A 72,089-nucleotide genomic window follows, 5' to 3' on the forward strand; every position below is an offset into this window, starting at 1 on the left:
AATTGTTCTCACAGTGGGGAAAATCGTGTACGTCCTTGATACAGTGATGCCTACGCCCGAAGAAGGGGTAAACGAGGATGAGATCGCAAGCTACGTGAAGTACATTGATGACTCCACTCTTACTCAGTGCTATATGTTGGGCGCTATGACTCCTGAGTTACAGAGACAACATGAAAAGATGGATGTCAGATCCATTCTCCTACATGTCCGCAAATTGTTTGAGGAATAGGGAAGGACTCAATGATATGAGATATCCAAGAGCCTTTTCCGCGCATGGATGACTGAGGGGACACCGGTTCAGAACCATGCCCTAAAGATGATTGAGTGGATAGAGAAACTCACAGGTCTAGGAATGGTCCTAGAGGATAACTTGTGTGTGGACATTGTGCTTCAATCCCTACTAGATTCCTTTTCACAGTTCATAATGAATTTTAATATAAACAAGCTTGAGGTGACTCTCCCAGAGCTCCTCAATATGTTGAGGGAGGCAGAGAGTACTATTAAGAAAGAGAAGCCAGTTCTCTAAACTAGTGAAACTAGAAAGAAAAGGAAAGCAGAAAGGTCCCTTAAGAAGGGAAAGGGCAAGGGCAAACCAGGTAAAGCAAAGGTTGCTAAGAAAGACCCAGCAAAGGACAAAGGCCAATGCTTCCACTATGGTAAAGATGGGCACTGGAAGAGGAACTACAAAGCATACCTTGCAGAAAGTGCGAAATAGAAGCTTGGAGAAGCTTCAGGTACATTCATGATCAATCTCCAATTGGCAGATTTTTGTGATAGTGCATTGGTATTGGATACCAGTATTGCTTATTACATCTACAATTTATTGTAAATTCTAGCAAAGCCAAGGGGAGATTGACGAGAGGAATATTGCATAAAGGTTTGTTTATGCAAGACACTACTCCATATATCATGAATGTAAGTGTCTAAGAGGAAACGAGATGAGGTGAACAGTGCATACCTATGGCATTGTAGGCTAGGTCATATCCATGAGGGAATGATTCAAAAGTTGCTAAATGATGGATATCTAGATCCATTCGATTATGTGTCATATGCAACTTGCGAGCCTTGCCTTCGTGAAAAACTGACCAACTCTCCATTTAGTGGAATTGGAGAGAGAGCCGCTGAGCTGTTGGAACTCATACAAGTGATGTATGTGGACCCATGTTAACTCATGCCATTGGTGGTTACTCCTACTTCATTACCTTTACTGATGATTTTTCAAAGTATGGATATGTGTACTTAATGAAGTATAAGTCCGAGGCCTTTGAGAAATTCAGAGAGTATAAGAATGAGGTGGAGAACCAGACTAGAAAGAGTATCAAAACTCTTCGATTAGATCGAGGAGGTGAGTACTTAAGTACAGAGTTTACTCAGTTCCTCAAGGACCATGGGATATTATCCCAATGGACACCTCCTTATACACCTCAGCTCAATGGTGTCTCTGAAAGGAGAAATCATACGCTATTAGATATGGTACAGTCCATGATGAGTTTTGCTAACCTACCCATCTTATACTAGGGATATGCCTTAGAGATCGCAGCTTACCTTCTGAACAGAGTTCCAACTAAGTCGGTAGTATCTACACCATATGAGATATGGAAAGGGAAGAAGCCTGATCTTAAGGTTGTTAAGATTTGGGGTTGCCCTACCCACGTTAAAAGACACAACCCCGATAAGTTAGAATCAAGAACAGAGCGATGCAAATTTGTGGGATACCCCAAGGAAACTTGTGGGTATTATTTCTATCATCTCGAGGACAAAAAGGTCTTTGTAGCTAAGAGAGTAGTGTTCCTTGAGAAGGAACATATTCTTGGCGGAGACAGTGGGAGAATGGTAGCGTTGAGCGAGGTTGGAGAACCAAGCTCAAGCACCACTCTACAGCCCGAGTCTGTTCAGGTATCTAATACACAAGTTTCAACTTTACGCAGGTCTGATAGAGTATCCCATCCTCCTGAAGGATATGTGAGACATATTAGAGGAGAGGATATTGAGGATATTGATCCTCAGACCTACGAGGAGGCTATTATGAGTATAGACTCCGGGAAGTGGCAAAAAGCCATGAATTCTGAGATAGATTCTATGTACTCCAATAAGATTTGGAACCTAGTTGATGCGCCCGAAGGTATTGTACCCATCGGTTGCAAGTGGATCGTTAAGAAAAAGATCGGAGTAGATGGAAAGGTAGAGACCTATAAAGCAAGGCTAGTGGCTAAAGGGTATCGTCAAAGGCAAGGTGTTGACTACGACGAAACCTTCTCACCCGTAGCAATGCTAAAATCCATCAGAATTCTATTGGCTATTGCAGCACACTATGATTATGAGATCTGGCAGATGGATGTGAAAACCGCATTCCTCAATGGGAACCTCGAGGAGGAGGTGTATATGATGCAACCTGAGGGATTCGTGTCCAAGAACTGCCCAGATAAGGTGTGTAGGTTGCTTAGATCCATTTATGGACTAAAGCAAGCTTCCCGAAGTTGGAACATAAGATTTGATGAGGCAATCAGATCTTATGACTTCGTTAAAAACAAAGATGAGCCTTGTGTGTACAGGAAGGTAAGTGGGAGTTCTATTACCTTTTTGGTGTTATATGTGGATGACATCCTGATCATTGGGAATGACGTAGGAATGCTATCCACAGTAAAGGCTTGGTTATCTAGACACTTCTCCATGAAGGACTTAGGGGAAGCATCCTATATCCTGGGGATTAGAATCTATAGAGATAGATCTAAGAGGATGCTTGGCTTGTCCCAGTCTAGGTACAGAGAAACTATTGTCAAATGGTTTGGCATGGAAAATTCCAAGAGAGGTCTCATACCGATGAGACATGGGATATCGCTTTCTACGAGTATGTCCCCGAAGACTCCAGAAGAAAGAGCGAACATGAATATGATACCTTATGCCTCAGCAATAGGGTCTATCATGTATGCCATGCTATGTACTAGGCCTGATATAGCGCATGCTCTGAGTGTCACGAGCAGGTATCCTTAAGTACTTGAGAAGGACTAAGGATCTTTTACTATGGAGATAAAAGCCTTAAGGTTGAAGGCTACACTGACTCAAGTTTTCAATCTGATGTCGATGATAGCAAGTCGAATTCAGGGTATGTGTACACCTTGAATGGAGGAGCAGTGTGTTGGAAGAGTTCCAAGCAAGATACCACTGTTGACTCGACCATAGAGGCAGAGTACATTACCGCATCAAATGCAACAAAGGAGGGAGTTTGGGTGAAGAAGTTCATCACAGATTTGGGAGTCGTGCCGGGTAGCGAGGAGCCGATCTCCTTATATTACGACAACAACGGGGCGATTACTCAAATAAAGGAACACGAGTCTCATCAGAAGTGTTCTGAGGAGGTTCCAACTTATCAGAGAGATCGTAACCCGAGGAGATGTAGCAGTGGAAAGAGTTCCATCCGAAGATAACATTGCAGATCCACTGACAACGTCGTTGTCTCATTTTATCTTTGAGCGTCACAGGGGTCTGATGGGGATCAGACACATAGGTGATTGGCTTTAGGTCAAGTGGGAGATTGCTAGTTATAGGTTCCCAGCAAGCCAATCACGTGAGTGATGGCACGTGTGACTTGATACAAAATCTTTTTGCTTATTATATTTTGGCGTATATCACTTTATAATTATTGCATAAATGCATATATATATATTGTGATGTCCTTGGATTTGTGCAATGGGAATCGGATCGTGATGAAATCACGATAATGAGATCGATTCACCTTTAAACACATATCCTAAATAATCCCGGTTATAGGTTACTCGAGAGGGACATCGTGATAACCGGACAGACTAGTGTGTTTTATACCCGTCCATATGATGGATGCAACTGGTCTCATAGCTGCTCGTGTAGGGACACTAGGGATATAGTACAAGTGCTCATTGGCGAATGAGTTCACTGATTGATCCGCTTACGGAATGCTGGATGGTTGATGATGCCTTATTGTCAGACAACGATTCCGTAGTCCTAGTGGTGTATTTGGTCCTTAAACTTGAGACACCAAGGATGTCCTGTATGAGTGCTCCACTCTTTGATACCAGACTTATAGGTTTGGCTATCCCAGATCTAGTACAGTTGGTCATTGGGAGTGGTAGTCGACCTTACGAGGGCTATTGAGTGTCGATAAAGGATCATCCACTCTCGGCGTCATGAGAAGAATATCCCATGTGTTCTTACTCAGACAAATCCCTGGCTAGGGTCATTCAGGTTGAGAGAGAAAGAGTTCTCCAGGAGAATCCGATTAGAGCGAGACTCGAGTAGAAACCGTATGGGTCTGACAGCACCATGCTCGATATACGGTCTCTGGGATATTAGATGGATGAGGGACTATAGGTACACGGTAACTGAGGATAGACAAGTCCAATGGAATGGATTCCCCTGTATCGTCTGGGGACTACGACGTAGTGGCCTAGTACGTCCGTAGTCGATGAGTCGAGTGAATTATTACAGAGATAATAATTCACTGAGTTAGAAGAAGTTCTTACAGGTATGACTCACGGCCAGCTCGATATTGGGCCTAGAGGGTCACATACATATGGTAGGCATTGTGATGAGTAGAGGTTCGGATATGAGATATCCGACGGAGCCCTTGTCTTATTGGATGCAGATCTAATACCCACTAGGGGAGGACCCATTAGGGTTTGACAAGGGACCTCTATAAATAGGAGGGATTCAAAGCCTCAAAGGCTAGAGCCTTTGCTTGCCTTTCCTATTCTCCTCTCCCTCTCCACCTCAGAGCAGGCTTGGAGTTTTGAGGAGCGTTGTCGCAACCCTGCTGTGTGGATCACCACTAGAGAGGAGGACGCTTGATCTCCTTCACCCTCTCCTAAGGATCTACAAGGAAACAGGGATATACGATCTCCCTAGGTAACACAATCTACTCTATACGCAGTTTTAAGTTTTGTGGATTTTGCGCAACAATCTTCGCACGACGACGAACATCTCTTTGGGAATCGAGGATTTTGTTTTCTTGTTCTTCTACTGCGCATATGATGTCGCCCCCAAGATTTCCCAACAATCCACACTCCCGCTACGCCTCCTTGTTCTTCGGCGGACTTACTAGACCACTACGCCACAGTCAACCTTGTAAACTTATTGATATTGGGCCTATAGGGCCACACATATATGGTAGGCATTACGATGAGTAAAGGTTCAGATATGAGATATCTACTGGAGCCCCTATCTTAATGGATATCCAATAAGCCCCTGAATTATTGGATCCTATGAATGAGATTCAATAAGAGCCTATGAGAGATTATTGGATAGAGATCCACTAATCTAAGAGGCTTAGGTAGTTGGATAAAGATCCAATACCCAATAGGGTAGGATCCATTAGGATTAAGTTGACAGGGGATCTCTATAAATATGAGGGATTCAGTAGTTCATGGGTTAGAGCCTTTGTTTGCCTCTCCTATTCTACTCCCCCTCTCCACCTCAGAGTAGGAGTTTTAAGAAGCGTCGTCGTAGCCCTGCTATGTAGATCACCACTAGAGATCTGCAAGGATTTAAGGATATATGATCTCCCTAGGTAACATAATCTATCTTATACGTAGTTTTAAGCTTCACGAATTTTTGCGCACCAATATTCGCACGACGACAAACATCTTTTTAGGAAATTAGGGATTTTATTTTTTTGTTCTTCCCCTACACATGTGATGTCGCCCCCGAGATTTCCCAACAATGGTATCAGAGACAGGTTGTTCATGCGAAATATGGGTTTTGAACTATGTGTGTTGTGTTTTAGAAAATCCTTTGACGTCAAAATCGTTTAACGCAAAAGGTGAGAGAGGGCATCGCAGGTTTGCCAAAGGCTACCATCTGCAGTAGGCCACCTGCTTGCAGGTCTCGACCACTTGTGTGCAGGGGCTGCAAGCGGTCGTCCACCCAAAGGCAAGGCGCCTGCAGCATAGGCCCTTGCGTGCAAGGGCAACGCTTATGGGCGCTGCGTCCGCATGCAACAGCGCCTTCGGTTGCTGCGCCTGCGGGCAGCGGCGCCTACGGTCACTACTCCGGAGGGCAGAGGTGTCGCAGGGAAGCAGCGATTGTGGCCGTTGCGCCTACGAGCAGAGGCACCGTGGGGTAGTGGCGCCTACGGGTGCTACGCTCGCGAGGGCGACCACCTACAAGGGCGGCGCCCCCCCGGCCCCTGAAGTGGCCGCCGCTGGTAGGGTGGCGGTAGCGGCAACAAAGCAGGGGACAGGGTGAGAGTTTTTGGGCAAAAGGATAGTTTTGCCCTTCAGAATTCCAAAAATTCTAGGTTTTGTCCTTTATCCAAATTATAAAAATACCCCTCAGAATTCAAAAAATTCCCTGTATATCCTTGATTTCAGAAAATATTAATTAATTAAAAAGTTTAATTGATATTATTATTTTTTATTATCTAGTAGTCCTACATGATGATGATTTATACATGTGATGTATGATATGTGGACAGATGATAAATGTACCGTGTGATGTGTATACTTATAATTATTATTATTGGGGCCTGCGAGCTTCCATTTTATTTCTTATTTATTGTCGAGCCTGTATGCCTATGATTAAGCTATAATCACACGAGAAGGCACAACAGGAGCATGGTAGCGATAGCTAGACCCACGAGATGGACAATCGCGATGCAAGGAGATGTGTCGAGATACCGACGGAACCGACGAGGACGAGATGGATAATCACAGGGCATAGAGATGCATCGCAGCACACATAGATCTTGATGTGAGTGATTAGACCCACTAGCTCGGTCCTAATCATATTAGGTTATGGTCCATGATCATCTGGTGTAATTGCTCATATGATGTGTGATTGTTTATACACATACTAGATATATATATATATATATATATATATATTTGCATGCGATATAGATATATATTAAATATATATGTGTGACATGTCATATTAGGAGATCAAATCATAGAAACCCCTCTCTCGATAATATTAAGTCGTTAAACGTGAGGCAATTAGATTGACCCACGCGGCCTTCCATCGTTATAAGTAGGGACCGATTCCTGATATAGGCTGAGTTGGTCGAGTCTCTCGAGGCTCACCTATATCGCGATTCGCTATCTTGCCTACGATATAGAGATATCACCAGTGACATGAGGACATGGTATGCTTGGTGTTAGGATCAAGAGCGTACTAAGAGGGGGGGTGAATTAGTGCAGCGAAAAACTTATGCGATTTCAGAAAATATTTCGTACGTTCGAAGGAAATTGATTCAGAAAGATAATTACTTTAAAATGTAAGAGAGCGTATGTGTAGTGAAAGCAAGATGAGGAGAAGAAGTACATTGCTATAAAATGATTTGCAGTTAAAGAAGATTGCTCAAAATGAAATGCAAACTAGATTTAGAGTGGTTCGGTCAATCGTGACCTACATCCACTTTTGGCTTCCTCCTCCGACGAGATCACTGGCATTCACTAGAGGTATTCCTTCAATAGGCGAAGGCCAACCACTTTTTATAGCTTTTCTCCTTTTGCCAGGTTTAGGAGACAACCCTTACAAGTTTCACTCTTCTCTTGAATGATCTCAACACTTAGAAAGGGAGGAGAACTCTAGCACTTTTACAACTCTTTAACACTTCAAAGACTCAAGAATATATCAAGATTTTGGTGCCCTTTCATAAAGAAAAGGATGGGGTATTTATAGACCCCATTGGCTTTTAAAAATGGAGCCAAGAAGTGTCTCATTCCCAGAATCCGGGGTACTGGCGGTACCATTACCGTTACCGGGAGGTACTACTGCCACTGATATGACCTTGGGCGGTACCACCGCCGAATAGGGGTGGTACCACCGCTAACAGCACTACTGCCGATGGTACCACTGCCCATCCTGGGTAGTACCACCGCCGGCCCTAGTGGTGCCACCGTCGGTCGAGAATTCTGGGTCTTTGTTGGGCCTTGAATTCGGCCCAAACCAGCCCAACTTAGGGCCTAATTGGCCCCTAATTAAGTTATTGGGATTATCTCCCAATCCTAACTTTATTTACACTCTAACTACGATAATTAGGACATGATTACTGTAATTTATGTTTCAGTGCGTCAATCGCACTTCCAGCGAGCTTTCGGCGTACTTCCGGTGAACATCCGACGAACTCTCGACAATGCTTCGGCAGACTCCCGACAGACTCCTGGACTTTGTGACGATCTTCTTGGTGAGTTCCGATGAGCTTCTATGGCAAGCTTCTCGGTTGGTTCCCGCAGAACTTCCGACGAACTCTCGAACTCCCAATGTGATCTCGATCTTGACTCTGTCACAACACCTGCTTCATATCTTACTGCCATCATAGTTAATCCTGCACACTTTTCTCAACATATAGATTAGATAAAATAAATTACAATTGACTTCATCATCAAAATCCGAGAATCAACAATCTCCCCCTTTTTTGTGATGACAATCAATTGATGATGGAGTTAACCTTAACTCCCCCTATCTATATGCCATACTTGAGAAAAGTCATTTTTGAATTCAAAGCCTTTGAATTCAAGAGACATATTGATAAGTTAAGTTCATTTAAATTTATCAATACACACATCATGATTCCTATCATGATGTAACATTCTGAAAATGATGTCAAGGCATGACATCCATTTTCAAGTCTTGATATTTTAATTATGAAGGATGACAAACATAGCAATTCATTCTATGGCAAGATATCAATTTGTAAAATTGCAAGTTAAGCTCTAGATATCTTATCATAATGAAGAAAAGTTGACATGCAAAATTTTCAAGTGTAAAATTGCATACATTTATCATCAATAAATTACATACTTTTATCATCAATTTACAATATTTTGTTATTATTTCTCTCCCTTTGTCATCAATAAAAAGGAGAATGATTCAACAATAAATGCAAGTGTGGTGAAAATTCATGTCATATTTCAAATTTTAAAGAAATTCATACAAATCATATTTCAAGCATTCATGACATGATATTATTCAAAAGTTCTCACATTAAAAGTTATAAATATTTAACGAGATGGCTTCCATCAACTTCTCCCTTTTTATTTTTCATTCAAACTTCACATGAAGGAGGAAAGTAAGGAGGAAAAACCATTGAGAACCAACTTTGAATGAAGTTAAAAATGATTAAATCATGCTTCATTTTTCACAAGGATCAAGATATTCATGTGAAATTAAATCCTTGCAAGTGTTCATCTAAAAACAAATTCTTCCTTCATTAAGGAACAATTCATGTGAAAGAATTATCATATCAAATCCATTTCTCAATTAAAATATCATAAGAAATAAATCTACGAGAGATGCATTTGTCAATGACTTCTATGTATAAAAAATAAACATGTTATAGCATAGACTCATGAAAGCTTCATTCAAGAAATAATTAAGTGAAAGATAGTCCGGAAAGAAAATATACATCAAATTCATTCATTTATAAAGTGTTTTGTCGTAGCTTTTCATCGCTACTTGCATGAGGCAAAATCATTAGTGCTTTGTAGTACTCAAAGATTAAGAATCCGATATATGATTAAAACTTCTTAATATTCAATCATAATTATGAAAGTAAACATGATATTGAGGCACACAATCTTATCATAATGTAAAATTCATAGTAGAAAACTTAAGTGATTGATCAAAGAATCAAGAACGTCCGAAAATGAAATTTAACAAATTCATGCATTCGGACATATTAACATTCCTAACTCACTTCTAATAAAATCAAATTATTCTTCACTTAAAGGCTTTGTAAAAATATCGACTAATTGATGTTTTGTATCAATAAATTCTAGGATTACATCAAGATTAGTAACATGATCTCGTATAAAGTGATGCCTAATGTCAATATGTTTTGTTCTAGAGTGTTGAATGAGATTCTTGGTTAAACATATTACACTAGTGTTATCACATTTTATGGGGATATTTTTAAGATGAATCTTATAATCCTCTAAAGTATTTTTCATCCACACAACTTGTGCACAGCATGCACTAGCTGCAATGTACTCAGCTTCGGTTGTAGATAGTGCAACTGAGTTTTGTTTCTTGGATGACAAAAAAACAAGTGCGTGTCCTAAAAACTGACATATTCCGAATGTACTTTTTCTATCTAATCTACATCCAGCAAAATCCGCATCAGCATATGTAATTAGTTCAAAGTTCTTAGATTTTGGATACCACAATCCTAGATTAGTAGCACCTATAAAATATCTAAGTATTCTTTTAACTGCTTTGAGATGAGATATCTTAGGATTAGATTGAAACCTAGCACAAAGTCCTACACTAAACATGATATCAGATCAAGTTGTAGTGAGGTATAGTAAACTTTCTATCATACCCCTATAAGCATTTTTATCAAAGCTTTTTCAACTTTCATCAATTTCTAACTTAGTGGAGGTGCTCATAGGAGTGTTGATAGCCTTTGAGCTATTCATATTAAACCTTTTTAGCAAATCTAAGGCATATTTTATTTGACTAAGAAATATACCATTGGCACAAAAATTTTAAAAGGAAGAACGTGTTTGAACCCCTTTAGATGTGTCTCCTATGATTAGCTCCTTAGGATGAGCATCTACATACTTCCAATCCTTAGGTAAGGATGCTTCGGAAGTAGATGCATCCAAGTTGCTAGATGGAGAAAGGGTTTCATTTAAATTTAAAGCATCAAAATTAACATCATCATCAAAATCATTTTTCTTAATTTTGGAAACCTCATTAAAAACAATATGAATGAATTCTTCTATAATTAAAGTTCTTTTATTAAAGATACGAAATGCTTTAGAAATCGAAGAATAGCTAAGAAAAATTCCTTCATCGGATTTAGCATCAAATTTTCCTAAGGTATCTTTTTCATTCAAGATAAAACACTTATACCCAAAAACTTTAAAATATGAAACATTAGGTTTTTTGTTGTTTCATAACTCATAAGGAGTTTTGGTGAGTAAGGATCTTACTAGAACTCTATTCATGACATAGCATGCCGTGTTTACGGCTTCGACCTAAAAATATTTGGGTAGGCTATGTTCATTTAACATGGTTCTAGCCATTTCTTGTGAGTTTCTATTCTTTCTTTCTACTACTCCATTTTGTTGAGGATTTCTTGGAGTAGAGAAGTTGTGATTGTATCCATTAGATTCACAAAATTCTTGGAAATCATGGTTTTGAAATTCACTACTATGATCACTTCGAATTGATGAAATCATAAAACTTTTTCCATTTTGAATAAGTTTACAAAACTTAGAGAAATACCTAAAGCAATCATTTTTATGTGCTAAAAAATAAGTCCATGCGTATCTACTATAATCATCCACAATGACAAATGCGTATTTACTACCTCCTAGGCTTGATGTAGAAATTGGTTCGAATAAGTCCATATAGATTAATTGCAAAGGTCTAGAGGTGCTTATTTGGTTCTTAGGTTTGAAGCTATCTTTTATTTGTTTTCCTAGTTGACATGCATCACACACATTATCTTTGATGAACTTGATATGAGGAATTCCTCTTATAAGTTCTTTAGATGAAATTTAGGTAATTAGTTTCATGCTAGCATGACCTAATCTCCTATGCCAATGCCAAGCATCGCCATTCAAGATCGAAAAACACATTTCATTGCAAAGATTATTGATATCAATGGTGTATACGTTATTTTGTTTTAATGCAATCATAGATGTGTTTTTGTGTGGTTTTTCAATAATACAAGCATTAGATTCAAATTTAATAATATATTCTTTATCACATAATTGACTAATGCTCAAGAGGTTATGTTTTAAGCCATCAACTAACAATACATCTTCAATAAAGAAGTCAGATTTGTTACCTATGGTTCCTTTGCCAATGATTTTACCCTTGTTGTTGTCTTCGAAGGTGACATATCCTTCGTCTATGCTAGCGAGCTTAGAGAATTGAGATGGATCTCTGGTCATATGCTTGGAGCATCCACTATCAAGGTTCCATCTCTTGCTCCTAGCTTGTGATGGTATACGTTTCTACAAAAGAGGATGATTTTTAGGTACCCATTTGATCTTGGGTACCTCAAAAATCGATCGGCTTAACTTATCATTTTGCATAGAGTTCTTTATGGTTCTTTTAGGAACCCAAACCAATTTGTGTGGACTACACTTTAGGAAAAATCATGTTGGGCCGGAGGAAAACATGTCAAAAGATTGGACGTCAAGCCAAAGGATCGGTCAAAGTATCGACAGAAGGCTTCGGGCCATGGATTCGGGCATTGGGCCAAGAAGAGCAGATATTGCACCAAAGATATTGGAGATGCGGAGTCAATTGGCCGATTAAGCAATATACCGCAAGAGAGGATGATGCGCCGAAGAATCGGACAAAGCGTCGAGGGACTAATGACATGCTGGACAACATGATTAATGCTTAGTATTAATTGTCTAGATCGAAGTGTGTTTTACATATGCAGGATTAACTATGATAGCAAGGCATGAAGCAAAATAAAGTCCCGAAGTCAAGGACGTGACTTCGTTGGGAGTTTAAGAGTTCGTCGGAAGCCCGAACGTTCGTTGGAAGTTCTAGCGGAACCCGTCGAGAAATCTTCGAGCTTGCTAGAGAAGCTCATCGAAACTCACCAAGAAGATTATCCTAAAGTCCAGGAGCTTGTCGGGAGTCCGCCGGAACATTTCTGAGAGATCGTCAGAAATTCGCTAGAAGATCGCTGGAAGCTCGCCGGAAGAATAGACTTACGGACTTGTTTAGCTCAGATTATGTCTTAGATTTCGTAGTTAGCATATAATTGGGTTTGGATTTGGGCCAACCCAATTAGGGGCTAGCTAGGTCCATGTAAGGACTGTGTTTGGGCTCAATGAGAGGCCCAAACAATGCCCCAAGAAGTCTCACCGTCGTGGCACAATCTTCGAGATTATGTTAGGTGGTGGTACTACTAGTTTAGGCAATTGTACCACCCCTGGTAGGGTGCCAGGCGGTGGTACCGCCTAGCACAGCCTCCTAGGCGGTGGTACCACCCAGGATTAGCGGTGGTACCACCTAGTGTCAGACTAACAATGGTGGTGGAACCGCCCAACGCAAGCAGTGGTACCGCCCGTGCCCAGGAAACCCGGGATGAGATGTTTTTAGGCTCCAAGTTTGTATCAACTTAAAGCCTATAAATACCCCTCTCATCTCTGGTTAAAGCACACAAGCACAGAGTATTCAAAAGTGAGAAAACACTACTGCAATCTCTTTAGAAATTCCCTCCTCCACTCTAAGTTTAGAATTTTGTAAGAGGAGTGTGAATTCTTGTAAGGGTTATCTCATAGACCTGTGAAAAGGAGAAGAGGGGTGTAAAAGGTGGTTGGTCTTCGCTTATTAAAGGAAGACCTCTAGTGGACGCTAGTGACCTCGTCGGAGGAGGAAGCCGAAAGTGAATGTAGGTCACATTGACTGAACCACTCTAAAATCTGATTTGCATTTCTTTTGTTGCCATTTACATACTACAAACTACTCTACTTAGTCACTATGCTTCCATATGCTTTTAAGTTAAGTTTCCGAAATCTTTTTCAACGTAAACAAATTTTATCGTACGAAAGTTTTTGAAGACGTGATTTTTCCGCTGCACTAATTCACCCCCACCCCCCCCCCCCTCTCTTAGTGCGCTCTTGATCCTAACACTCCAAACCCCCTTTGAATACCATTCTCTCCCTCTAGCTACCAACAATCTCTATTTCCTGCTAGATCAAGGATCAATCTTATATCCTCTTGAAGGTCTCAACTAAGGTATTCTCTAAAAGGCATTGATTTCTCTTTTGTATTATCTACTCTTGCTCATTATCTATCTTCATAATAGTAGTATTTATGGGTTCTAGAAGATCCTTTAGGGACAAAGGGAAGAGGAGATTAGAAGAAAATTATGACTCCTTACTTTTTGATTCTAATCAACATGCTCTAAAATTTACATCCATAGAATCTAGACATATTCATAAGGGAAAATATGTTGATTTAGATTAACTAAGTGATTTGGAACCTATTCAATGGTTTGCAAATCTAAACATTCTCCTAATTCTTCAAATAAGTGAACCTATCTATCCTAGACTTGTTAGATTGTTTTACAACAATCTACATGTAGATGAAGAAGAAAGGGTATCTACCTATCTATTAGGACATCATATATCCATTACGGATAGATCAATTTATGATATCATAGGAATCTGGGTAAAAGATAGAGGTTGTTATTTTAGAGGACAATGGGATGATGAAATAGTTGGGACCACTTACGTTGATACCTTAGGAACAATTTTTGGCAATCTCAACTTAATGATACATCCAAAAAGTTGTGAACATTTACTACCATTAAGCACCAAAATACTTCATCACATCTTGATTAGTATCATTCTCCCAAAGCAATATCATTATGATGAAGTAAGCCAAATGAAACTAGGTACCATGTATTGGATCATGAAGGGATATAACAATTGCTTTGGTTACCTAATCCAACAAAACATGATTGAAATATCTAAAAAGGACATGATGCTTCCATATGGTGGCCTAATCACAAGAATACTCCATGCCTACGATATTGCCATTCTACCCGATGAAGAAGTTATAAAATTAGACAGATTTAGTATCATAAATAAAAATCTACTTCGATAGATGAGATGTATATTCAGAAATGGTATGTGGATTAGACTACCTAGAAGGACCGATCCCCTCCAACATGAACTAGAACTGGAAACACCAATATTTAGGGGTAATCAATCTCCTCCAACTGGTCCCTTTGAGGAATCACCTCCAGTAGAGCAAGCACCTCCGTCATCTATCAAAGGCATAGGGATTCGGATAGATTGTTTTAAACAATGACAAGATCGACTTGAACAATGCCAAGATCGAATCTTAACTGAGTAGTAGCAGATTCACTGACAGTTTGATACCTTGTTTAGATATTTTCACTTTCCACCACCTGAATAAGCTGTATATGTATTTTGGAAAAGAGGACACAATTCCTCTTTGTTATGTTGTAATACTATGTTGTTTACCTTAATGTTGTAAACTTAAAATGCTACTTTGATGATCGTAATGCTATGCTTTAATGCTACTTACTTTGATAGTAAAGTTCTGTGCTAACTATTTTGATGGATAAATTCTTTGATATATTTAACTGTTGGTATTTACGACTTGATGTATTTACAGAGTTAGGAATGTTAATATGTCCGAATGCATGAATTTGTTAAATTTCGTTTTCGGACTTTCCTGATTCTTTGATCACTCACTTAAATTCTGTGCTGATAATTTTATGATGCAAATTTTACATGATGATAAGGTTGTATGCTTCAATAACATGTTTACTTTGATGTTGAAAATTCTATGTTTTGATGCTAAAAGTCTCTATGATGATGAGCATGTTATCATACAATGATGCAATATCATGTTTACCTTGATGATTATGATTTCTATTGAATATTGAGTAGTTTTAATCATACATTGGATTCTTAATCTTTGAGTACTAGAAAGCACTAATGATTTTGCCTCATGCAAGTAGTGATGAAAAGCTATGACAAAACACTTTATAAATACATGAATTTGATGTATATTTTCTTTCCGAACTATCTTTCACTTAATATATTTCTTGAATGGAGCTTTCATAAGTCTGTCATATGAAGTTTATTTTTGATATATAGAAGTCATTGACAAATGCATCTCTCATGGATTTATCTCTTGTGAATTTTTAATTGAGAAATGGATTTGATATGATAATTCTTTTTGAGAGGAACACTTGCAAGGATTTAATTTCCCATAAATATCTTGATCTTTGTGAAAAATAAAGCTCGATTTAATGAAACTCTTTTATCATTTTTAACTTCATTCAAAGTTGATTCTCAATGGTTTTTCCTCCTTGCTTTCCTCCTCACGTGAAGTTTTAATGAAAAATAAAAAGGGAGAAGTTGATGGAAGCCATCTCGTTAAATATTTATAACTTTTAATGTGAGAACTTTTGAATGATATCATGTCATGAATGCTTGAAATATGATTTGGATGAATTTCTTTATAATATGACATGAACTTTTACCACACTTACATTTATTATTGAATAGTTCTCCTTTCTGTTGATAACAAAGGGGGAGAAATAATTCCAAAATATGGTAAATTGATAATAAAAGTATACAATTTATTGATGATAAATGTATGCAATTTTACACTTGAAAAGTTTGCATGTTAACTTTTCTTCGTTATGATAATATATCTAGAGCTTAACTTACAATTTTACAAATTGATATCTTGTCATAGAATGAATTGCTATGTTTGTCATCCTTCATAATTGAAATATCAAGACTTAAAAATGGATGTCATGCCTTGACATCATTTTCAGAATGTTACATCATGATAGGAATCATGATGTGAGTATTGACAAGTTTAAATGAACTTAACTTATCAATATGTCTCTTGAATTCAAAGGTCTTGAATTCAAGAATGACTTTTCTCAAGTATGGCATATAAATAGAGGGAGTTAAGGTTAACTCCGTCATCAATTGATTGTCATCATAAAAAAGAGGGAGATTGTTGAATCTCGAATTTTGATGATAAAGTCAATTGTAATTTGTTTGATCTAATCTGTATATTAAGAAAAGTGTGTAGGATTAACTACGATGACAATAAGACTTGAAGCAGGTGTTGTGTCAGAGTCAAGATCGAGATCACGTTGGGAGTTCGAGAGTTCATTAGAAGTCCGAACGTTCGTCGAAAGTTCTGCGGGAACCAAGCGAGAAGTCTAGAAGCTTGCCATAGAAGCTCATCGGAACTCGCCAAGATGATCGTCGGAAAGTCCAGGAGCTTGCCGGGAGTCCGCCAGAGCAATGCCTGTTAGGATCGGAGCGGCACTAAGAGGGGGGGGTGAATTAGTGCAGCGGATTAAAACTTCGATTTTAACAAAATCTTTCATACGAAAAGAACGGAACTTGAAAAGTTTAACTTGAAAGCGTATTCTTAAAGTTGCGCAGCAAGGGTAATAAGGAACTAAAGCAGTAAGAAGATTTGCAGTAATGTAAATGACAATAATAAAATGCAAACCAGAGATTACGCCGATTTTTAGAGTGGTTCGGTCAAATGACCTACTCCACTTGCGATGCCCCTCTTCGATGAGGCTCCCACCTTCCACTAGCAAATCTCTTGAAATGGAAGGGTAAACACCCCTCTTACAACCTTTTACAAGCAGCTCAACCTCTTACAAATTTTCAATAAGAAAGAAGGAGGAGAACTCTCTAGCAAATTGAAAACAAGACTTGCTAAGACTTTCTAAGACTTTTCTCTCAATCAAAATGCTTCTCAAAAGTTGTTATCTCAGCTGAGATTTGAGGGGTATTTATAGGCCTCAAGAGGATTCAAATTTGGGCTCCAAAATTTGAATTATCTTAGGGTTCCCGGTGCTGGAGGTGCCACCGCCCAGCCAGGCGGTGCCACCGCCTAGCGCTCGGGTGCTGGATGGTGCAACCGCCCAGCCAAGGAGGTGTCACCGCCCAGCCAGGCGGTGCCACCGCCTGGCACTCCGATTTCACTGGTTTGGCTTAATTTAAGCCCAAACCATATCTAACTTTGGGCCTAGTTGGCCCCTAACCAGGATATAGGATTATCTCTTAATCCTAATCCTAATTATAAGTGAACTACATAACAAAAACACATCCTAAGCAAGCTTTCAACCGCGAACGTCGAGTCTTGTTTTGGCGAGCTTTCCGACGAACTTCTTCCGACGGACTCCCATCAAGCTCCCGATCTTGTGATGACTTTAACGAGTAGCCGAGCCTTCTCGGTGATCTCCATGAACCTTCGACGATCTCTTCGGCGAACTTCCGAAAATTCCGATAGGTTCCCGATTTCTTCTCGGTTGGTTCCGGCAGTATCTCCGACGATTCTTCGGACTCTTAAACGTCCATCGATCTTGACTCCGGTATTCTTGCTTTGTGTTTTCTGGTTATCGTAGTTAATCCTGCACACTTAACTCAATAATATGGATTAGATCAATTAACCCATCAATTGATTTCATCATCAAAATCCGAGATTCAACAATCTCCCCCTTTTTGATGATGACAATCAATTGATGACGGAGTTAAACATAACTCCCCCTATCTATATGCCATATTATGAGAAGATGAAAACACTTGAATTTCATCCGTTGAATTCAAGCATAAACCGATAAGTTCTAACCGTAGAGCTTATTGTTATTCTCATTAAGCAATAATAAATGCGAAACTTCGATGAAAATCATAAGTCAAATGATATGGGACAATTTTTACTACGATAGGAGATAAAGATTTTCAACATGAATTTCAAGATATCGATGTAAGGCATGCTTTAAATATGATCAATCAATCTTGTGATATTCTCAAGGATTTTGCAAAGCATATAAGACATTCATATCACACAAGCTTTTGCAATTCATATAAGTCATGCTATTAAAATGATACAAGTCATCACTTTTCTCCCCCTTTGTCATCAACAAAAAGGGAATGAGACTTGAAGCACATAATTTATCATACAAAGATTTTATCATTGATCATACATCACTCATCTATATTATCATTGATCATACAAAGATTTTATCATTCAAAATTAAGTATGCTAAAATATTTACGCAGAGTTCATCTTAAAGGAAAATTCAGCATTCATCCATATTATCAAATCTCTTCTTTTTATAAATAACAAAAATTGTAGATGTACAAAGAAGAGATTGGGATAAGAAAAAAATTTTAAGTAGTAACTCCAATAAGTCAAGATCATAATTCGAATACAAATCCATTCAAATTCAATTCGTCAACTTGAAACTCATAATCAAGCCATCAAAATCAATTTTGAGATTCAAAATATCATAAAATCATTAATCTTGATCAGATGGAAGCGGTGTTTGACTTAAGATAGGATAAGATAATTTAACAAGTCACCGAGGAACGGAGAGAGAATGAAAAACTTTACGGAAAATCCATTCAAACAAGTTTATTCTTAGGGACAATTTAACATACCTAATTCCCTTCTAATGAATTCAAATTGGTCTTCATTCAAAGCTTTTGTAAATATATCTGCTAATTGATGCTTTGTGTCAATGAATTCTAGAACAACATCATTGTTAAGGACATGATCGCGTATGAAATGATGCCTAACGTCGATGTGCTTAGTTTTAGAGTGCTGAATTGGATTTTTAGTAAGACATATGGCACTAGTATTATCACATTTTATGGGAATGTTTTTAAAGTGAATTCCATAGTCTTCTAATGTATTTTTCATCCAAATGACTTGTGCACAACATGCACTTGCAGCAATGTATTCGGCTTCCGCCGTAGATAGTGCAACTGAATTTTGTTTCTTGGAAGTCCAAGAAACAAGTGCATGCCCTAAAAATTGGCATGTTCCGGATGTACTTTTTCTATCTATCCTACATCCGCCAAAATCGGCATCTGCATAAGCTATTAGATCGAATTTTTCAGATTTTGGATACCACAATCCTAAATTTAGAGTTCCTTGAAGATACCTAAATATTCTTTTAACACTCTTTAGATGAGATAATTTAGGATTAGATTGAAACCTAGCGCAAAGTCCTACACTAAACATAATATCCAGTCTAGTCGCGGTGAGGTAGAGTAGACTACCTATCATTCCCCTATATGTTTTTTGATCGAAATTTTCACTATTTTCATCCATATCTAACTTAGTCGCAGTGCTCATAGGGGTGTTTATTGCTTTTGAATTATCCATGTTAAATCGTTTTAACAATTCTAATGTATATTTAGATTGGTTAAGAAATATACCATCACTAAGTTGTTTAATTTGTAATCCCAAAAAGAAAGTTAATTCACCCATTAAACTCATTTCAAATTCAAGACTCATACATTTGGCAAATGATTCACATAGTGATTCATCCGAAGAGCCAAAAATAATATCGTCAACATAAATTTGTACAATAAGAAAATTATTTTCAAAATGTTTAATAAACAATGTAGTATCAACATTGCCTTTAGTAAAATTATTTAAAATAAGAAAGGAACTAAGCCTTTCATACCAAGCTCTAGGAGCTTGTTTCAAGCCATAGAGGGCCTTAGTCAATTTGAATACATGATTAGGAAGAAGAGAATTTTCAAATCCGGGAGGTTGTTCGACATATACTTCTTCGGAAATAAAACCATTCAAGAAAGCACTTTTGACATCCATTTGAAATAGTTTAAAATTATTACTACTAGCATAGGCAAGGAGCATCCTTATGGCTTCTAATCGAGCCACGGGAGCGAAGGTTTCTTCGTAATCGATACCTTCTTCTTGGTTGAAACCTTTGGCCACTAATCTAACCTTGTTTCTAACCACGATACCATTTTCGTCTTGCTTGTTTCTAAAGACCCACTTAGTACCTATGACTAAGTGGTCACTTGGTCTAGGAACAAGCTTCCATACCTTATTCCTCTCAAATTGATTCAATTTCTCTTGTATTGTAATAACCCAAAAATCATCTTTTATGGCCTCGTCAATGCATTTAGGTTCAATTTGAGAAAGGAAGGCGGCATTAGCACAAAAATTCTTGAAAGAGGAACGAGTTTGAACCCCTTTTGATGTATCTCCTATAATTAGCTCCTTCGGATGAGCATCTATATACTTCCATTCCTTAGGTAAGGAAATTTCGGAAGAAGTTGCATCCAAGTTGCTATTTTGAGGATGAGGTTCATTTAAATTCAAATTATCAAAACCAAGATCATCATCAAAATTATTTTTCTTTAAATTAGAAATTTCATTAAAAACTACATGAATAGACTCTTCTATTACTAACGTTCTTTTGTTAAAAACCCGAAAAGCCTTAGAAACGGAAGAGTAACCAAGAAAGATGCCTTCATCGGATTTAGCATCAAATTTTCCTAAGACATCTCTTTCATTCAAAATAAAGCATTTACAACCAAAAACTTTAAAATAGGAAATATTTGGTTTTTTGTTATTCCACAATTCATAGGGAGTTTTTGATAAGGATGGTCTTAATAGGACTCTATTCATGATGTAGCAAGCCGTATTTACGGCTTCGGCCCAAAAATACTTAGGTAAACTATGTTCATTTAACATAGTTCTTGTCATTTCTTGTAGGTTTCTATTTTTTCTTTCAACTACTCCATTTTGTTGGGGATTCCTCGGAGTGGAGAAGTTGTGATTGTATCCATTAACTTCACAAAAATTTTGAAAGTCACGATTTTGAAATTCGCCACCGTGATCACTCCGAATTGATGAAATCATGAAACCTTTTTCGTTTTGAGTGAGTTTACAAAATTTAGAGAAGCACTTGAAGCAATCACTTTTGTGAGCTAAGAAATAGGTCCAAGTGTATCTAGAGTAGTCATCCACAATCACAAAAGCATATTTGCTTCCACCTAGACTTGTTGTATCAATTGGTCCAAATAAGTCCAAATGGATCAATTGTAACGGTCTAGTGGTGCTAATTTGATTTTTTGGTTTGAAGCTTGTTTTTATTTGTTTGCCTAGTTGACATGCATCGCATACCTTATCCTTAATAAACTTTATATTCGGAATCCCTCGTACTAATTCTTGAGATGAGATTTTAGATATTGTTTTCATGCTTGCATGGCCTAATCTCCTATGCCAAAGCCAAGCATCATCATTTACGGCGGAGAAACATATTTCATTACTTAGTTCATCAAGATTGATGGTATAGACATTATTTTGCTTTAAAGCAATCATAGTCATGTTATGATTTGGTTTTTCAATAATGCACATATTTGATTCAAATCTAACGATATAACCTTTATCGCATAGTTGACTAATACTCAAGAGATTATGTTTCAATCCATCAACTAGTAAAACATCATCAATGAAAAAACTAAATTTGTTACCAATAGTTCCCTTGCCAATGATTTTGCCTTTGTTGTTGTCTCCGAAGGTGACGTACCCTTCTTCTTTGCTAGTGAGCATAGAGAAATGAGATGGATCTCCAGTCATATGTCTTGAGCATCCACTATCGAGATACCATCTCTTGCTCCTAGCTTGTGGGTTTGTCTACAAAAGAGGATGATTTTTAGGTACCCATTTGATTTTGGGTGCCTCAAAAATTGACCCACTAACCTTGTTATTTATTTTTGAATCCTTTATAGTTCCTTTAGGAACCCATATTAATTTTTGTGAACTAATTTTCCTAAATGGACATTTGTAGGCAATATGTCCGGATTTGCAACAGAAGTTGCATTTCATATAAGAGGAAACATGTAATGTAGGTCCTTTTATGAAAGTGGTAGGATTTTGATGTAATCCTTTTACAAATCCAATTCCATTTCTATTTGTGATGTGACCCTTGTGTGCAAGGATCATATCTAATCCTTTGCTACCAACCTTAAACTTGTTTAAGGTTTCCTTAAGAAGCAAATTTTCATTTTTTATTGCTTCTAAATGCTCACACTTAGAGCATGGAGGAGTTTGAAGACTATCAAACTTATCTTGTAGCAAAGCATGCTTTTTCTTTAAGATACTTAACTTCTTGCTAACAGTTCTACATTCATCAAATAATTCATGAAAAGCGATAGAGAGTTCTTCAAAAGATAAATCTTCATTAAATAAATCACATACCTCTTCTCCTAAAGCCATTAGCGCGTAATGAGCAACTTGCTCGGTGTTGGACTCCTCTTCTTCAGACGCGCTTGAATCATCCCATGTTGCCTTGAGCGCTTTCTTCTTTGATGTCCTCTTTTTGGCTTGAGGACAATCGTTCTTGTAGTGTCCCGGTTTTTTTGCATACATAGCAAATCACTTGGTCCTTCTTTTGTTCAAATTTATTTTTTACATTATTTTTAAGTTTGTTCTTTCTTAAATATTTTTTAAATTTTTGAGTCAAAAGTGCAATGTCATTGTCACTGTCCTCATCACTTGATGTTCCTTTCAAGTGGTCTTCTTGTGATTTGAGTGACATATCCTTCCTGTTCTTTGGAAGGGGGTTCTTGAGCTCATCATGAGCTTGACATGTCATTTCGTAGGTCATTAGAGACCCAATAAGTTCTTCAAGAGGAAATGCTTTAAGGTCTTTGGCCTCTTGAATGACCGTAACTTTTGGATCCCAACTTTTAGGGAGGGATCTTAAGATTTTAGTTACTAGTTCAAAGTTAGTAAAATATTTACCAAGAGCTTTGAGTCCATTGATGACATCCGTAAACCGGGTGTACATGTCTCCGATGGACTCACTTGGTTTCATTCGGAAAAGTTCGTAAGAGTGCACAAGGATGTTGATTTTGGACTCTTTTACTCGGCTAGTGCCTTCATGAGTGACCTCAAGAGTTCTCCAAATATCAAAAGCCGAATCACACATTGAAACACGATTAAATTTGTTTTTGTCTAATGCACAAAACAAGGCATTCATAGCCTTTGCATTTAAAGCAAAAACCTTCTTCTCCAATTCATTCCATTCACTCATCGGAAGAGAAGATTTTTGAAATCCATTCTCAACAATAGACCAAAGCTCAAAGTCCATAGAAATGAGGAAGATCCTCATGCGAGTCTTCCAATATGTGTAATCTGACCCATTAAATAAAGGTGGTCGTGCAATAGAATGGCCCACTTGCATGCCGGAGTAAGCCATCTCTCTTGGGTATTAAACCAAATATGAGAGATAACCTCGATCTGATACCACTTGTTAGGATCGGAGCGGCACTAAGAGGGGGGGGTGAATTAGTGCAGCGGATTAAAACTTCGATTTTAACAAAATCTTTCATACGAAAAGAACGGAACTTGAAAAGTTTAACTTGAAAGCGTATTCTTAAAGTTGCGCAGCAAGGGTAATAAGGAACTAAAGTAGTAAGAAGATTTGCAGTAATGTAAATGACAATAATAAAATGCAAACCAGAGATTACGTCGATTTTTAGAGTGGTTCGGTCAAATGACCTACTCCACTTGCGATGCCCCTCTTCGATGAGGCTCCCACCTTCCACTAGCAAATCTCTTGAAATGGAAGGGTAAACACCCCTCTTACAACCTTTTACAAGCAGCTCAACCTCTTACAAATTTTCAATAAGAAAGAAGGAGGAGAACTCTCTAGCAAATTGAAAACAATACTTGCTAAGACTTTCTAAGACTTTTCTCTCAATCAAAATGCTTCTCAAAAGTTGTTATCTCAGCTGAGATTTGAGGGGTATTTATAGGCCTCAAGAGGATTCAAATTTGGGCTCTAAAATTTAAATTATCTTAGGGTTCCCGGTGCTGGAGGTGCCACCGCCTAGCCAGGCAGTGCCACCGCCCAGCGCTCGGGTGCTAGACGGTGCAACCGCCCAGCCAAGGAGGTGTCACCGCCCAGCTCTCGGGTGCTGGGCGGTGCCACCGCCCAGCCAGGCGGTGCCACCGCCTGGCACTCCGATTTCACTGGTTTGGCTTAATTTAAGCCCAAACCATATCTGACTTTGGGCCCAGTTGGCCCCTAACCAGGATATAGGATTATCTCTTAATCCTAATCCTAATTACAAGTGAACTACATAACAAAAACACATCCTAAGCAAGCTTTCAACCGCGAACGTCGAGTCTTGTTTTGGTGAGCTTTCCGACGAACTTCTTCCGACAGACTCCCATCAAGCTCCCGATCTTGTGATGACTTTAACGAGTAGCCGAGCCTTCTCGGTGATCTCCATGAACCTTCGACAATCTCTTCGGCGAACTTCCGAAAATTCCGATAGGTTCCCGATTTCTTCTCGGTTGGTTCCGGCAGCATCTCCGACGATTCTTCGGACTCTTAAACGTCCATCGATCTTGACTCTGGTATTCTTACTTTATGTTTTCTGGTTATCGTAGTTAATCCTGCACACTTAACTCAATAATATGGATTAGATCAATTAACCCATCAATTGATTTCATCATCAAAATCCGAGATTCAACAATGCCGAGAGTTTGTAGGATGTTCGTCGGAAATATGCCGGAAGCTCGCCGAAAGTATGATTGATGCACCGGAACATAAATTACAGTAATCATATCTTAGTTGTCGTAGTTAGAGTGTTAATTAAGTTAAAATTGGGAGGTAATCCCACTAACTTAATTAGGGGCCAACAGGGCCCTAATTTGGGATGGTTTGGGCCGGATTCAAGGCCTAACCAGGACCCAGAATTCTCGACCGATGGTGGCAATGCTTGGGAGACTCGGTCTCCCAGGAATTCTAGGTGGTTGTACCACCCCTGTCAGGTAGTGGCACCGCTGGTAGTTATTGCTGCCAGCGGTGATACCGCCCCTATCAAGCGGTGGTACCGCTAGAGCTTGGTCTCCGAGCTCTATCAAGCGGTGGTACCGCCCAGTGTCAGATGCCAGGCAATAGTACCGCCTAGTAATGGCGGTGGTACCTCTAGGACCTCTAAAATCCGGGATGAGACACTTCTTGGCTCTATTTTTTAAAGCCATTGGGGTCTATAAATACCCCACCCTTTTCTGCATTAAAGGGCACTGAAAACTTGATACATTCTTGAGTCTTTGAAGTGTCAAAGAGTTATAAAAGTTCTAGAGTTCTCCTCCTTTTCTAAGTGTTGAGATCCTTCAAGAGAGGAGTGAAACTTGTAAGGGTTGTCTCCTAAACCTGGCAAAAGGAGAAAATCTATAAAAGGTGGTTGGCATTCGCCTATTAAAGGAAGGCAAGTGAATGTAGGTCATGATTGACCGAACCATTCTAAATCTAGTTTGCATTTCGTTTTGATCAATCTTCTTTAACTGCAAATTATTTTATAGCAAAGTACTTCTTCTCCTCATCTTGCTTTCACTACACATACACTCTCTTACGTTTTAAAGTAATTATCTTTCTGAATCGATTTCCTTCGAACATACGAAATATTTTCTGAAATCGAATGAGTTTTCTGCTGCACTAATTCAACCCCCCCCCCCCTCTCCTTATTGTGCTCTTGATCCTAACAGGCAGGAATACATAAACATCCACAATCATTTATTTACATTCATCCATTCATTTATACATGCATCTAAGAAATTAGTATGATCAAATATGATGAGAGACTATACTTGATGTATGATCTACTAGACTATGTTCGGCTCCACACTATGATAGGCCCGCAGCTCCTTTCACATGTTGCACTTCTAATGTGCACCATTAGCCTAGTCACATATAAAACATGACAATAATCATATCAATATCATAAATTTAAGGAAAGTAGAAAACTAATAATATTTTTCAAATTATATTTTTAAATAAAACTTTTAAGTTCATAAAATCATAATGACATGAAACATCAATATCTCAATAGCCCTTAATTAACCAAAACCCTAATTGGAATAGCTCAATTGACTTAAACCAAACTCAATTCGATTATGACCTAATGGAACTAAAATCAAATCCTTATAGAATCAATCTAGAATCACCCTAGACTGGTCTAATTTAGATTTGATTGATCTCAATTAGGTCAAGTAGGTTTAAACTAGTTAAGTTGGTTTAGAATTACCCTAAACCAACTTTAACCAATCAAACCTATCTAATTCAATCAATTAATGAGCTCAAACCAATAAAAGGATAGGAAATTGGACTATGAAAATGTTAGGATCGGAACGGCACTAAGAGGGGGGGGGTGAATTAGTGTTGCGGATTAAAACATCGGTTTTGAAAAATCTTTCATATGATAAAAACCGAACTCGGAAGTGCTTAACTTGAAAGCATGTTCGTAAAGGTGTGCAGCAAAAGTAATGAGAAAGCAAAGCACGTATGAAGGTTTGCAGTAAGGTAAATAGCAATAAGTAAATGCAAACCAGTGAACACGCCAATTTTATAGTGGTTCAGTCAAATGACCTACATCCACTTACGAAGCCTTCTTCGATGAGGCTCCCAACTTCCACTAGCAAATCACTTTGAAGGGGAAGGACAAATACCCCTCTTACAACCTTTTACAAGTGATTCACACTCTTACAGATTTTCAAAGAGAATGAGGGAGGTGAACACTTAAACTATTGAAAATAAAACTTGCTAAAGACTTTGCTAAGGCTTTATCTCAATCTCTAACTTCTCAAAGGTTGTTTTCTCAGCTAAGAATTGAGGGGTATTTATAGGCCCTAAGAGGATTCAAATTTGGGCTCCAAATTTTGAATTCTCTTGGGTTTCCGAGGCTGGCGGTGCCACCGCCTATCAGTGTCTAACACTGACAGTGTACTAGCGGTGCCACCGCCGAACCTCTCGGGTGCCGAGTGGTGTCACCGCTCAGTCTAGTGGTGCCACCGCTTGGTTCTCGGGTTCTGGGCAGTGCCACCGCCTATACTATTTCAGCTCACTGGTTGGGCTCTAAACTTGGCCCAAACCAGTCCGAACTCGGGCCCAATTGGCACCTACTTGGGTTATAGGATTAACACCTAATCCTAACCCTAATTAATATGCTAAATATGAATTTAAAGACATTTCCTAAGCTATTACAAAGTCCGCAAGTCAAGACTTCTTCCGGCGAGCTTCCGGTGAACTTCCGACAGTCTTCCGATAAACTCTCGGAAACCATTATGCGGACTCTCGGCAAGCTCCTAGACTTCACGATTTGATCTTGGTGAGTTCCAACAAGCTTCTTTGGCAAGCTCCAATATTTCTCGGCGAGCTCTGTGAACTTCCAACGAACCTTCCGGCGAGCTTCCGAAAAACCCTTCGGCAAGCTCCCTACTCATTCTCGGCTAGTTCTGGCAGCATTCCCGACGAACCTTCAGACTTTCGTCGAACTCTCGAACTCGCAACGAATCCTTCTCGCTTGACTCCGACACTTTGTTTCGCTTTATGTCTTCGTCGTTATCGTAGTTAATCTTGCACACACAAGCCAAAACTCTACTCCGATCTAGACAATGATTACAACGTGAATTGACATTCTATTGCCCGGTACGTCATTGGTTGGCACTTCGCCCGATTCTTCAATGCATCATCCTCTCTTGCGGCTTGTTGCCCAATCGGCGGTTGACCTCCGCAACCCCGATATCCTTGGTGCAATTCCGCTCTCCTTGGCCCAATGCCCGACGTCCGAAGCCTTCTATCGTCCAATATCCTGACGTGATCTCCTCTGGCACAACGTCAATTCCTCCTGCATCAACTATCTAATCCTGATCGAGTAGACATGCATCACTCAAAATGTAGTTAAACATCTAAACACAATCAATTAGTTTCATCATCAAAATCCGAGATTCAATAGGAAATATATCAATTAATAATTTACATCCTAAAATCATATCACTCGTTAGGAAATATATCAAATAATAATTTAATTAGTTAACAAAATTCCTAACATGTCCACATGATTATGGAAATCAAATTTAATCATTTCCTTAATTATAGTATATAAATATAAAAGCTAATAATAACAAAATATAATATTTATAGTAATTAATTTATGTTAATGAAAAAAAAATTGTCATTACATTTGCCCCCCATTTAGTCCCTAAATTTGATTAAAAATAATATTAATCAATATAGTTAGCTCTTGAAATAACTAGTCAAAAGACAAATCTAAATTAGCTTGAAAACTATTTAGATTAAATGTGCACTTGAAAACTTCAAGTCAAAAGATATGTTTTTTTTGTATATTTTTTAACATAAAATATATGATAAATTGATCAACCTCATTCAAGAAATTTAGTTTTAGATTACCCATAACAAGTATATCAAATTCTATATCCAATAAATCTTTAAAATTTTTAAGTTTTAAAAATTAATTGATTGTTGACATAAAATATAAGTTAAGGTGTAACTCAACAAACAAGAGCAATTGAAAGGATGAAAATTTATCCAACTATTTAACATATATTTTTTATAATTTTAATTAATTTATATAATATATGTGTCAAAGAAATAACATTATGTTTAATTCTCATTAGATCTAGTCATTGCATTAGATAAATAATATCTAATAATTAATTTGACATTAAATCAAAACTCTATTAAAATTAATCACTCATACAATTAAGTTTCAATATTAATACATGATCAAATTTATTTAACTACAAAGGCACATATTTTACTAATGTCAAAGGTGACTTTTACAAACAATCCTAGCACATTGTCACGAACAAAATAGTAAATGGAGCATTTGATATAATGCTCATGCATATCTATGTCTTTCGATTTTGTTCATGCTTTGCACAACATGTAAATGGCTGATAGTAAGCTTAGCAGGCCCATTTTCTTTGGTTTTGGTGATCGTCCTAGGCTTGCCAACAAAGGTTGTGTTATGTGGGCACTTGTGAGAATTTCGATTTGTATTTGACCATTTTGGACTCTTTGTTATGCGACGGTTCAGAGCTTGTGAAGTCTATCTATAATTTGCATTAACTATGAAGTGTTTACTAAAATTATTGCTTTTGGATCCCGAGTGAGATGCTTTCTCTAACCCATTTTTTCTTTTGTAAGTCCTAAGGGACCATAGGAGGTTTTAAGGAGGCTGACCTTTGCGGACAGACACGCAAGAATGCTGTATGACTTAGGTCAAACCAACTAAGTAGGGGACCTAGCAGGGCTGTATTGAGGGCAGCCAGCATGCAAGACCGTTTGGGGGAAATAGGCATGAAGATGTAGGGAAAGTGAGTTGCTCAAAGGAGTCGACATTTGAGATTGACATTCAGAGGAATGGCCAACCCTTTGTGCAAGAGGCACCACGAGGACCAGCAAGCTTGGAAGAATGCATAGTGCATAAAGGTTAGGATGGCTGAGTTCATGCTACGGCTCGACGTTGGCAACCATACTTGATAGTGCTTAAGGTAAGTGAGGTGCTTAGCAAAGGATGAGACCATGCAAGGTAGAATGGGTTGTTCAGTGACCGAAAGAGTTATGCAAAGCTCACAAAGTTGAGGGGAATTGCTAACTCAAAGAATTCGGTACTCATGTAAGGGATTATATGCAGACGATAGAATTTCATGGCCATCTCAAGACGACCGAAACTTGGTGCCATAGAGCATGAAAACTTTTTGTTTGACATGAGAATGATATGTTTGTAGAAGGCTAAAGTATGCAATGCGTTTAATATGTTGCTAGGCCTTGAGGGGTGTAGTGGGGGTTATATTGACGTAGAATCACAATCTAGCAAGAGCGTTTGTAAGGGCAAAACAACACATAGTTTGTTTAGTAAGGTGGAGTAGTCCAAGGGGATGGTGATCTTTGAAACTTCCAGAGGGAAGGAAGTGAAGAGAGAAGTTGCTCTAACAGGACAGATACCTTGGAGGGTTAAGTCCTAGTTCTCTAGAGGGAGAATTATATGCAACAGACTATACATGTTGAGGAAGAGTACCTCAAAACAACAACTCCACAAAGTTTAACAGACCAAGTGAGCAGTGAGGAGTCATCACTTGATCTCGCTTGAGATAATGCATTAGGGGATGCATTGCGAGATTAAGTGGGGGAGTGACCCAAGGCAATAAAAATGAAGGCATACTTGAAGTTGATATGGAGATCAGACTCAACAAAGGGCTGACCTATAGAATGGTGGGCGTGAGGGCTATCATCAACTCAATACAAATCGAGAAGTGACACGACTTAGGTATAATTTGGTGATGGACCTAAGCTACATGAAGGGATTTGGCATAGAAGATGAAACATGGAGTGGAGGCATGAAGCTTTTCTTGGACAGAGGTCCAGGACATGAATTCTTGTAGAGGCAAGAGCAGGATCAAGTCGTTCTAAGGGTCCCTCATTCTGATGGAGCGAACTCATCCTGCATGGTGCCAAAGACGAAGGGGGATTCAAGGCACATGCACTTTATCTCACAAAAGCATTTGATGGAGGAACTAAGGTGACTCAACTTGCAAAGGCAAAGTTAGGTTCAAAAGGCCTTAGCATGAGGTAAGAGGACACGAAGGTAGGTACTCTTGAAGAATATGCTATAGTGCTGCCATTCAAGTTGCCATAAAGGAAGTAGTGCATAGCGGAGATTGTGCTGGTGGGGGTAGAGGCCCAGGATCCAAACAATAGTGCACCAATTTCAGCGAAGTCAGTGAACTTCGGGAGCTACTAGGCAATGGACTGTCCTAGAGCTATACGTCGTCTAAGTGTGACCTGAGAGCGGGTGGATGAAGGTCAATTGCTAGTGGATGGAATATAGTCAAAGGTGGAAGAGGCCTTACAATGTGTTGGCAGAGGTCACACATGGAGGGATCGCAATCCGAGTTTATCCCACAATGATCAAAATGCAATGAAAATATCATCAAGAGGCGACATGGTGCAGTAGATCGTGGTGAAATAGTTCATGACTATGCGATACACACGAAACTAGTCCCACGAAGGACTAGATTATGCAGAGGTATGATTAGGAGTTATTGAGAGCTCCACTTTGGTGAACAACATGACGACAAGAAAGGCTATGGATTCAAGGAGTGAATGACATGGTATCACAAAGGTCAGTCTTCCATGTGTGTATTAAATTTTGCATCGGATAAAAGCCTTGGTCATCAGCATATGAAGGCTATGTACCATCGAGGGAGTATACCGAATGCAAGTACCAGTGAGTCCCATAGGAGGGACTTGATCATGCAGAGGCATGATTAGAGCAATTTGAGAGTTGGAGTACTTCAGAGCTCATATTCACTTAAGGGAGCCCAACAAGTCAGAGGACAAGATCGAGTAAGCGAACGTTGCTACCAAGGAAGCTAAGGAGAATAAAATCGATGCGAACCTTGCAACATGATGGTGGAGGCCATGCATGGGAGTTGTAGTATATCTTTCCATCGACTAAGGGGAATTGCTCGGAGAACATAAAGGTGTTAAAATAGGGGGTCGAAAGGGGCGAGGAAGCGATGACGAGTCCATAGAGACTTAGCTACCTAAAAAAACTAAGTATCGGAAAGAATGGAGATGGACTCGATGGAGTGCCACAGTGCCATAAAGGCAGATCTACCAATCATGAAGAAATGGACACGAATGCGAGGTCACAAATAGTAGGGCCATGGGCATGGTAGCGCTATGGTACTATAGAGGCGGGACTTCCATGAAGTCATCGATTCTTTGTTCTCATGGAGGGAGAATGCTTGATTATAAAAGTACTAGTCATAGGTGCTCTGTAAGCCAATCACGTGAGTGATGGCATGGGTGACATGATACGCAATCTTTTTGCTCATTATATTATTTGACATTTTATCACTTTATATTACTTGTTGAATATATGCATATATATATTATGATATCCATGGATCTGTACAATGGGAATCAGATCATGATGAGATCACAATAATGAGACTTATTCACCTTTAAACGAAAACCCTAAATAATCCTAGTCATAGGTTACTCGAGAGGGATATCGAGATAACCGGATAGACTAGTGTACTGTATACTTATACATATGATGGAGGCAGCTAGTCTCATAGCTGCTCATATGGGAACACTAGGGATACAATGTAGGTGCTCATTGGAGAATGAGTTTACTGATTGATCTGCTCACAAAATGCTGGATTATTAATGATACCTCATTGTGAGATAGTAATTTCGTTGTCCTAATGGTGTACCTGGTCCTTAGACTTGAGATAGCAAGGATATCATATATGAGTACTCCACTTTTTGATATTGGACTTATAGGTTTGGAAGTCTAGGTCTACCACAACCGGTCATCGGGAGTGGTAGTCAACCTTACGAGGACTATTAAATATCGATAGAGGATCATCTACTCTCAATGTCATCAGAGGAATAACCTATATGTTCTTGCTCATACAAATCCCTAGCTAAGGTCATTTGGATTGAGAGAGAAAGAGTTCTCTAGGAAAATCTAATTAGAGCAAGACTCGAACTATATGAGTCTGATAGCACCTTGCCCGGTATACAATCTCTGGGATATTAGATAGATAAGGGACTATAGATACTCGGTAATTGAGGATAGATAGGTCCAATGGATTGGATTCCCCTGTATCGTCAAGGGACTGCGGCGTAGTGGCCTAGTATGTTGGTAGTCGATGAGTCAAGTGAATTATTATGAAGATAATAATTCACTAAGCCAGAATGAGTTCTGATAGGTATGACTCACTACTAGCTTAATATTGGGCCTAGAGGGTCACACACATATGGTAGGCATTACGACGAGTAGAGGTTTGGATATAAGATATCCACCGGTGCCCCTAAATTATTGGATCCAATGGATGATATCCAATAAGAGCTAATAAGAGAATATTATATAAAGATTCACTAATCAAAGAGGATTAGAGAGTTGGATGGAGATCCAATACCCAATAAAGTAGGAACCATTAGGGTTAAGTTAATATGAGACCTCTATAAATAAGAGGGAACTAAAGGCTAATAGGCTAGAGCTTCTCTTGGTTGTCATCTCATATTCACCTCTCCCCTTCTCATCTTTAAATAGCAGGCATGGAGGTTTGAGAAGCGTCGTTGCAGCCCTACTATGTGGATCACCGCTAGAGAGGATGCTTGACCCCCTTCATCCTCTTCGACAGATCTACTAGGATTCAAGGATATATGATCTCCCTCGGTAAAACATAATCTTTCATAAATATAGTTTTCGATTTTGTAGATCATTGGAAAATTTGGGATATTTTGTTTTCTGTTCTTTCCGATGTACATGTGATGTCGCCCGCTAGATTTCCCTACAGTGGTATCAAAGCCAAGTTTTTCGTGTGAAATATTGGTTTTAAACTATATGTGTTGTGTTTTAGGAAGACTTTTATCATCAAAATTGGTGACGCAAAAGGTGAGAGAGGGCGACAATTGTTGCTGCCCTCGCAAGTTGGTCAATGGCTGCTTGTAGCCTTGGTCGAGGCCTAGCCACCTGCATGTAAGTCGCCGATGGGCAGTAGCCGACCGCCTGCAGCCTACAACATGTGGACTATAGGCAGGTAGCCACGGGGGTTGCAAGCGCAACGCCCATGTGCAGAGGCGCTCGCCGGGATAGCGGTGTCTACAGGTGCTTCGCCCGCGAGCAAAGGCACCACGGGGGCAACGACGCCTACTGGCGTAGCGCCCACGGGCAAAAGTGCCCGCAGGTGCAATGGTGCCTGCGGGCGCTATGCCTATGAGCAAAGCCGCCCACGGGGGTGGTGGTGCCTATAGGGCCGCTCGCCCGAGGGGGCGCCCACATGTAGGGGCGGCGCCCCCTCCCCCCGACGTAGTGGCCGCCGTTGGCAAGGTGGTGATGGCCACAATGTAGCAGCAGGGAAAAATATAGTTTTGCCTATTGAAATATCAGAAATTCTAAATTCTATCTTTTTTACAAATTATGAAAATACCCCTCATAATTGAAAATTTAATTTCAGAAATATATTCATTAATTAAAAAGTTTAATTTACTATTATTATTATCTAGTAGTCCTATATAATGATATTTTCATATGATGTATGATTTGGACGTATAATCTATTAGGATCGAGAGCACTAAGAGGGGGGGGGGGTGAATTAGTGCAGCGGATATCTTTCAGCGATTAAAAATGAAAGCTGCGTTCATTCGATAAAAACTATTTTGATGCAAAAGCCGATTCTAAGATTACTTATGATTAAGTGCAGTTTACGTCTAAACACAGTTTGCGTCTAAGCGCAGTTTACGCAGTTTGCGTCTAAACGCAGTTTGCGTCTAAATGCAGTTTGCGTCTAAATGCAGATTGCGTCTAAGCGCAGTTTGCATCTAAGCGCAGTTTGCGTCTAAGCTCAGATTGCGTCTAAGCGCAGTTTGCGTCCAAGCGCAGTTTACGTCTAAGCTCAGATTCGGAAAGATCTGAACTTAGACACTCGTTCGCAAAAGGCAGTTTGCAGTTATAAATGGAATCAAAACGTAAACGTAAACTACAAAGAAACTCGTTCGTAAAAGCGCAGAAGACAGTTTGTAGTTATAAATAGAATCAAAACGTAAATGTAAACTGCAATGTAAATATCATACGAAAACACCGATTTACGTCTGAATGCAGATTCGGAAAGATCAGAACTTAGAAACTTGTTCGTAAAAGCGTAGAGAGCAGTAGCTATGAAGGAGGTTTGCAGTAATGATAAAGTGCTCAAAATAAAAGCAAACCAGAGATTTAGAGTGGTTCGGTCAGTCTTGACCTACTCCACTTTTGGCTTCCTCCACCGATGAGGTCACTGACGTCAACTAGAGGCCTTCCTTCAATAGACGAAGGCCAACTGCCCTTTTACAGTTTCACTCCTTTTGACGGGCTCAGGAGACAACCCTTATAGAACCCTTCTCTCCTCTCTTTACAACTCAAGACTTGAAGAACAGAAAGAGGAGAACTTTTGGACTTTACACAAATTTGAGCTCTTAGAATCACAGAAAAGATCAAGAATTCGGTGTAGGTCTATATCTTTTCAGTGCTGAATGGGTGGGGTATTTATAGGCCCCAACCCAGTTCAAATTTGGAGCTCAAAACGATCAAATCCCGGAATTCCGGGATCAGGCAGTTGCACCTCTTGACTAGGGCGGTTGCACCGCTTGGTAGAGCTCGAAGACTGAGCCTCTGGGCGGTGCTACCTCTGTCAGGGGCAGTTGCACCTCTCTGCCAGAGCTCGAAGACCGAGCTCAGGCGGTTGCACCGCCTGACTGGAGAGGTTGCACCGCCTGGCAAAGCTCAAAACTTGAGCTCTAGCGGTGCTACCTCCTGATAGAGGAGGTTGCACCGCCCAGTCTCGCTCGGAGACTGAGCCCTGGGCGGTTGCACCTCTTGGCTGGGGCGGTTGCATCGCCCAGTCTTGCTGGGAGACATAGCCTGGGCGGTGCTACCTCCCTGCCTGGGCGGTTGCACCTCCCACAGCAACCTGGGTCCGAATGGGTTGAACCATTCGACCCAATTTGAGTTCTTCAGGGGCCCAATTGCCCCAGGATTAAGCTAATGGGATCACCTCCCATTTCTAACTTAATCAAAGTGCTAACTACGATTATTTCCTAAGACATATTCTGCAGCTTGCTTCGGTGCGTCACTCGCTTCTTATGACGAGTTTCCGGCGAACTTCCGTCGATCATCCGATGAACCCTCGGTGATGCTCCTGTGGACTTCCGGCAAACTCCTGGACAGCGACGATCCACTTGGCAAGTTCCGACGAGCTCCTTTGGCAAGCTTCTAGACTTCTCGGATTTGTTCCCGTAGAACCTCCGACGACTGTCCGAACTTCCGTCGAGCTCTCGAACTCCCAACGTGATCATTGTCATGACTCCGGCGTAACTCCTGCTGCATGTCTTACTTTCATCGTAGTTAATCCTGCACACTTATCTCAACACATACATTAGACAACAAATGACAATTGACTTCATCATCAAAATCCGAGATTCAACAATCTCCCCCTTTTCGATGATGACAATCAATTGATAATGGAGTTAACCTTAACTCCCCCTGTCTATATGCCATAATTCTTGAATTTAAAAACTTTATAAATTCAAGAGACATATTCCCATCATGATTCCTATCATAATGTATCTCTTTGAAGATGATGTCAAGCCTTGACATACATTTTCAAATATAACAAGTTTGAATGATGGTTATTGTAGCAATTCATCATATTGTAAGATATCGACATGTAAAGCTGTGAAGCAAGATTTTGATATCATTACATGATGTACACATTTCGAATATTTTAGCAAGTGTAGCATTGCATCACATGGTAAGATATCAGTTCGTACGATGCAAATTTTTGTTTGATATCTTGATACAGGGCATATGGCAATCATATATTTCTTGGTGATGCAAGTATGGCCTAATCATAGCATCAGTGATAGCAACCATATCAACATCAGTAATAGCAACCATATCATTATCAGTGATAGCAGGTATGGCCTAATCATAGCATCAGTGATAGCAACCATATCAATTCATATTTTTCTCCCCCTTTGTCATCAACAAAAAGCATGGTAGCATTATCAAAAAGCATGGTAGATGTGATTCCAGCAGGTTATCAAGCACATAAAGGAAGGCATGACACATATAATACTTTGAATATCTCTTCTCCTTGTTATGTTATAGTTCGTTGCTTGAAGGAGGAAACTCATTTTTCAAAAAGTTTTCATAAGAGTGTACAGGAAAATCCTATTTTTAGCATTCAAACCGAAAATAAGATGAACTTCTTACATGCATTCGGATATGAGTAAGCTACTGATTTTCAAAAACATTTGTCACATAATTTCCAACATGTTATTTGATCAAGTGATACCAAGGCATGTAATAGTAATCAATAACGTCCGAAAAATAATTTTAACTAGTTTAAGTATTCGGACACATCAACATTCCTAATTCTCTTCTTATGAAATCAAATTGTTCTTCACTTAGAGGTTTTGTAAAGATATCAGCTAGTTGATGTTTCATATCAATGTCATATTGCTGACTTACCAACTACATTGGTATGTCACTTTATATTTATCAAGGCATAAGGTTTTCAAAACATTTAGTTTCAATGTAAAATCCGAGATAAACAACAAGAGATGTTTGTAACTTTGCATATGCTTACAGATCAAGGTAAAGAGTAAAATATGGAGTTTACAACATATCAGGTAACCATATCAAAGACAAAGTCCTTCATGATGAGTAACATAAGGAGTTTTCAACATGCCATATCAAAGACAAAGTCCATGAGGAGTTTATAACAACAACGGATGATTGTGTTCATACAAGCTCATTTATAAGGTGGAAGGTTAAAGTGCCTAAATAAAGAGTCAAATTGTCGATGAATTTGCTGCAGCTCAGTTAGGATTTGATCTTGTCGAAGTTCAAGCCGTTCTTGTCTTTGTTCGAATCGGTCCATCCGAATCCCAATATCTTCGACAGATGATGTGTGAGTTTGCTCAAATAGATGTATTTCCTCAAAGGGACAGATCGGTGGAGATTGGGTACCCCTAAAGACTGGTGTTTCCGGTTCTGGTTCAGGTTGAGGGGGATCAGTTCTTCTTGGCATTCTAACCCAGTTGTCGTTTCTATAAAAACATCTTAATCGGTGAAGTAGATTTTTATTAATTATGCTGAATCTATCTACTTTTATTACTTCTTCTTCCGGTGGTATTAGAATATCATAGGCTTTCATTATTCTAGTTATTATACCACAATATGGGAGCATCATGTCTTTCTTAGATAGTTCCAACATGTTTTGTTGGATAAGATAACCAAGACAGATGTCATTTCCTTTCATGATCATATACATAGTTCCTAATTCTAATTGGCTTACTTCATCATGATGATATTGTTTAGGAAGAATGATGCTAGTTAGGATGTGATGAAGTACCTTAGTGTTTAGAGGCAGTAAATGTTCACAACTTTTAGGAACAAATTCTAAGTTCGGATTGGCAAAAATTGTTTGTAGGGCTTCAACGTATGTTGTTCCAACATTTTCATCATCCCATGATCCTCTAAAGTAAAGTCCTCTACTTTTCATGGGAATGCCTATCATGTCGCAAATGAATCTATCCGTAATTGAAATATGTTGTCCTAAGAGATAGGTGGACATCCTTTCTTCTTCATCTACTAGTATGTTGTTGTAAAACAATCTTACTAGTCTTGGATAGATGGGTTCATTAATTTGTAAGATAGGGAGTAGATCTAAGTTTACAAACCACTGGATTGTCTCTAAGTCTCTTAGCTCACTTAAATCTACGTATTTTCCCTTGTTGACATTCCTAAGTTCAAAAGAGGAAAATTTTTCAGCATGGTATTTTGAATCGAAAAGGGTGGGATCAAAGTCTTCTACTAATCTCCTCTTTCCTTTGTCCCTTGAGGATCTTCTAGATCCCATAACTACTGCTGTTTAGAATAATAGTGATGAGCAAAAGTAAATGAATCAAGAAACAGAGTTTAAGAGCTTCTTAGAGAGTACCTTAATGAGATCTTCAAGAGAGGGATCTTCAAGAGAGGGAAGGAATGTTGATGTTTTTCTTCGAAATGAAGAGTATTTGGGATGCTAAGATGGGGGAAATGGGGATGGAGGAGGCTTAGGAGAGTAGAGGAGGGAAGGAAATGAGTTGGGGTTGGTTTCACCGCCGGCCCTAGCTTGAGTTATAAAGGGGCAGAGTTGCGGGCGGTTGCACCTCTGGCTGGAGCGATGCAACCGCTTGCAACATGTGACAGCTGGAGGCGCTACCTCCAGCTGGGGCGGTGCCACCGCCTGGTGAACACTTGTTCTGATTTGAGAATTTTTCTGTCTTGAGGAGAGTTTTCATTCCCAATAATCAACTTTACTTACGTAATTACGTAAGAATTTTCATTTTAAGACAGGGACTTTGGCACGATCAAGGTAGATTTTTAATGTGCACATTCTCAATGTCGTACATATGTTTGTGATAGTTTCTTCAAGTTGATAAGTCTTGCAAGTTCATGATAGAGTTAGTCATTTCATGATACGAGTTAAATTAGAAGGTTATGAAAGGATGAAATTGATGGGTTCGAAAATCCAGTGATATGTGAATTTGGGAATCATACGTTTCTAATTCTTGAAAAGTTAAACAGGATTGTATCTAGGTCGCATTTGTGATTTTACCCTTGTTGTTGTTTCCGAAGGTGACATAGCCTTCATCTTTGCTAGTGAGCTTAGAGAATTGAGATGGATCTCGGTCATATGCCTTGAGCATCCACTATCAAGGTACCATCTCTTGCTCCTAGCTTGCGATGGTTTGGGTTTCTACAAGAAAGGATGATTTTTAGGTACCCATTTGCTTTTGGGTGCCTCAAAGATAGATCTACATTGTTTATCATGTTGCATAGAGTTTATCATGGTGCCTTTAGGAACCCAAATCAATTTGTTTGGACTAATTTTCTTGAATGGACAATAATGCGTCTTGTGTCCAATTTTGCAACAAAAGTTACATTTTGCTTGGTGTTGAACATGTAAGATGGGGCCTTTTATAAAGGTGGTTGGATTTATGTGAGGACTTCTCACAAATCCAATTCCACTTCTTTTTGGAACGTGACCCTTGTTTGCAAGGATCATGTTCAATGACTTGCTACCAACCTCGAATTTCTTCAAGGTGTCCTTAAGTAGTAGGTTTTTTTTTTAGAGAGTTTCTAGATCATGACATTTGATACATGAATTTAAACTATCATGATATTCAATTTTTAACTTATCAAAATCATAGGTAAGACTATCATGCTCCTTTTTCAGCAATTTGTATTTTCTATTGATAATCTTGCATTCATCAAATAAGTCATGGAAGGCATTTAATAATTTATCGAAAGATAAATCAGCATCTAATAAATTCGTTACCTCCTCTCTGATGGCCATTAAGGCGTAATGAGCAACTTGCTCGGTGTTAGACTCCTCTTCTTCAGACGCGCTCGAATCATCCCATGTTGCTTTGAGTGCCTTCTTTTTTGTTGTTCTCTTTTTGGCTTGGGGACAATCACTCTTGTAGTGTCCTGGCTTTTTGCACTCATAGCAAATAACTTGGTCTTTCTTGGGTTCAAGTTTACTTTTAGTGTCATTCTTAACCTTGTTTCTTTTAATTAATTTTTTAAATTTTCTTGTTAGAAGTGCCAAGTTATCATCACAGTCCTCATCACTTGAGTTTTCTTTCAAGTGATCTTCCAAAGTTCTAAGTGCCATATCCTTCCTGTTCTTTGGAAGGATGTCTTCTTGCTCTTCATGAGCTTTGCACGTCATCTCGTAGGTCATTAATGACCCAATTAGTTCTTCAAGAGGGAAGTTGTTTAGATCTTTTGCCTCTTGAATAGCAGTGACTTTAGGATCCCAACTCTTAGGAAGGGATCTTAGAATCTTATTTACGAGCTCAAAATCCGAAAAACTTTTTCCGAGTCCTTTTAGACCGTTGACAACATCCGTGAAACGGGTAAACATGTCGCCAATAGTCTCACTCGGTTTCATCCGAAAAAGTTCGAAAGAGTGTAACAAAAGATTGATTTTTGACTCTTTCACTCTACTTGTGCCTTCATGAGTCACTTCGAGTGTGTGCCAAATATCAAATGCAGTTTCACAAATCGAAACACGATTAAACTCGTTTTTATCAAGTGCGCAAAATAAGGCATTCATAGCCTTTGCATTAAGAGCGAAAGCCTTCTTCTCCGAATCGTTCCAATCGATCATTGGAAGAGAAGACTTTGAAAAACCATTCTCGACAAGATTCCAGAGTTCAACGTCCATAGAAATAAGAAAGATCCTCATTCGGATCTTCCAATAGGTGTAGTCCGTCCCATTAAACATGGGTGGATGTGTAATGGAATGGCCCTCTTGGTTTTCGGCGTAAGCCATCTCTCTTGGGTTTTAATCCGTTTGAGAGTTAACCGGGCTCTGATACCAATTGTTAGGATCGAGAGCACTAAGAGGGGGGGTGAATTAGTGCAGCGGATATCTTTCAGCGATTAAAAATGAAAGCTGCATTCGTTTGATAAAAACTATTTTGATGCAAAAGCCGATTCTAAGATTACTTATGATTAAGTGCAGTTTACGTCTAAACACAGTTTGCGTCTAAGCGCAGTTTACGCAGTTTGCGTCTAAATGCAATTTGCGTCTAAATGCAGATTGCGTCTAAGCGCAGTTTGCATCTAAGCGCAGTTTGCGTCTAAGCTCAGATTGCGTCTAAGCGCAGTTTGCGTCTAAGCGCAGTTTACGTCTAAGCTCATATTCGGAAATATCTGAACTTAGACACTCGTTCGCAGACGGCAGTTTGCAGTTATAAATGGAATCAAAACGTAAACATAAACTGCAAAGAAACTCGTTCGTAAAAGCGCAGAAGACAGTTTGCAGTTATAAATAGAATCAAAACGTAAATGTAAACTGCAATGTAAAGATCATACGAAAACACCGATTTACGTCTGAATGTAGATTCAGAAAGATCAGAACTTAGAAACTTGTTCGTAAAAGCGCAGAGAGCAGCAGCTATGTATGAGGTTTGTAGTAATGATAAAGTGCTCAAAATAAAAGCAAACCAGAGATTTAGAGTGGTTCGGTCAGTCTTGACCTACTCCACTTTTGGCTTCCTCCACCGACGAGGTCACCGACGTCAACTAGAGACCTTCCTTCAATAGGCGAAGGCCAACTGCCCTTTTACAGTTTCACTCCTTTTGACGGGCTCAGGAGACAACCCTTATAGAACCTTTCTCTCCTCTCTTTACAACTCAAGACTTGAAGAACAGAAAGAGGAGATCTTTTGGACTTTACACAAATTTGAGCTCTTAGAATCACAGAAACAATCAAGAATTCAGTGTAGGTCTGTATCTTTTCAGTGCTGAATGGGTGGGGTATTTATAGGCCCCAACCCAGTTCAAATTTGGAGCTCAAAACGATCAAATCCCGGAATTTCGGGATCAGGTGGTTGCACCTCCTGACTAGGGCGGTTGCACCGCCTGGCAGAGCTCGAAGACTGAGCCTCTAGGCGGTGCTACCTCTGTTAGGGGCGGTTGCACCTCTCTGCCAGAGCTCAAAGACCGAGCTCAGGCGGTTGCACCGCCTGACTGGAGAGGTTGCACCGCCTGGCAGAGCTCGAAACTTGAGCTCTAGCGGTGCTACCTCTTGACAGAGGAGGTTGCACCGCCCAGTCTCGCTTGGAGACTGAGCCCTGGGTGGTTGCACCTCTTGTCTGGGGTGGTTGCACCGCCCAGACTCGCTGGGAGACATAGCCTGGGCGGTGCTACCTCCCTGCTTGGGCGGTTGCACCTCCCATAGCAACCTGGGTCCGAATGGGTTGAACCATTCGACCCAATTTGAGTTCTTCAGGGGCCCAATTGCCCCAGGATTAAGCTAATGGGATCACCTCCCATTTCTAACTTAATCAAAGTGCTAACTACGATTATTTCCTAAGACATATTCTGCAGCTTGCTTCGGTGCGTCACTCGCTTCTTCCGGCGAGTTTCCGGCGAACTTCCGTCGATCATCCGATGAACCCTTGGTGATGCTCTTGCGGACTTTCAGCAAACTCCTGGACTGCGATGATCCACTTGGCAAGTTCCGACGAGCTCCTTTGGCAAGCTTCTGGACTTCTCGGATTTGTTCCCGCAGAACCTTCGACGATTGTCCGAACTTCCGTCGAGCTCTCGAACTCTCAACGTGATCATTGTCATGACTCCGGCGCAACTCCTGCTGCATGTCTTACTTTCATCGTAGTTAATCCTACACACTTATCTCAACACATACATTAGACAACAAATGACAATTGACTTCATCATCAAAATCCGAGATTCAACATAATCATGGACCGTGTGATGTGTGTATTTGTGATTATTATTATTATTGAGGCCTACGAGCCACCATTTTATTTCTCATTTATTGTCGGGCCTGTGTACCTATGACTAAATTATATTAAAATAAGGAGGCACAACGGGAGCTTGGAAATGATAGTGGGACCCACGAGGCTAAGATGGATGATCGCGATGCATGGAGATGCACCGAAATGCCAACGTAACTGACGAGGATAAGATGGATGATCACAAGGCATGGAGATGTACCGCTACACATATAGATCTTATTGTGAGTGATTAGGCCCACTAGCTCAGGCCTAATCACATTAGGCTATAGTCCATGATCATCTGGTGTGATTGTTTATGTGATGTGTGATTGCTTATACACCTACTAGATATGTATATATATTTGCATACAATGTAGATATATATTAAATATGTATGCATGTGATATGTCATATTAGGAGACCAAACCAAATTCCCTCTCTTGATATATTAAGTCGGTAAACGTAAAGTAATTAGATTGACTCATGTGGCCTTCCATCATTATGTTAGGATCAAGAGCGGTACTAAGAGGGGGGGGGGGGGTGAATTAGTGTAGTGAAAAAATCGTTGGTTTTGAATATTTTTTGTTCGTTGAAAGTAATCTTGAAAATGTCTTAAAGGCATGTTTGCTCATAGAGTAGTAAAAATCACGTAAGGAGAAAGTGAAGCAATTGCAAAGTAAGTAAATGACGATAATAGAAATGCAAACCAAAATTTAGAGTGGTTCGGTCATTGTGACCTACATCCACTTCTGATTTCTCCTCTATTGAGTTCACCGGCATCCACTAATGGTCTTTCTTCAATAGGCGAAGACCAACCACCTTTTATAGCTCTTTCTCCTTTTGTCGGGTTTAGGAGATAGCCCTTACAAGCCTCACTCCTCTTTCTTGGATAGTTACAAAGCTAAGAGAGGGAGGGGAGGACTCTTCTTACTTTTATAATATTTTAACACCCTAGGAATTCAAGATTATGTTAACACTTTCGTGCCATTACATGTAGAAAAGGGTGTGGTCTTTATAGCCCCCAATGGCTTCAAAATTGGAACCAAAATGTGTCACATCCCCGGATTTCAGGGCACTGGTGGTAGCACTACCATTATTGGGTGGTACTACCGCTTGTAGACTGACACTGGGTGGTACCACTGCCCAGTCTTGGCGGTATCATCGCTTGACAGAACTCGGAGACTAAGCTCTAGTGGTACCACCGCTTGACAGAGGCAGTACCACCGCTGGCAACATTAACTATTGGCGGTACCACTACCCAGACCACTTGGGAGACTAGTGTTAGGATCGAGAGCACTAAGAGGGGGGGGGGGGTGAATTAGTGCAATGGAAATTTTTCAGCGATTAAAAATGAAAGCTGCGTTCGTTCGATAAAAACGATTTCGATGTAAAAGCCGATTTTAAGATTACTTAAGATTAAGCACAGTTTTACTTCTAAACGCAGTTTATGTCTAAACACAATTTACGTTTAAATGCAGTTTGCGTGTAAACGAAGTTTTACGTCTAAACGCAGATTTACGTCTAAACGCAGATTTACGTCTAAACGTAGATTTACGTCTAAACTCAGTTTACGTCTAAAACGTAGTTTTACATTTAAACGTAGTTTGCGTCTAAATGCAGTTTCACGTCTAAACGCAGATTTACGTCTAAACGCAGATTTACGTCTAAACGCAGATTTACGTCTAAACTCAGTTTACGTATAAAACGTCTAAACAAAGTTTGGGCAGTTTTACGTCTAAACGCAATTTTACGTCTAGATGCAGTTTCAAAGGGATCTGAACTTAGAAACTCGTTCGTAAAAGCGCAGAAGACAGTTTTGCAGAATCAAGGCGTAAACGTAAACTGCAATGTAAATATCGTACAAAAACACTGGTTTACGTCTGAAAGCAGATTCGGACAGATCAGCACTTAGAAACTTGTTCGTGAAGGCGCAGAAGACAGTTTTGCAGAATCAAAACGTAAACGTAAACTGTAATGTACGAAAACACCGATTTACGTCTGAATGCAGATTCGGAAAGAACAGCACTTAGAACTTGTTCGTAAAAGCGCAGAGAGCAGTAGTTATGAAGGAGGTTTGCAGTAATGATAAAGTGCTCAAAATAAACGCAAACCAGAGATTTAGAGTGGTTCGGTCAGTCTTGACCTACTCCACTTTTGGCTTCCTCCACCGACGAGGTCACCGACGTCAACTGGAGGCCTTCCTTCAATAGGCGAAGGCCAACTGCCCTTTTACAGTTTCTCTCCTTTTGACAGGCTCAGGAGACAACCTTTACAGACCTTTCTCTCCTCACTTTACAACTTAAAACTTGAAGAACAGAAGGAGGAGACTTAAAGGCTTTACAACACTTTTGAGCTCTTAGAATCACAGAAAAGATCAAGATTTCGGTGTAGGTCTGTATCTTTTCAGTGCTGAATGGGTGGGGTATTTATAGGCCCCAACCCAATTCAAATTTGGAGCTCAAAACGATCAAATCCCGGAATTCCGGGATCAGGCGGTTGCACCGCCTGGCAGAGCTCGAAGACTGAGCCCAGGCGGTTGCACCTCTCTGTCAGGGGCGGTTGCACCGCCTGAGTCTGGCTCGGAGACTGAGCCCCAGGCGATGCCACCTCTTGACTGAGGCGGTTGCACCTCTCTGCCAGAGCTCGAAGACCGAGCTCAGGCGGTGCCACCTCTCTGTCAGGGAGGTTGCACCGCCCAGTCTTGCTCGAAGACTGAGCTCAGGCGGTGCCACCTCCTGGCTGGGGCGGTTGCACCGCCCAGTCTCGCTGGAAGACTTAGCCCAGGCGGTGCCACCTCTTGGCCTGGGCGGTTGCACCTCCTGGTGCAATCAGGGTCCGAATGGTTAGCTCCATTCGGCCCAATTTCAGTCTTTCAGGGGCCCAATTGCCCCAAGATTAAGCCAATGGGATCACCTCCCATTTTCCAACTTAATCAACGTGCTAACTACGATTAAATCTAAGACAATTTCTGCAGCTTTGCTTCAGTGCGTCAATCGCTTCTTCCGGCGAGTTTCCGGCGAACTTCCGTCGATCATCCGATGAACCCTCGGTGATGCTCCTGCGGACTTCTGGCAAACTCCTGGACTTTGCGATGATCCACTTGGCGAGTTCCGACGAGCTTCGCTTGGCAAGCTTCTGGACTTCTCGGATCTGTTCTCGCAGAACCTCCGACGACCGTCCGAACTTCCGTCGAACTCTCGAACTCCCAATGTGATCATGAACTTGACTCCGGCGCAACTCCTGCTACTTGTCTAACTTTCATCGTAGTTAATCCTGCACACTTATGTCAACACATAGATTAGACAACAAATTGCAATTGACTTCATCATCAAAATCCGAGATTCAACAATCTCCCCCTTTTTGATGATGACAATCAATTGATAATGGAGTTATCCTTAACTCCCCCTGTCTATATGCCATAGTTGAGATAAGTCAACCTTGAATTCAAGACCCAAGAATTCAAGTGACGTATTGATAAGTTAGATCAGTTAAACTTATCAATACTCCCATCATGATACTCGTGATGTATCTCTTCAAAGATGATGTCAAGGCTTGACATACATCATCAAGTTTGTATGATTGTGTTTGTACCTATTCATCATGTAGTTTGAACATTATTATATATAGCTGTGAAGCACTATTACATGATGCACACATTTGAAATATTCTAGCAAGTTTTGCATTTTCTTCACATGATAAGATATCAACTCAGGGCATAATGCAAACTTTAGCACATGTTCATATATTTCTTGGTGATGCAAGGATGGCATAATCATAGCAGTGTTTATAGCATCACTCATAGTATTTCTAATCATAGTAGTGTTCATATATCAACTCAGGGCATAATGCAAACTTTAGCACATGTTCATATATCTCTTGGTGATGCAAGGATGGCATAATCATAGCAGTGTTTATCAATTCATATATTTCTCCCCCTTTGTCATCAACAAAAAGCATAGTAATTATGATACCAGGAAAATAATATTAGCAAGCTTATAAAGGAATTTTACATAGATTGCTTTAAATACTTCTTCCCCTTTTTGTTATATACGTAAAGATTTTGCAGGATGGAATACATACACATCACTTCATCAAATTTATTCATGAAAGTGTACGAGAAAATCTGTTTTATAGCATTCGAATAAATAAGATGCATTCAGACAAGATTTTGTTGTAGATTTTCACATAGAAACATAGCAATCAAGTGATTTGATAATTCAATATAGTCCGAAAAATAATTTTAGTAAGTTTATCTATTCGGACATATCAACATTCCTAATTCTCTTCAAATGAAATCAAGCCACAAGGTTTTCAAAACTTTTAGTTTCAAAGCACAACATTCTTAATTTGGACACATCACATACCAACCAGTAATGATACCATAAAAATCTGAGATAACTTTTACCACAAGGCGCAAGATAGATGTTTACAGCCAGTACATCAGAAATGAGTAACATAAGAAGTTTACAACAACAACAGGTGTTCAACAAGTTCATTGATGAGGTGGAAAATTAAAGTGCCTAAACAAGGAGTCAAATTGACTATGAATTTGCTGCAGCTCAGATAGGATTTGATCTTGTCGTTGTTCAATCCGTTCTTGTCTCTGTTCGAATCGATCCATTCGAATCCCAATTTCTTCGATGGATATATGAGTTTGCTCAACTGGATGTGTTTCCTCAAAGGGAAGGGTCGGAGGAGATTGGGTACCCCTAAATACTGGTGTTTCCGGTTCTGGTTCAGGTTGAGGGTGATCAGTCCTTCTAGGGATTCTAACCCAGTTACCGTTTCTATAGTAACATCTTAGTCGGTGAAGTAGATTTTTGTTTATTATGCTGAATCTATCTGCTTTCATTACTTCTTCTTCTAGTGGTATTAGAATGTCGTAAGCTTTTATTATTCTTGTGATTATACCACCATATGGGAGCATCATATCTTTCTTAGATAATTCTAACATGTTTTGTTGGATAAGATAACCAAGACAAATGTCATGTCCCTTCATGATTAAGTACATAGTTCCTAATTCTAATTGACTTACTTCATCATGATGGTATTGTTTAGGAAGAATTATACTAGTCATGATATGATGAAGTATCTTAGTATTCAAAGGCAGTAGATGTTCACAACTTTTAGGAACCAATGCTATGTTTGGATTGGCAAAGATTGTTCCTAAGGCTTCAACATAGGATGTTCCAATACTTTCATCATCCCATGATCCTCTAAAGTAAAGTCCTATGCTTTTTATGGGAATGCCTATCATATCACAAATGAACCTATCAGTGATTGAGATGTGTTGTCCTAAAAGATAGGTGGACATCCTTTCTTCATCATCTATTTGTATGTTATTGTAAAATAATCTAACTAGCCTAGGATAGATGGGTTCGTTAATCTATAAGATTGGAAGTAGATCTAGGTTTGCAAACCATTGGATAGTCTCTAAGTCTCTTAGTTCATTAAGATCTACGTATTTTCCCTTATTGATACTTCTAAGTTCGAAAGAGGGAAATTTTTCAGCATGGTTTTTTGAATCGAAAAGGGTTAAATCAAACTCTTCTACTAATCTCCTCTTTCCCTTGTCCCTTGAGGATCTTCTAGATCCCATAACTACTGCTGTTTAGAGGGATAATGATGAGCAAGAGTAAATGAAGAACAAAACAGAATTTAAGGGCTTCTTAGAGAGTACCTTTGTGAAATCTTCAAGAGAAGGAAGGATTCTTGATGTTTTGCTCCGAAATGGGAGGTATTTGGAAGGCTTAGAGGAGTGAAATGAGAATGGAGGAGACTTGGAAGAGTAGAGGAGGAAATGGGAGTGAGTTGGGGTCGGTTCTACCGCCGGCCCTAGCATGGGTTTAAAAAGGCAGAGTTGCGGGCGGTTGCACCTCTGGCTGGAGCGGTGCAACCGCTGGCAACCCGTGGTAGCTGGAGGTGCCACCGCTAGCTGGAGAGGTGCCACCGCTTGCAGCCAGTGAGCACCTAATGTGATTTGATCAGGGAGCCTTTGCCTTGAGGAGAGTTTTTCATTTCAGAGCAATTAACGTTTCTTACGTGATTTCGTATGAGTTTTTATTTAAGGAAGAAGCTCTTGTAAGATAGATCTTTTAACGTGCGTATGTTGATAGTTTGTTTGGTATCCCTTTTAAGATCATGACATATTTAGTTTCTTTATGATACAAGAATTAATTCGTAGATGATAGAGTTGACGAGTTCGAAGATCAAGGGGATATGTGAATTTGGGAATCATATGTTTCTAATAAGGTTGTATCCCAATTGCATTTGTGATTTCATAACTTCCACTTGTTACTTTAGTGTTGCGAGTTCCTTTTTGACTCTTGGTTTATGATTATCGAGAATCAAGGAGCAGAATATTATTTCTTGCTCCAGCCTAAAATTTTAATGGTTTTAAAGGAAGGGATGATTTTTAGGTACCCATTTGCTTTTGGGTGTCTCACAAATAGATCTACATTTCCTATCATGTTGCATAGAATTTGTCATGGTTCCTTTAGGAACCCAAATTAATTTGTTTGGACATATTTTCTTGAATGGACAACTATGTGTCTTGTGTCCAAATTTGCAACAAAAGTTGCATTTGTTTTGATGTCGAACATGTAAGATGGAGCCTTTTATGAAGGTGGTTGGATTTTGGTGAGAACTTCTCACGAATCCAATTCCACTTCTTTTGGGAACGTGACCCTTGTTTGCAAGGATCATGTTCAATGACTTGCTACCAACCTCGAATTTCTTCAAGGTGTCCTTGAGTAGCATGTTTTCTTTTTGGAAAGTTTCTAAATCATGACATTTGATACATGAATTTAAACTATCATGATGTTCAACTTTTAACTTGTCAAACTCACAAGTAAGACTATCATGCACCTTTTTAAGCAATTTATATTTTCTACTGATACTCTTGCATTCGTCAAATAAGTCATTGAAAGCATTTAATAATTCATCGAAAGATAAATCAGCATTTAATGAATTCGTTACCTCCTCTCCGATAGCCATTAAGGCGTAATGAGCAACTTGCTCGGTGTTGGACTCCTCTTCCTCAGATGCGCTCGAATCATCCCATGTTGCCTTGAGCGCCTTCTTCTTTGTTGTTCTCTTTTTGGCTTGGGGACAATCACTCTTGTAGTGTCCCAGCTTTTTGCACTCATAGCAAATAACTTGATCCTTCTTGGGTTCAAGTTTATTTTTAGTATCATTCTTAAACTTGTTTCTTTTAATGAATTTTTTAAATTTTCTAGTTAGAAGTGCCAAGTCATCGTCACAGTCCTCATCACTTGAGTTTTCTCTCAAGTGATCTTCAGAAGTTTTGAGTGCCATATCCTTCCTGTTCTTTGGAAGGATGTCTTCTTGCTCTTCATGAGCTTTACAAGTCATTTCGTAGGTCATTAATGACCCGATTAATTCTTCAAGAGGGAAATTTCGCAGATCTTTTGCCTCTTGAATAGCCGTGACTTTAGGATCCCAACTCTTAGGAAGGGATCTTAGTATCTTATTAACAAGCTCAAAATCCGAAAAGCTCTTTCCGAGTCCTTTTAGACCGTTGACGACATCCGTCAAACGGGTAAACATGTCGCCAATGGTTTCACTCGGTTTCATCCGGAAAAGTTCGAAAGAATGTAACAGCAAATTGATTTTTGACTCTTTTACTCTACTTGTGCCTTCATGGGTCACTTCGAGTGTGTGCCAAATATCAAATGCAGTTTCACAAGTTGAAACACGATTAAACTCGTTTTTATCAAGTGCACAAAATAAGGCATTCATAGCCTTTGCATTAAGAGCGAAAGCCTTCTTCTCCAAATCATTCCAATCGATCATTGGAAGAGAAGACTTCGAAAATCCATTTTCGACAAGATTCCACAATTCAAAATCCATAGAAATAAGAAAGATCCTCATTCGGGTCTTCCAGTAGGTGTAGTCCGTCCCATTGAACATGGGTGGATGCGTAATAGAATGCCCCTCTTGGTTTCCGGCGTATGCCATTTCTCTTGGGTTTTAATCCGTTAGAGAGTTAACCTTGCTCTGATACCAATTGTTAGGATCGAGAGCACTAAGAGGGGGGGGGGGGGGTGAATTAGTGCAGCGGAAATCTTTCAGCGATTAAAAATGAAAGCTGCGTTCGTTCGATAAAAACGATTTCGATGTAAAAGCCGATTTTAAGATTACTTAAGATTAAGCACAGTTTTACTTCTAAACGCAGTTTATGTCTAAACACAATTTACGTTTAATGCAGTTTGCGTCTAAACGCAGTTTTAAGTCTAAACGCAGATTTACGTCTAAACGTAGATTTACGTCTAAACGCAGATTTACGTCTAAACTCAGTTTAAGTCTAAAACGCAGTTTTACGTTTAAACGTAGTTTGCGTCTAAACGCAGTTTTACGTCTAAATGCAGATTTACGTCTAAACGCAGATTTACGTCTAAACGCAGATTTACGTCTAAACTCAGTTTACGTCTAATACGTCTAAACACAGTTTGGGCAGTTTTACGTCTAAATGCAATTTTACGTCTAGACGCAGTTTCAAAGGGATCTGAACTTAGAAACTCGTTCGTAAAAGCGCAGAAGACAGTTTTGCAGAATCAAGGCGTAATCGTAAACTGCAATGTAAATATCGTACGAAAACACTGGTTTATGTCTGAAAGCAGATTCGGACAGATCAGCACTTAGAAACTTGTTCGTGAAGGCGCAGAAGACAGTTTTGCAGAATCAAAACGTAAACGTAAACTGTAATGTACGAAAACACCGATTTACGTTTGAATGCAGATTCAGAAAGAACAGCACTTAGAACTTGTTCGTAAAAGCGCAGAGAGCAGTAGTTATGAAGGAGGTTTGCAGTAATGATAAAGTGCTCAAAATAAATGCAAACCAGAGATTTAGAGTGGTTCGGTCAGTCTTGACCTACTCCACTTTTGGCTTCCTCCACCGACGAGGTCACCGACGTCAACTAGAGGCCTTCCTTCAATAGGCGAAGGCCAACTGCCCTTTTACAGTTTCTCTCCTTTTGACAGGCTCAGGAGACAACCTTTACAGACCTTTCTCTCCTCACTTTACAACTTAAAACTTGAAGAACAGAAGGAGGAGACTTAAAGGCTTTACAACACTTTTGAGCTCTTAGAATCACAGAAAAGATCAAGATTTCGGTGTAGGTCTGTATCTTTTCAGTGCTGAATGGGTGGGGTATTTATAGGCCCCAACCCAATTCAAATTTGGAGCTCAAAACGATCAAATCCCGGAATTCCGGGATCAGGCGGTTGCACCTCTTGACTGGAGAGGTTGCACCGCCTGGCAGAGCTCGAAGACTGAGCCCAGGCGGTTGCACCTCTCTGTCAGGGGTGGTTGCACCGCCTGAGTCTGGCTCGGAGACTGAGCCCCAGGCGGTGCCACCTCTTGACTGAGGCGGTTGCACCTCTCTGCTAGAGCTCGAAGACCGAGCTCAGGCGGTGCCACCTCTCTGTTAGGGAGGTTGCACCGCCCAGTCTTGCTCGAAGACTGAGCTCAGGCGGTGCCACCTCCTGGCTGGGGCGGTTGCACCGCCCAGTCTCGCTGGAAGACTTAGCCCAGGCGGTGCCACCTCCTGGCCTGGGCGGTTGCACCTCCTGGTGCAATCAGGGTCCGAATGGTTAGCTCCATTCGGCCCAATTTCAGTCTTTCAGGGGCCCAATTGCCCCAAGATTAAGCCAATGGGATCACCTCCCATTTTCCAACTTAATCAACGTGCTAACTACGATTAAATCTAAGACAATTTCTGCAGCTTTGCTTCGGTGCGTCAATCGCTTCTTCCGGCGAGTTTCCGGCGAACTTCCGTCGATCATCCGATGAACCCTCGGTGATGCTCCTGCGGACTTCCGGCAAACTCCTGGACTTTGCGACGATCCACTTGGCGAGTTCCGACGAGCTTCGCTTGGCAAGCTTCTGGACTTCTCGGATCTGTTCTCGCAGAACCTCCGACGACCGTCCGAACTTCCGTCGAACTCTCGAACTCCCAACGTGATCATGAACTTGACTCCGGCGCAACTCCTGCTAGTCATAAGTGCCCAGCAAGCCAATCACGTGAGTGATGGCACGTGTGACTTGATACAGAATCTTTTTGCTTATTATATTTTGGCGTATATCACTTTATAACTATTGCATAAATGCATATATATTGTGATGTCCTTGGATTTGTGCAATAGGAATCGGATCGTGATGAGATCACGATAATGAGATCGATTCACCTTTAAACACATATCCTAAATAATCCCGGTCATAGGTTACTCGAGAGGGACATCGTGATAACCGGATAGACTGGTGTGCTGTATACCCGTCCATATGATGGACGCAGCTGGTCTCATAGCTGCTCGTGTAGGGACACTAGGGATACAGTACAGGTGCTCATTGGAGAATGAGTTCACTGATTGATCCGCTTACGGAATGCTGGATGGTTGATGATGCCTTATTGTCAGACAACGATTCCGTAGTCCTAGTGGTGTATCTGGTTCTTAGACTTGAGACACCAAGGATGTCCTGTATGAGTGCTCCACTCTTTGATACCAGACTTATAGGTTTGGCTGTTCCCAGATCTAGTACAGCTGGTCATTGGGAGTGGTAGTCGACCTTACGAGGGCTATTGAGTGTCGATAGAGGATCATCCACTCTCGGTATCATGAGAGGAATATCCCATGTGTTCTTGCTCAGACAAATCCCTGGCCAGGGTCATTCGGGTTGAGAGAGAAAGAGTTCTCCGGGAGAATCCGATTAGAGCGAGACTCGAGAAGAAACCGTATGGGTCTGACAGCACCATGCTCGATATACGATCTCTGGGATATTAGATGGATGAGGGACTATAGGTACATGGTAACTGAGGACAGACAGGTCCAATGGATTGGATTCCCCTGTATCGTCTGGGGACTACGGCGTAGTGGCCTAGTACTTCCGTAGTCGATGAGTCGAGTGAATTATTACAGAGATAATAATTCACTTAGTTAGAAGGAGTTCTGACAGGTATGACTCACGGCCAGCTCGATATTGGGCCTAGAGGGTCACACACATATGGTAGGCATTGCGATGAGTAGAGGTTCGGATATGAGATATCCGACGGAGCCCTTGTCTTATTGGATGCAGATCCAATACCCACTAGGGAAAGGACCCATTAGGGTTTTGACACGGGATCTCTATAAATAGGAGGGATTCACAGCCTCATAGGCTAGTGTCTTTGCTTGCCCTTCCTATTCTCCTCTCCCTCTCCACCTCAGAGTAGGCCTGGAGTTTTGAGGAGCGTCGTCGCAACCCTGCTGTGTGGATCACCGCTAGAGAGGAGGACGCTTGACCTCCTTCACCCTCTCCTAAGGATCTGCAAGGAAACAGGGATATACGATCTCCCTAGGTAACACAATCTCTATACGCAGTTTTGTGTTTTTGCGGATTTTGCGCACCAATCTTCGCACGACGATGAACATCTTTTTGGGAATCGGGGATTTTTGTTTTCTTGTTCTTCCGCTGCGCATATGATGTCGCCCCCCCCTATGATTTCCCAACAGTGGTATCAGAGCCAGGTTGTTCGTGCGAATGATTGGTTTTTGAACTGCGTGTGTTGTGTTTAGGAAGAATATTGACGTCAAAATCGTTGACGCAAAAGCGAGGAAGGGCAGCAACAGTTGCTGCCCTCGATCTGCATGCCTGCAGCCAGCCGCAGCCGCAGCCAGGCAGCACAGCGCCGGCGCATGCGCAAGCGCTATGCCTGCAGCAGCCGGCCGGCGGTCTGCTTGCAGCAGGCTTGCGGCCGGCGGGGCTGGGAGCCCGCTCGGTAGAAGCGCCTGCGGCCACTGAGCCCGCGGGCAGAGGCGCCGCGGGGCAGCAGCGCGGGCTGAGGCACCGCAGGGCAGCGGCGCCTGTGGCCGCTGCTCCCACGGGCAAAAACCCCGCAGGGGCGGCCGCCAGCGAGACAGCACCACCTGCGGGCGCTGACTCGCGGGCAGAACCGCCCGCGAAGGCGGCGGCGCCCGCGGGGGCGCCCACCTGCAGCGGCAGCGACCCCAGCGGGCGTGCCACCTACAGGCGAGGGCAGTGCCCTCGCCCTCGCCGCACAGGCCGCCGCCAGCAGGGTGGCGGCGGCGGCGGCGCAACAGCGAAAAGGGGAAAGGGTATTAGGGTTTTCTGCGCAAAAGACAGTTTTGCCCCTCGGAATTTGCGAAATTCCAGTTTCTGTCTTTTGTCCAAATTACGAAAATACCCTTAGGAATTGAGAAATTCCCTATATATCCCTGATTTCAGAAAATATTAATTAATTAAAAGGTTTAGTTGATTATTATTTTTATTATTATCTAGTAGTCCTACATGATGATGATTATTTATACATGTGATGTATGATGAGTGGACGGATGATCATGGACCGTGTGATGTGTGTACTTGTGATTATTATTATTGAGGTCTGCGAACCTCCATTATATTTCTCGTTTATTGTCGGGCCTGCGTGCCTATGATTAAGTTGTAATCACATGAGGAGGCGCAGCGGGAGCGTGGAAGCCATAGCGGGACCCACGAGACGGACGATCGTGATGCATGAAGATGCATCAAGATGTCGACGGAACCAACGAGGACGAGATGGACGATCACAAGGCATGGAGATGCACCGTTGCACACATAGATCTTGATGTGAGTGATTAGGCCTACTGGCTCGGGCCTAATCATATTAGGTTGTGGTCCATGATCATCTGGTGTGATTGCTTATACACATACTAGATATGTATATATATTTGCATGCGATGTAGATATATATTAAATATGTATATGTGTGACATGTCATATTAGGAGACCAAATCATAGAAACATCTCTCGATAATATTAAGTCGGTAAACGTGAGGCAATTAGATTGACCCACGTGGCCTTCCATCGTTATGAGTAGGAACCGAATCCCGGTGTAGGTTGAGTTGGTCGAGTCCCTCGAGACTCACCTATATCGCGATTCGCTATCTTGCTTACAACATAGAGATGTCACCGGTGACCTGAGGGCATGATATGCTTGGTCGAGTCCCTCGAGGGTATATCATCAAATCAGACTCATCTTGTAACGAAGGTGTTGACTTAACCGAGCATCATGGTTGGTCGAGTCCCTTGAGACCATGGTGATTCGGAGGCCGAACAGGACGGGAATCACAAGGAGTTGTGATCGGCAAGAGTTGTCTACCTTTAAGGCTTAGTGTGATTGGTCGAGTCCCTCGAGGTTACACTAAGACGCTGATTGGATCCTGATCCCCACTAGAAGTCTGCCGGAGACTTCCGTTTCACGTGCTGAGGGTGTCGCGTGACTCGTTAGTAAAATAGTGGGAGCATATTAAGATAGAAGTCCATATCTTGATAGTTTATTTCTTGCAAAATCTGCATGTTATTCATTTCTGCTGCATCTTTATTTTTAGAAAATGTCACTTTCAAATCCCTTACGTGGCATACTTGATGTCAACCGCCTCACTGGTCCAAATTATACGGATTGGCTCCGTAACTTGAGAATTGTTCTCACAGCGAAGAAAATCGTGTATGTCCTTGATACAATGATGCCTACGCCCGAAGAAGGGGCAAGCGAGGATGAGATCACTCGCTACGTGAAGTACATTGATGACTCCACTCTTGCTCAGTGCTATATGTTGGGCTCTATGACTCCAGAGTTACAGAGACAACATGAAAAGATGGATGCCAGATCCATTCTCCTACATGTCCGCAAATTGTTTGAGGAATAGGGAAGGACTCAACGATATGAGATATCCAAGAGCCTTTTCCGCGCTAGGATGACTGAGGGGACACCGGTTCAGAACCATGTCCTAAAGATGATTGAGTGGATAGAGAAACTCACAGGTCTAGGAATGGTCCTAGAGGATAACTTGTGTGTGGACATTGTGCTTCAGTCCCTACCAGATTCCTTTTCATAGTTCATAATGAATTTTAATATGAAGGGAAAGGGCAAGGGCAAACAAGGTAAAGCAAAGGTTGCTAAGAAAGACCCAACAAAGGACAAAGGCCAGTGCTTCCACTGTGGTAAAGATGGGCACTGGAAGAGAAACTGCAAAGAGTACCTTGCAGAAAGGGCGAAACAAAAGCTTGATGAAGCTTCAGGTACATTCATGATCAGTCTCCATTTGTCAGACTCTTATGATAACACATGGGTATTAGATACCGGTAGTGCTTATCATATATGCAATTCGTTGCAGGTTCTGGCAAGGCCTAGGAGACTAGAGAGAGGCGAGATGGACCTCAAGATGGGTAATGGAGCAAAAGTTGCTGTATTAGCTGTTGGCGAGGTCGCCCTACATCTGCCTAGTGGAGCTTTTATTGCATTAGATGCATGTTATTTTGTTCCTTCTATTATCAAAAACATTATCTCCATTTCATGTTTAACAGTTAGTGGATATAAATTTATTTTAGTGGATATAAATTTATTTTTGAGAACAATGGTTGTTCGATATTATTAGATGATAAGATCATCACGAAAGGAACATTGCATAATGGTTTATTTATGTTAGACACCACTCCACATATCATGAATATAAATGTGTCCAAAAGGAAACGAGATGAGTTGAACAGTGCATACCTGTGGCATTGTAGGCTAGGTCACATCAATGAAAGAAGGATTCAAAAGTTGCTAAATGATGGATATCTAGATCCATTCGACTATGTGTCATATGCAACTTGTGAGCCTTGCATTCGTGGAAAACTGACCAACTCTCCATTTAGTGGAACTGGAGAGAGAGCCACTGAGTTGTTGGAACTCATACATAGTGATGTATGTGGACCCATGTCAACTCATGCCATTGGAGGTTACTCCTACTTCATTACATTTACTGATGATTTCTCAAGGTATGGATATGTGTACTTAATGAAGTACAAGTCCGAGGCCTTTGAGAAATTCAGAGAGTATAAGAATGAGGTGGAGAACCAGACTGGAAAGAGTATCAAAACTCTTCGATCAGATCGAGGAGGTGAGTACTTAAGTACAGAGTTTACTCACTTCCTCAAGGACCATGGGATATTATCCCAATGGACACCTCCTTATACACCTCAGCTCAATGGTGTCTCTGAAAGGAGAAATCGTACATTATTAGATATGGTACGGTCCATGATGAGTTTCGCTGACCTACCCATCTCATTCTGGGGATATGCCCTAGAAACCGCAGCTTACCTTCTGAACAGAGTTCCAACTAAGTCGGTGGTGTCTACACCATATGAGATATGGAAAGGGAAGAAGCCTGATCTTAAAGTAGTTAAGATTTGGGGCTGCTCTGCCCATGTTAAAAGACACAACCCCGATAAGTTAGAATCAAGGACAGGGCGATATAAATTTGTGGGATACCCCAAGGAAACTTGTGGGTATTACTTCTATCATCTCGAGGACCAAAAGGTCTTTGTAGCTAAGAGAGCAGTGTTCCTTGAGAAGGAACACATTCTTGACGGAGACAGTGGGAGAATGATAGAATTGAGCGAGGTTGGAGAACCAAGCTCAAGCACCACTCTACAGCCCGAGTCTGTTCAGGTATCTAATACACAAGTTTCAACTTTACGCAGGTCTGATAGAGTATCCCATCCTCCTGAGAGATATGTGGGACATATTAGAGCAGAGGATGTAGAGGATATTGATCCTCAGACCTACGAGGAGGCTATTATGAGTATAGACTCCGGGAAGTGGAAAGAAGCCATGAATTCTGAGATGGATTCTATGTACTCCAATAAGGTTTGGAACCTAGTTGATGCACCCGAAGGTATTGTACCCATCGGTTGCAAGTGGATCTTTAAGAAAAAGATCGGAGTAGATGGAAAGGTAGAGACCTATAAAGCAAGGCTAGTGGCTAAGGGGTATCGTCAAAGGCAAGGTGTTGACTACGACGAAACTTTCTCACCCGTAGCAATGCTAAAATCCATCAGAATTCTATTGGCTATTGCAGCACACTATGATTATGAGATCTGGCAGATGGATGTGAAAACCGCATTCCTCAACGGGAACCTGGAGGAGGAGGTGTATATGATGCAACCTGAGGGATTCGTGTCCAAGAACTGCCCAGATAAGGTGTGTATGGACTTAGATCCATTTATGGACTAAAGCAAGCTTCCCGAAGTTGGAACATAAGATTTGATGAGGCAATCAGATCTTATGACTTCGTTAAGAACGAAGATGAGCCTTGTGTATACAGAAAGGTAAGTGGGAGCGCTATTAGCTTTTTGGTATTATATGTGGATGACATCCTCATCATTGGGAATGACATAGGAATGCTATCCACAATAAAGGCTTGGTTATCTAGACACTTCTCCATGAAGGACTTAGGAGAAGCATCTTATATCTTGGGGATTAGAATCTATAGAGATAGATCCAAAAGGATGCTTGGCTTGTCCCAGTCCAGGTACATAGAAACTATGGTCAAAAGGTTTGGCATGGAAAATTCCAAAAGAGGTCTCATACCGATGAGACATGGGATATCGCTTTCTACGAGTATGTCCCCAAAGACTCCAGAAGAAAGGGCGAACATGGATATGATACCTTATGCCTCAGCAATAGGGTCTATCATGTATGCCATGCTATGTACTAGGCCTGATATAGCGCATGCTCTGAGTGTCACGAGCAGGTATCAGGCGGATCCAGGCTTGGAGCACTGGAAAGCAGTAAAGTGTATCCTTAAGTACTTGAGAAGCACTAAGGATCTTTTACTAGTATATGGAGGTAATAGCCTTAAGGTTGAAGGCTACACTGACTCAAGTTTTCAGTCTGATGTCGATGATAGCAAGTCGAATTCAGGGTATGTGTACACCTTGAATGGAGGAGCAGTGTGCTAGAAGAGTTCCAAGCAAGATACCACTGCTGACTCGACCACAGAGGCGGAGTACATTGCTGCATCAGATGCAGCAAAGGAGGGAGTCTGGTTGAAGAAGTTCATCACAGATTTGGGAGTCGTACCGGATAGTAAGGAGCCGATTTCCCTATATTGCGACAACAACGGGGCAATTGCTCAAGCGAAGGAACCTAGGTCTCATCAGAAATCTAAGCATGTTCTGAGGAGGTTCCACCTTATCAGAGAGATCGTGACCCGAGGAGATGTAGCAGTGGAAAGAGTTCCATCCGAAGATAACATTGCAGATCCACTAACAAAGCCATTGTCTCAGATTGTCTTTGAGCGTCACAGGGGTCTGATGGGGATCAGACACATAGGTGATTGGCTTTAGGTCAAGTGGGAGATTGCTAGTCATAAGTGCCCAGCAAGCCAATCACGTGAGTGATGGCACGTGTGACTTGATACAGAATCTTTTTGCTTATTATATTTTGGCGTATATCACTTTATAACTATTGCATAAATGCATATATATTGTGATGTCCTTGGATTTGTGCAATAGGAATCGGATCGTGATGAGATCACGATAATGAGATCGATTCACCTTTAAACACATATCCTAAATAATCCCGGTCATAGGTTACTCGAGAGGGACATCGTGATAACCGGATAGACTGGTGTGCTGTATACCCGTCCATATGATGGATGCAGCTGGTCTCATAGCTGCTCGTGTAGGGACACTAGGGATACAGTACAGGTGCTCATTGGAGAATGAGTTCACTGATTGATCCGCTTACGGAATGCTGGATGGTTGATGATGCCTTATTGTCAGACAACGATTCCGTAGTCCTAGTGGTGTATCTGGTTCTTAGACTTGAGACACCAAGGATGTCCTGTATGAGTGCTCCACTCTTTGATACCAGACTTATAGGTTTGGCTGTTCCCAGATCTAGTACAGCTGGTCATTGGGAGTGGTAGTCGACCTTACGAGGGCTATTGAGTGTCGATAGAGGATCATCCACTCTCGGTATCATGAGAGGAATATCCCATGTGTTCTTGCTCAGACAAATCCCTGGCCAGGGTCATTCGGGTTGAGAGAGAAAGAGTTCTCCGGGAGAATCTGATTAGAGCGAGACTCGAGAAGAAACCGTATGGGTCTGACAGCACCATGCTCGATATACGGTCTCTGGGATATTAGATGGATGAGGGACTATAGGTACATGGTAACTGAGGACAGACAGGTCCAATGGATTGGATTCCCCTATATCGTCTGGGGACTACGGCGTAGTGGCCTAGTACTTCCGTAGTCGATGAGTCGAGTGAATTATTACAGAGATAATAATTCACTTAGTTAGAAGGAGTTCTGACAGGTATGACTCACGGCCAGCTCGATATTGGGCCTAGAGGGTCACACACATATGGTAGGCATTGCGATGAGTAGAGGTTCGGATATGAGATATCCGACGGAGCCCTTGTCTTATTGGATGCAGATCCAATACCCACTAGGGAAAGGACCCATTAGGGTTTTGACACGGGATCTCTATAAATAGGAGGGATTCACAGCCTCATAGGCTAGTGTCTTTGCTTGCCCTTCCTATTCTCCTCTCCCTCTCCACCTCAGAGTAGGCCTGGAGTTTTGAGGAGCGTCGTCGCAACCCTGCTGTGTGGATCATCGCTAGAGAGGAGGACGCTTGACCTCCTTCACCCTCTCCTAAGGATCTGCAAGGAAACAGGGATATACGATCTCCCTAGGTAACACAATCTCTATACGCAGTTTTGTGTTTTTGCGGATTTTGCGCACCAATCTTCGCACGACGATGAACATCTTTTTGGGAATCGGGGATTTTTGTTTTCTTGTTCTTCCGCTGCGCATATGATGTCGCCCCCCCCCTATGATTTCCCAACAACTCCTGCTGCTTGTCTAACTTTCATCGTAGTTAATCCTACACACTTATCTCAACACATAGATTAGACAACAAATGACAATTGACTTCATCATCAAAATCCGAGATTCAACAACTAGGTCACTAGGTGGTGCCATCATCGGTCGTGACTTCAGGTGTTGAATGAGCTATTTCAACCGACCCAATTGACCCCTAACTAGGTTAGTGAGATTACCTCTCAATCCTTACTCAACTTAAGTTCTAACTACAATAATTAAGACATTTAACAAAGTATTCTTGTTTCGGTACATCAATTGTTCTTCCGGTGAGCTTCTGGTGATCTTCCGGTGAACTTCTGATGATCTCTCGGCAATATTCCAGCAGACTCCTGTCAAGCTCTTGGACCTTACGATGATCTTCTCGGCAAGTTCCGACAAGCTTCTTTGGCAAGCTCCTAGACTTCTCGGTCAGTTCCATCAGAACTTCCAACGAACGTCCGAACTTCCGACGAACTTTCGAACTCCCAACGAAGTCTCGATCTTGACTCCGGCACAATATTTGCTTTATGTCTTATCGCTATAGTAGTTAATCCTACACACTTTTCTAAACATATAGATTAGATTACAATTTACAATTGATTTCATCATCAAAATCTGAGATTCAACAATCTCCCCCTTTTTGATGATGATAATCAATTGATGATGGAGTTAACCTGAACTCCCCCTATCTATATGTCATACTTGAGAAAAGACCTTGAATTCAAGGCCTTTGAATTCAAGCATCAAACTGATAAGTTGTATTCATTTTAAACTTATCAAAATGCACACCATGATACTTATCATGATTTACCAATTTCAGAAATACTATACCACATATTTATAAATAAAAATGATGTTGATGTATGACATCCATTTTCAAGTTCAACATAGAAAAATGATAAACAATCATCATTTTTACATATGATAGAAATTTCAAATATGAAACTTTCCAAGATTCAAATTTCAAAAAATGATGATTCATCAATCCGAGGCATGATTCCAATACGAAATAAAGCATCGTAATTTTGATATTTCATCGTAATGATAGACATTTATCATTTTATTACAAAATCAAGCATGATACTAGGAATGAAATATTTATAAGTAATCATGCTACATAAGTAATCATGCCATACGGTACATTTCAAGTAAACATTTGATATTTTTTAAGTATTTGTATTTGACGGTAACAATCATATTTCAAGCATTTATGATAAGATACAAGCATTTACGATAAGATACATTGCCTATATTTACAATGCCAATGCCAATTGGTCATCAATTTGTCATATTTTGTTATCATTTCTCCCCCTTTGTCATCAACAAAAAAGAGAACAATTCAATAATGCAAGTGTGGTAAAAATTCAAGCAAGTTTCACACTAATTTATCCAATCGATATTGTATCGTTGCATGGTAACATTCAAAAGTTCTTAACATCAAAAGTTATCAACATTAAGGAGATAGATTCTCCCCCTTGTCATCCAAACTTTGCATGAAGAAGAGGAAGGAAGGTAAGGAGGGAATCCATTAAGAACCGAATTTGTGAAATATCATGTGAAATCAAATCGCCATTCTTGCAAGTAATCATCACACACTAAGATTCATCTTTCAAGAATCAAGATATTCATTGGAATTCATAAAATTCATCTTTCATGAGAAGAATAAGGAAGAATTCATGGGAGAGGAGCATCACATGAAAAAGAAATTCATGAATAAAACTTCATAATTCAAATCTGAGAAAAATTCACAAGAGTGAAATCCATGAGAGATGCATTTGTTAATGAATTCCATAAGTGAAGGGACTAAGTGTATAAAAAATCATTAAGTGATGGAGCAAGGATATGAAGTAAACTTGATATCAAGGAAGATAAAAACGAAATAAATTCATGAAAGCTCCATTCATGAAATACATTAAGATAAAGATAGACTGGAAAAGAAATACAACAAACTCATGCATTCGGACAATTTAATATTCCTAACTCCCTTCTAATGAAATCAAATTATTCTTCATTTAAAGGTTTTGCAAAGATATTTTGGCAAATTAATGTTTCTTATCAATAAATTCTAAGATTACATCATATTTATTAACATGATCTCGTATAAAGTGATGCCTAATGTCAACATGTTTAGTTCTAGAGTGTTGAATAGGATTTTTTGTTAAACATATTACACTTGTGTTATCACATTTTATGAGAATATTCTTAAGATAAATTCTATAATCTTCTAATGTATTTTTCATCCATACGACTTGTGCACAACATGCACTAGCTGCTATGTATTCGGCTTCGGTTGTAGATAGTGCAATCGAGTTTTGTTTCTTGGAAGACCAAGAGACAAGTGCATGACCTAAGAATTGACATATTCCAAAGGTGCTTTTTCTATCTAATCTACATACAACAAAATCCGCATCGGCATAAGTAATTAATTCAAAGTTTTCAGATTTTGGATACCATAATCCTAGATTAGAGGTTCCTTTAAGATATCTACGAATTCTTTTAACTACTTTTAGATGAGATAGCTTAGGATTAGATTGAAACCTAGAACAAAGTCCTACGCTAAATATGATGTATGGTCTAGTTGTAGTGAGGTATAGTAAACTACCTATCATACCCCTATAAGTTTTTTGATCAAAGCTTTATCTACTTTCGTCAATGTCTAACTTAGTGGAGGTACTCATAGGTATATTGATTGCTTTTGAACTATCCATTTTAAACTATTTTAGCAAGTCTAATACATATTTTATTTTATTAAGAAAAATATCATTACTAAGTTGTTTGATTTGTAAGCCTAAAAAGAAGGTTAGTTCACCCATTAAGCTCATTTCAAACTCTTGGCTCATACTCTTGGCAAACGATTCACATAGAGGTTCTTTTGTAGAACCAAAAATAATATCATCAATATAAATTTGAAAAATAAAAAAATTATTTTCAAAATTTTTAATAAACAATGTAGTATTGACCTTGCCTTTATAGAAATTATTTTAGATAAGAAAGGAGCTAAGTCTCTCATACCAAGTCCTTGGGGCTTGTTTTAATCCATAGAGAGCTTTAGTCAATTTAAACACTTGATTTAAAATATTATCATTCTCAAATCCGGGAGGTTGTTCAACATAAACTTCTTCGGAAAGAAAGCAATTAAGAAAAGCACTTTTGATATCTATTTGAAATAATTTAAAATTATTACTACTAGCATAGGTAAGGAGCATCCTTATAGCTTCAAATCATGCTATAAGAGTGAAGGTTTCTTCATAATCGATACCTTCTTCTTGGTTAAAATCCTTGGCCACTAATCTAGTCTTGTTTCCAACCACGATACCAAATTCATCTTGCTTGTTTCTAAAGACTCATCTAGTACCAATAACTAAATAGTCATTTGGCCTCGGAACAAGCTTCCACACCTCATTCCTCTCAAATTGATTCAACTCTTCTTACATTACGATAACCCTTGAATCATCTTTCAAGGCCTCGTCAGTGCATTTAGGTTCAATTTGAGAAAGAAAAGCGGCATTGGCACAAAAATTCTTAATCGAAGAATGAGTTTGAACCCCTTTTGATGTGTCTCCTATAATTAGCTTATTAGGATGAGCATCTACGTACTTTTATTCCTTGAGTAAGGATGTTTCAAAAGAAGATGCATCCAAGTTGCTAGTTGAAGGAGGAGGTTCATTTAAATTCAAAGCATCAAAATTAAAATCATCATCAAACTCATTTTTCTTAAAATCGAAAACTTCATTAAAGACAATATGAACAGATTCTTCTATAACCAAAGTTCTTTTATTAAAAATATGAAAAAATTTAGAAATAAAAGAATCACCAAGAAAAATCCCTTGATCGGATTTTGCATCAAACTTTCCTAAAGCATCTTTTTCATTCAAGATAAAGCATTTACAACTGAAAACTTTAAAATATAAAACGTTGGGTTTTTTGTTGTTCCAGAATTCATAAGAAATTTTGGAAAGTAATGGTCTTACTAAAACCCTATTCATGACATAGTATACCGTATTAACAGCTTCGGCCCAAAAATATTTAGCTAGGCTATATTCGTTCAACATGGTTCTTACCATTTTTTATAAGTTTCTATTTTTTCTTTCTATTGCATTTTGTTGAGGATTTCTTGAAGTAGAGAAATTATCGTTGTATTTATTAGATTCACAAAATATTTAGAAATCACGGTTTTGAAATTTGCTACCGTGATCACTCCGAATTGATGAAATTATAAAGCCCTTTTCATTTTGAACAAGTTTCAAAATTTTAAAAAATACTTAAAGCAATCACTTTTGTGTAGCAAGAAGTATGTCCAAGTGTATCTATTATAATCATCCACAATTACAAAGGCGTATTTGCTACCTCCTAAGCGTGATGTATCAATTGGTTCAAACAAATTCATATGGATCAATTGCAATGGCCTAGAGGTACTTATTTGATTCTTTGGTTTGAAACTAACTTTTATTTATTTTCCTAGTTGATATGCATCACACATTATCTTTAACAAACTTAATATGAGGAATACCTCTTACAAGTTCTTTAGATGAGATTTAAGATAATAATTTTAATGCTATTATAACCTGATCTTCTATGCCAAAGCCAAGCATTGTCATTCAAAACCAAAAAATATATTTTATTATAAAGATCATCAATGTTGATATTGTATACATTATTTTGTTTTAGGGCAATCATAGATATGTTTTTGTGTGATTTTTCAATAATATAAGCATTGGATTCAAATCTAATAATGTATCGTTTATCACATAATTGACTAATGCTCAAGAGATTATGCTTTAAGCCATTAACCAACAACACATCTTCAGTCAAAAAGTTAGATTTGTTACCTATGGTTCCTTTGCCAATGATTTTACCCTTGTTGTTGTCTCCAAAAGTGACATATCATTTGTCTAGGCTAGTGAGCTTAGAGAATTGAGATGGATCTCCGATCATGTGCCTTGAGCATCCACTATCAAGGTACCAACTCTTGCTCCAAGCTTGTGATGGTAAACATTTCTCACCTCTAATAGCCATTAGTACATAGTGAGCAACTTGCTCTGTGTTGGTTGGCTCCTCTTCTTCGGATGCACTTGAATCATCCCAAGTTGTTTTAAGAGCCTTCTTCTTCTTTGGTTGCTTGTTCTTTGCTTGCGGACATTCACTTTTGAAATGTCCCGGCTTTTTACATTCGTAGCATATAACTTGTTCTATCTTGGGTTCAATTTTATTTTTAGTGTCATTTTTAAATTTATTCATTTTTATAATTTTTTTGAACTTTCTTATTAGGAGTGCCAAGTCATCATCATAGTCCTCATTGCTTGAATTTTCTTTCAAGTGGTCTTCATGAGTTCTTAGTGTCATATCCTTCCTATTCTTTGGAAGGTTGTTCTCAAGCTCTTCATGAGCATTGCAAGTCATCTCATAGGTCATTAGTGACCCGATTAGTTCTTCAAGAGAAAAACCATTTTCGACAATATTCCATAGCTCAAAATCCATAGAAATCAGAAATATCCTCATTCTAGTCTTCCAATATATGTAATCCATCCTATTGAATATTAGAGGATGTGTGATTGAATAACCCTCTTGGTTGCCGGCAAATGTCATCTCTCTTGGATGTCAAACCAAATGAGAGTAACCTTGCTCTGATACCAATTGTCAGGATCAAGAGCAGCATAAAGAGGGGAGGGAGTGAATTAGTGTAGCGAAAAAATTGTTGGTTTTGAATATTTTTTGTTTATTGAAAGCAATCTCGAAAATGACTTAAAGGCGTGTTTGCTCATAGAGTAGTGAAAGCCACGTAAAGAGAAAGTGAAGCAATTGCAAAGTAAGTAAATGATGATAATAGAAATACAAATTAGAATTTAGAGTGGTTTGGTCGTTGTGACATACATCCACTTTGGATTCCTCCTCCGTCGAGATCACCGACGTCCACTAATGGTCTTCCTTCAATAGGTGAAGACAAACCACCTTTTACAGCTCTTTCTCCTTTTGTCGGGTTTAGGAGATAACCCTTATAAGCCTTACTCCTCTTTCTTGGATGGTTATAAAGCTAAGAGAGGAAGGGGAGGACTCTTCTCACTTTTATAACACTTTAGCACCCCAGGAATTTAAGATTATGTTAACACTTCCGTGCCCTTTCATACAGAAAAGGGTGAGATATTTATAGGCCCTAATGGCTTCAGAATTGGAGCCAAAAAATATCACATGCTCAGATTTTGGGGTACTGGTGGTACCACTGCTTTTATTGGGTGGTACTACCGCCTAAAGACTAACATTGGGCGGTACCACCGCCTGACAGAGCTCAGAGACTGAGCTCTGGCGGTACCACCGCTTGATAGGGGTGATACCACCACTGGCCGCATTAACTATCGAAGGTACCACCACCCAATCTGGGTGGTACCATCACCCAAACCACCTGGGAGACTGGGTCACCAAGTAGTGCTACAACCGACCCTGGCAGTACCACCACTAGTCGTGACTTCAGGTGATGAATTGGCTATTTCAACTGGCTTAATTCAACCATATTAAAGGCCCAGTTGACCCCTAACTGAGTTAGTGGGATTACCTCCCATTCTTAACTCAACTTAAGTTCTAACTACAATAATTAAGACATTTAACAAAGCATTCTTGTTCCGGTACATCAATTGTTCTTCCGATAAGCTTCCTGTGATCTTCCGATGAATTACCGATGATCTCTCAACAATCTTTCGACGGACTCCAAGCTGTTAGGATCAAGAGCCCTAAGAGGAGGGGTGAATTAGTGCAGCGGAAAACTTTCGACGATTAAAAAAGTGTTCGTATGATAAAAGTAATTTCAGTAAGAAAGCCGATTCGTAAATCACTTTAACTTTTGATTAAGCAAGATGCAGCAAAGATATAAATGCAGTTTGCAGTTATGGTTCAAATCAGATAGTAGGCGCAAACTGAAATATGATATTCATACGAAAAAACTGATTTACATCTAAATGCTGATTCGTAAATTACTTGATTAAGCCAGATACAGTTAAAGCAAAGATATAAAGGTAGTTTGCAGTTATGATAGAAATCAAAACATAAGCGCAAACTGAAATATGATGATCGTACGATAAAACTGATTTATGTCTAAACGCCGATTCGGAAAGTGCAAAGCTTAAAACCCAATCTTATATGCACAGAAAGCAGTAAGCTTTTGAGGAGGTTTACAGTAAAGATAATATGCTCAAAGTAAATGCAAACCGAGATTTAGAGTTGTTCGGTCAATCTTGACCTACTCCACTTTTGGCTTCCTCCACCGACGAGGTCACCGACGTCAACTAGAGGCCTACCTTCAATAGGCGAAGGCCAACCACCCTTTTACAGTTTCACTCCTTTTGACGGGCTTAGGAGACAACCCTTATAGAATTTCCTTTCCTCTCTTAACAGATTAGAACTTGGAAGAAAAGAGGAAGAAGAACTTTTAACTCATACAACACTTTTGAGCTCTAAAAATCACAAAGTAAAATCAGAATTTCGGTGGTTTCTGGGTGCCCTTTCAATGCTGAAAGGGTGGGGTATTTATAGGCCCCAACCTAGTTTGAATTTGGAGCTTAAAACTATCAATTCCTGGAATTCCGGGATCTGGCGGTTGTTGAATCTCGTATTTTGATGATGAAACTACTTGATATATGTTTATGATTTAATCTACGTTTTGAGTGATGCAGGATGCCTCGATCAGGATGAGACAATTAAAGCAGCAACATCATGTTGTGCCGGAGGAACATGTCAGAAAATTGGACGTCGGGCCGGTGGATTGGTCGACGTATCGACAGAAGGCTTCGGGCCGTGGACTCGGGCATCGGGCCAAGAAGAGCGGGTATTGTGCCAAGGATATCGGAGTTGCGGAGCTAACTGGCCGATTGGGCAATAGGCCGCAGGAAAGAACGATGCGCCGAAGAATCGGACGAAGCGTCGAGGGACCAATGACATGCCGGACAACTTGGTTAATCGCTTAGGATTAATTGTCTCGATCGAAGTTTTGTTTTGAGTGTGCATGATTAACTACGATGGAAGAAAGACATGCAGCAGGAGTTGCGCCGGAGTCATGACAATGATCACGTTGGGAGTTCGAGAGCTCGACGGAAGTTCGGACAATCGTCGGAGGTTCTGCATGAACAAATCTGAGAAGTCCAGAAGCTTGCCAAAGGAGCTCGTCGGAACTTGCCAAGTGGATCGTCGCAGTCCAGGAGTTTGCCGGAAGTCCGCAGGAGCATCACCGAGTGTTCATCGGATGATCGACGGAAGTTCGCCAGAAACTCGCCGGAAGAAGCGAGTGACGCACCGAATCAAGCTGCAGAATATGTCTTAGGAAATAATCATAGTTAGCACTTTGATTAAGTTAGAAATGGGAGGTGATCCCATTAGCTTAATCCTAGGGCAATTGGGCCCCTGAAGAACTCAAATTGGGTCGAATGGTTCAACCCATTCGGACCTAGGTTGCTGTGGGAGGTGCAACCGCCCAAGCAGGGAGGTAGCACCGCCCAGGCTATGTCTCCCAGCGAGACTGGGCGGTGCAACCGCCCAGGGCTTAGTCTCCGAGCGAGACTGGGCGGTGCAACCTCCTCTGTTAGGAGGTAGCACCGCTAGAGCTCAAGTTTCGAGCTCTGCCAAGCGGTGCAACCTCTCCAGTCAGGCGGTGCAACCGCCTGAGCTCGGTCTTCGAGCTCTGGCAGAGAGGTGCAACCGCCCCTGACAGAGGTGGCACCGCCCAGAGGCTCAGTCTTCGAGCTCTGCCAGGCGGTGCAACCGCTCCAGTCAGGAGGTGCAACCGCCTGATCCCGGAATTCCGGGATTTGATCGTTTTGAGCTCCAAATTTGAACTGGGTTGGGGCCTATAAATACCCCACCCATTCAGCACTGAAAGCACAGAACACACACTCGAAATCTTGCTATCTTTCTGTGTTTCTTAGAGCTCAAAACTGCTAGTTCTCCTCTCTCTATTCTTCAAGTTTAAGTTGTAAAGAGAGGAGAGAAAACTTCTGTAAGGGTTGTCTCCTGAGCCCGTCAAAAGGAGTGAATCTGTAAGAGGGTAGTTGGCCTTCTCCTATTGAAGGAAGGCTTCTAGTTGACGTCGGTGACCTCGTCGGTGGAGGAAGCCAAAAGTGGAGTAGGTCAAGACTGACCGAACCACTCTAAATCTCTGGTTTGCTTTTATTTTGAGCACTTTATCATTACTGCAAACCTCCTACATAGCTACTGCTCTCTGCGCTTTTACGAACAAGTTTCTAAGTTCTGATCTTTTCGAATCTACATTCAGACGTAAGTCCTACGATCCTTACATTGCAGTTTACATTTACGTTTTGATTCTATTTATAACTGCAAACTGTCTTCTGCGCTTTTACGAACGAGTTTCTTTGCAGTTTACGTTTACGTTTTGATTCCATTTATAACTACAAACTGCCTTCTGCGCTTAGACGCAATCTGCGCTTAGATGCAAACTGCGCTTAGATGCAAACTACGCTTAGACGCAATCTGAGTTTAGGCGTAAACTGCGCTTAGACGCAAACTGCGCTTAAACGTAATCTGAGCTTAGACGCAAACTGCGCTTAGATGCAGACTGCGCTTAGACGCAATCTGCATTTAGACGCAAACTACAAACTGCGTAAATTGTGCTTAGACGCAAACTGTGTTTAGACATAAATTGCACTTAATCATAAGTAATCTTAGAATTGGCTTTTGCATCAAAATAGTTTTTATCGAACGAACGCAGCTTTCGCTTTTAATCACTGAAAGATTTCCGCTGCACTAATTCACCCCCCCCCCTCTTAGTGCTCTCGATCCTAACAATTGGTATCAGAGCGGGGTATTTCTCATTTCGGATTTACACCCGAGAGAAATGGCTCTTCAAGAGGGCTTTTCGGTCTTTCGTCCACCGTTCTTTAACGGATTGGACTACACTTATTGGAAAACTCGAATGAGAGTTTTCTTGATTTCTCTAAATCTGGATTTATGGAATATCGTTGAAAACAGGTTTCAACTTCCCTCTAAACCGATGAACGAATGGTCGGATTTCGAGAAGAAGTATTTTTCTTTAAACGCAAAGGCTATGAATGCCTTATTTTGCGCTTTGGACAAAAATGAGTTCAATCGGGTTTCTTTGTGCGAAACGGCTTTCGATATTTGGCGCACTCTTGAAATCACGCACGAGGGAACTAGTAGAGTCAAAGACTCGAAAGTTAATATTTTACTACATTATTTCGAGCTTTTTTATATGAAACCAAGCAAAACCGTTGTTGACATGTACACCCGTTTTACGGATGTCGTCAATGGTTTAAAATCACTTGGTAAAAGCTTTTCGGATTTTGAACTCGTTAACAAAGTTTTGCGCTCACTTTCTAAAACTTGGGATTCAAAAGTAACTGCTATTCAAGAATCGAAAAACTTGAACCAATTTCCACTTGAAGAACTAATTGGTTCA

The sequence above is a fragment of the Musa acuminata genome, chromosome BXJ3-9 (assembly GCF_036884655.1).
Source record: "Musa acuminata AAA Group cultivar baxijiao chromosome BXJ3-9, Cavendish_Baxijiao_AAA, whole genome shotgun sequence".
Taxonomy (NCBI): domain Eukaryota; kingdom Viridiplantae; phylum Streptophyta; class Magnoliopsida; order Zingiberales; family Musaceae; genus Musa; species Musa acuminata.